Genomic DNA, 72,089 nt, shown 5'->3' on the forward strand with positions numbered 1-72,089 from the left:
TTAGAACAAATAATCCTAAAATGTATATGGAACCACAGAAGACTCTGAATAACTAAAGCCATTTTGAGAAAGAACAAAGTTTCAACTACACTCCAAGCTGGTAGTAATCAAAATAGCATGGTACTGGCATAAAAACAGACACATTGATTCACTGATCAGAATAGTGAACCCAAAATAAACCCGTGCCTATATGGTCAATTAATCTATGGCAAAGGAGGTGAAAATAAGCAATGGGGTAAAGACTGTCTCTTCAACAAATGTTGCTGGGAAAACTGGACAGACTCACGGAAAAAAAAGAAACTGAATCATCTTCAAGTATCATATACAAGGAAAAACTGAAAGTGAATTTAAAACTTATATGTAAGACCCCAAATTATAAAGCTTCTAGAAGAAAATATAGGCAGTAAACTCTGACATTGGTCTTTCTCAGCAAAGGGAAACAAAAGAAAAAATAAACAAATGGGACTACATCAAACTAGAGAGTTTTTGCACAGCAAAGGAAACCATCAACAAAATGAAAAGACAGCCTGCTAAATGGGAGAAGATAGTCAGTCACAGGATGATACATCTGGTAAGGGGTTAATATCTAAAATATATAAGGAACTTATACAATGTAACACCAAACACTCACAAAACAACTGATTTAAAAATGCACAAAGAGCGTGAATAGACATTTTTTAGAGGACACACTGATGGCCAACAGTCATATGAAAAGATGCTCAACATCACTAATCATCAGAGAAGTGAAAATTAAACCACAATGTCACTTCACACCCTATCAGAATGGCTATCATCAATAAATTAACAACCAGTGTTGGTGAGGATGAAGAGAAAAGGGAAGCAATGCTGGTTGGATTTTAAATTGATGCAGTCACTGCGGAAAATACTATGGAGTTACCTTAAACAATTAAAACTAGAACTACCATATGACCCTTCTGGGTATTTATTCGATGTAACACAAAACACCAATTAAAAAAGATGTATGCACCTCTATGTTCATTGTAGCATTATTTATGATAGCCAAGGAATGTATGCAACCTAAGTGTTTTCAATACACAAATGGAATAAAGAAGTGGTACATATATACAATGGAATATTATTCAGCCTTAAGAAAGAATAAAATCTTGCCATTTGCAACGACATGATGGACATAGAAGATATTATGCTAACTGAAATAAGTCAGGCAGAGAAAGATAAATATCATATGCTTTTTACTTATATATGGAATCTCAAAAACAAAAGAACAAACAAACTCATAGATACAGAGAACATTTTTATGGTTGCCAGATGTGAAGGGGGTTGGGTGTATGAGTGAGAAAGGAGAAGGGATTAAGATAGCCATTTATAAAAACAGTCACAGGATGTAAAGTCCAGCATAGGGAATATAGTCAATAATATTATAACTATGTATGGTGCCAGATGGGTACTATATTTATTGGGGCGATTGCTTTCTAAGTTGTATAAATATTAAATAAATAAATAAATAAATAATCAAATTCATAGAAACAAAAAGCAGAATGATGGTTACCAGTGCCTGGGAGGAGGGGAAAATTGGGTGTGTAATGCAGGTGCTCCAAGCCAGGGAGCTGCACTGCACTTGTGTTTGTGATATTCTGGAAAAAAAAACACCCAGAGAACCAGCAGATATGGACATGCCATTTATTACTCACATTTCTAGGGAGTGCACCAATTATGATGACAGTAGATCAGTGCAAGAGCAACTGCACCCTACCTCCAGCTGTAGTGCTACTTATCAGGTTAGGGAGGAAGCAGTGGCAGCAAGGAGGAAGCAGTGGCAGCAAGGGGAAAGCTGCAGTAGCATGTGAAAATGCTACAGGGTTGTGATAAACACAGTCACCTTGAGAAGGGTGGGACTCCACATGCAGTCTGTTTTCCTTGCTCCTCAAGGCTGCTAGCCAGGCAGCCACCTGTTCTCTGAGGTGGAGAGACCATGTCTTGAACTACTCCATACTCCATCCCTACATGCTCTTCCACCTTATAACCTTCGCATTAGGTCTTCCAAACAGGGTGTCCCTGGGTGGTGAGAGCATTGGCTCATCGCATCCATATGCCATAAACACAGTATATGCTATATCCTAAGAGGAAGAGAAGAAGGCAGAGGCCAGCAAGGCCAAGGAGGACATGACACCACCAGCTTCCCAAAGAATTCTACCAGGAGGTGAAGGGGTCTGAGTCCAAAGCTGAGATGTGTGTGATTTCATCATCTAATGCAGCCAGGGCCTGAGACATGTTATGGAAGTTATCAGGGATGTACATACAACATCCTCTATGTAGGGTGACACAGGTTTCTCCCTGGGATACTGTTAAGAGGTCTAAGGCCACCTGGGTCTGTAAAACTACTTTTCTAATTTGTGAGACTTCCTTGGGCACTAGGGATACAGAATTTCTAGTGTGACTGAGAGGTAAACTAGTATGATTTGCTAAAGCGGTTATGGCAGTATGCATGAGAATTGTTCCAGCACGGGGTACAAATATTGCAAGTGGGTAAAACCACCAGTCTATTTCTCTGATTTGGTTGTGGGCCCAAAAGGAGTCCCACTTCTGGGGAAAGTGTCTGTCACTCGACCGAGGAGGTAGGGCTTCCCCAAGTACAGTGCCCAGTCCAGTTGTAGGGCAGGCAGAGCCACCCACAGGGTTCAAAAGACCAGTGGGTTCTCATGGAACAGGGTGAGCCCATTTGAAGTGAAACATTATTTTTCACCCCACCATCATCTGTGACATGGTGATGTGTTGGCAGAAGTCTCTGGGGATCCATCCTATTAGCTGGGCAGTTTTATTGGTGGTCCTTTTGCAGTGTTTGATGCACAGTGGCATGGCTTGCTGCAGCTCTACCTGTAGGGCCACCAACCACTCCAAGCCACCCCAAACTGCATAGCTAAACCATGGTTTGGTCCAGTTTACCTATTCCTATACAAGTACAAACACCAAGGCATGGATGTGATTGTAGAGGGGATCAGAGTTGTTCCATGTTTGCTGCCAGTTCCATTAGGCCTGGTTGGTGAGATCAATCCATTAGGGAAGTTATGCAGAGGCTGCCATAAGGAACTCTGTGCAGACCCTACAGTCTGATCAGTTGTTTGCAGCAACCAGCATTTCCACCCATTGGAGGAAGGTGCGGCTTCCTCAGAATCTGACCAGACAACCTCCAAGAGTTTGACAGAAAAAGTGTATAATATAAGGTCATATTATACATTCTATGAAAACAGAGTGAACACAAAGATTAATGAACACAACAAATCATAAACCAGTTTCTGAGTCTTCAAGAGTGTTAGATGAGAAGAATTCCAAATATAAGGCTTTTGCTGGAAGGAAATTAAGCAGAGAAAATCAGATAGATCCTCTTTATCTGTAGTTTAAATGTCTCTGGTGATATCATCAGGTGCTCAGGTAAATTCTGTATGGTTGACACTACATCAGTAGTTCTCATAATTTCAAATCAAAGGATGAAAAAAAGTGAAACATTAGTTTAAAAGAAAACTAGAAAAATTCAGGACCCAGTCTAGTTCATAGGTAAGAAATAAAATTTTATAAACACTTTATTGACTTGGAGTCTACTTTCCATAATTGTATATGATAGATTTTATTAAAACATAATTTTTCTCCTGAAAGCACCATCATTTTAATTAAAGAGCCAAATTGACAGCAATTCATTCATTGCATTAAGTCCAGTTTCAATTTGGCCTGGTTATATGCATAAACACAACAGCAGGAATGGCAATTGGTTACATAGGCTTTCTTAAATCTACCTCGCTGGAATGTTACAAGGGATTCCTAGACTGAGCTTTAATTAGTCCCTCAAGGCCAGGAAGCCAAGCCACAAAGCCACAAGGCTTTGCCTGCAGTACCTGCAGATTTGGGTTAGTGTCTCAGTTCCTTGAGGTCCTCAAAATGTCCTGAGGTTCTTTCCTTGACATCTTCCAGCAACACAATCTTTGTTCCTTACCTGGAAATACTGCTATGAACCTTTTGAATAAGCAAGGTAGCAGGCCAGCTCTCCAAGGGGTTTCATTGGCTTCAAAGTTGATATTTAGGCTTTCTGGCGACATCCGGTGTCCAGACATGTCTCTTTTGATTATGAAATTCCAGACACATATGTGGTTAAAGCCAGTCCAGATGTTTTGTTATGAAGAAATCAGATTCCTATTGGATTCACAAATAAACATATTGCCATGGAAAGAATAATACTCTTTCATTAAGATTTTCCAAATTCCATAGGGATCATGTAGGAAAAAATGTAAATGCTTCAATATTGCTTATGAAAGTATAATCTACCAAATTGCTTTAAGAAAAAAAAGTTTTCTTATGTATGAAAAAAACAAATATTAAAAATAAGCAATATTTTTCAACAAAAAGTTATTAAAGCCAAAATTATCTTCAGTTTATTATGTCCCATAATCAGTTTCTTTTCATCCTGATCATCTGCAAGGAACTCTATAAATCCAGCTATTTCACAGAACTCTAGCAATCTTCACTCAGTTCAAAGGTATGAACTGAAAATCCATTCTCAGAAATATGCAATCCATAACAAGTCAGAGTCCACTCCATGAATCCTTACCAAGATACATTTTTGCAAATGCATCAGAGTAAAACAATGCCTGTTTATAAATGACAAAACTTAAAATGACATGGTTACAAATTTGAGTATAATGCAATTGACAATGGAATTTGCTTTCCTGTAATAATATTTTAAGATAACTAAAATTACAAGTAAAAGTATATCAGAACTTATATAATGTCTAGAACATCTACTTTAATAATAAAAATATGTATATACAAATAGAACATACTTATTATTTCTTTATTTCAAAAAGCTTCCCATATACTTTAAGTATATTAAATAGGCTTAATTGGTTCAAAAATTTCTCTTTTATAAAAGAGTACGAATTCTTGAGGTGTTCCAGGGGCCTACTAGAGTAACTCAAAGTCATTTGTCAGTTATAAAGTCTCTTAAACTTTGAACTTTGGGAAGGTGTCAAACAAACTTAACCAAAAGACTATCATATAAACTTTTTGTAAAACAATACATTTTTATTCTAATAACATTAAAAGACATCAAACTTTTTTAAAAGTTAGCTGTAGATCTTTCTTTGTTAAATCACTTTTTGTTATTCTATTAGAATTCTCTCAATTTCTCCCTCTTTGCCCTCCTCCACCCGCCCTACTCCCTGCTCCCACAGTCAATTCCCACATTATTGTCCATCTCTGTGAGTCATTCATACATGTTATTTGTCTAGTCCCTTCTCCTTCTTTCTATGATTGCTCCCCTCCTCCCTTCTCCTCTGGTCACTTTCAGTCTGCTCCATGTTTCCAAGCTTGTGGTTCTATTTTGTTTGTTAGTTTATGTTGTTAATTAGATTCCACTTATAGGTGAGATTGATTTTCACATCAAATAATTTGTCCAGACCACAGGATCCTGCTTAACGTACATAAGTGCTTACTTTCTTTAGGCCAATAAAATATTACACCCTAGTAATGCCATCCAGAGACAGGAAATGCACCACACGTAACACACAGATGAACATATATAACATAAAAGCCATACACATGAAGATTGAACACATAAAGATTGAACACATAGACTATACACATAATTTGAATTACTAATTTGTGTAGAGAAAGCACATTTTCTCATTTGCTTGTCTTTTTGCTTCTTCCCTCTACACAACCTTTCTTCAAGTTGCACAGACCCTCTGCAATTTTCCTAGTCACTTTTAGCTTGCTCTTTTAATGCATCCAGAAATTACAATTTACTTTTAATTCTATTTTCTGTAAAATATATTGCCATAATTTACATCTTTTATTACCAAACTATAATATATATTCTTTCTCAACTTAATTGGAATCTCCAGTTTTTAGTGATAGTTAAAATTAAGTAACTAATATTCATTCTTTAGATTGACAAATTTATGAATATATTTTGTAATTCACATAAAATTTTTTTTCTATTGCGAAGTACATTCATATTTTTATTCTTGATGATTACTTCATTCCTTTAGTGAGCTCAAAAGTGGTCTCTTTCATTATCTAGTGTCCTTGAGAACTTTTACAGAGGCTGAAGAAGAGGTAGGGGAGATATCAGCCTTGGGCTTGGTCCCAGTACTACAGCTTCTGGGCCTCCAGCAGGAGCATTCAGAGTGTTTAAAAGACTCATTTTTTCCCTTGTATTCCTGAGTTTTACTGTCTGAAAAGGGAGTGAGATATTTTTCTCTCTTTAAGCCGTCAACGTAAATCCTGAGTCAAATCCTTATAATGTAACAACATGAGAGCCTGCACATTAGAGATCTTACCCCATTTACTAGACCTTTAGCAAAACAATTCTAATTAGACTAAAATGCAGCCTAAGCCATTCCTTTTCAATACAAGAACAAAAACAAAATATAAAGCAAAATTTCAAGGAGGGACTTGGACTAGCTTTAGAACTTTATCTCTTCATTTACTTCTCCAACTTAAGCTTACCCTCTAACTACTCTACTTTTGCTTTGGCTGCTTCTAACTTTTCCCTGTGCAGGCCCTTTGCAAAGCCTGTGAGAGCATTGTAGGTATCTGCCCAATACTGGTGCACCACCTAGGGATTCCCTCACTGTTCTTGGGATTTTTCCCACTATTTCTGGTATCCCTTCAACAAGGTTCCTCTACCTGGCATGCTGCCATGTGCAGTTGACTGGATGGGGGTGTTTTCCAGAATATCCTGACAGCTATGCCAATAGTAACACAGGAGCTTCGAACTGGGGAGCTTCACTGTCCTTGTGTTTGTGATATTCCAGTAAAAACCACCCAGAGGACCAGCAGATGTGGACATGCTGTTCGTTACTTGCATTTCAGGGGAGCACACCAGTGGTGGTGGATCAGTGTGAGAGTGACTGCACCCTGCCTCCACCCTTGGTGCTACTTTCAGGTTAGCGGGGAAGCAGTGGCAGAGGGAGGGAGCCATGGAAACATGTGAAAATGCTACAGGGTTGTGATAAATACAGGGCCCTTGAGAAGGCTGGGACTCCAGATACTGGCTGTTTTCCTTGCTCTTTATGGCTGCTGGCCTGGCAGCTACCTGTTTTGAGAGGTGGAGGGTCCATGTCTTAAGCTACCCTGCAGGGAGTTATTGTTTAAAAGATACAGAGTTTATGTTTTGCAAGACAAAAAGTCTTAGAGATATGTTGCACAATACTGTGAATATACTTAACACTACTGATTGTGCACTCGGAAATGGTTAAAATGGCAAGTTTTATGTTATTTTTTAACCACAATTAAAAAATAAAATTCAAAATAATTTTTAAAAATATTTTTTACCTCAGACAAGCAAAGAAAACACTGAGGGCTTTTGGATCTTCTCGTTTCCCCAAGTCTTATCTGACTACCGAGTCAACAAGTTAAAAAGATATAACAAAAAAAAAATTTAATCCAGTTTTCTGTGTGACAGCCTGGTATTAAATTCTCCTTAGTCTGGGGCCACCTTGCCACTGGCCTGATCTTAGAGCACTGCAAGGGTCCTTCCTCAGCATAAGCAGCTCCTTTGTTTTTATTTTTTCCAGGACTTCAAGTCTCCAGATAATTTTATGGGTCTCAATTCTTTCAAATGACCTTGAGATTAATGAAGCTAGCCACTTGGGCAATACTGGTTCATCACATTATAGCTCTAGGAGCACGTTTTTGAATTTTTCTAAGCAAGTGCAGTTTTAAATTCACCAAATAATACCACCAATGTTTCCTGGGAGATGCAAAAAACGTTCAGAAAGTCACATTGGTATAGCCATACTGAGTGCATCAGGCCTATTTCATGTCCCTGGTAGATGGGATCTTGAATAACACTAGCCAATTTTTAATAACCCAAGCACAGCACAAATAGTTTTTATAAAACAAACATGTGTGTTACCTAAAAACAAATAAAATGTATGAATCTTGTTTAGGCCAGACAATTGGAGAAATTTTATTATGAACTGGCTATTAGGTGATATTCAGGAATGATGATGAGTTTGGATAGGTGTGAGATAGGAGATTTTGTGTGTGTGTGTGTGCGCGCATGGGCGCATATGTGTGTAAGACAGGAGAATACACACACACACACACACACACACACACACATATATAAATTTGATACATCCTGGATTTATATATCCAGGATATATATATCCTGAAGTATTTATGTGACATCTGGAATTTGAATTTTAAAAAAAACTAACAAAAAAAGTTGAGGGGAACAAATTAGGACTGGCCCATATGCTGTGGAAGCTGCATTATGGAGGTGTGTGAGCTTATCATACTTTTTCTCTATGTGAATGTGAGAGATGAAGCTTGGTTCTAGACTTCTACTTCAGACATTGCCTTTACCTATTAGATTGAGTTCTCAGCATCATGTTAAGAAAATCTGCATTAGTTTTAGCAATGAATTGGAGCTATGTAAAAGGTAGATTCTATTCCAAATACTGACCCTGTTGCAGTAATATAATAATCATAGCTACCATTATTTAGTGTTTATTACATTCCAGATGCTTAATCATTTTGCATACGTTATTCAATCCTCACAATAAATCTATGTTTCAGAGCATAAAGAGGAGCTCAGTTGTTGCCTTTAGACAGCTCTTCCAAGACCACAAAAAATAATTATTCTAGCTAAATAACTGAAAAATCCTCAAAAGTCTTTGAGGCAGTTTTCTATGAATAGCTCTAATTTATATCTGTAGTCCTACAGATACACAGAAAAACATCATAATTATGATAATAATGGCAAAAATTTACTGAGTGCTTACAATGTACTAGAGTCTCTATTCTAAGCCCTTTGCATGTGCATTCTCACAATAATCTATTAGATAGTATGGTAGATTCAGTTCATTGATAGTGCCAATCAAATGTTTTCCTGTATTCATGTCCTTTGCAGTTCCTGCCATCAAAAAGGTGGAATGCATTTGACATCCTTGAAATTAGACTTATTTTTGACTATAGAATGTGGTCATTAGTTGTGAGGACTGACCATATCCAAGCCAAGATTTAAGAGGTTATGAACACTACTTTCTCTCTCTTGAATCCTTGTCTCTGCCATGAGACTAAGTTTGGGGTAACTGGCTAGAGAATGAGATGCCACATGGAGACAATCCAATGGGCCCTAACTAACAGTCAACCACCAGAAGCAGAGACAACTAGTCACTATCCAGCTAACCACAGGTGCATGAGCAAGCCCAGCTGAGACCAGAACTGCTCAGGTAAGCTTTGTCTAAATATATAAATGGTTGTATTTTGAGCCAGTAAGTTCTGGAATGAGTTTATGATATAAGCAAGTGCCATTGTTTACTCTAGAAGAAGAAACCATGACACAGAAAGTTTCTTTTCCATAGTCACACAATAAGTGGGGAACTAAGAAACATACCCAGAACTCTGACTCTGAAGTCCACACTGTTAGTGCATGGCTTTTCAGAGCATATTATTTTCACTAAAGATAAAGCAAGATGGGAGGTTATTGGGCTTTGACACGTAGCAACCCAATCATGACCAGGGACAATTCGTTACAACCACCTGGCAAGATAGGTGTTCCCATCCTTCCTCACCACTTTCAAGTACATCTTCCCTAGTGCTTGGCCTATCCTTCACAGGAGGCAGAATCTCTTCTCTCTGGATGTAACCTCCAAGAGACAAGGTAAAAATTTGGTTAAATCATGTTGAATTCTGAAGGAGCCCAGTGAGGACCCTGAAAAGGAGTGATGTGTTAACTAAATTCAGAAGGTCAGAAGAACATAAAGTAGCATACACACTTAAGCCTGAGAACCATAATAAAGTTTTGTTTTATTCTGAAGACCATAGAAAGTTAGTGATGAATTTTTAACAAGGAAATAACATGATAACATTCACACATTTAAGAAAATCAGTCTGGCTGCAATGTGGAGAATGCTGGATATTAACCTTGGAAATAAGGAGACGAATTTAGAGTTGGAGCAGTCACTCAGAATATGGCAGTGGCCAGGACTGGGATAACATCCACTGGAAAAGAGAGAAGTAGAGGGATTCAAAGGCTATTAGGAGATAGAATCAATAGGACCTGGTGATCCAGTGAATGAGTGAACGAGAGTGAAGAGGTGAGGACAGCCCAACCACAGGTCTACAAAAAGTAACTGACAGCCAAAGAAAATCATTCCATCTCACACAGTGTTCCTGAGTAACTGATCAGTTTCTGAAAGGGTTTGGGCTTTGTGTTCCTGCAAGCCATTTCTAATGGAGATCTCTGAATCACTATCTGCAAGGAGTAAAGGCAGGCTTAGAGAGACAAAATGTCATGAATTTAAAAGCCACTTGTCTTGATAGCATTAAAAATAATCTGTCACCACCTCCTAACTTTGTTCTTGGTTACAAAGTCCACTTTTTTGAGTGAACAAAGGAAGAGTTTTGAGTAAAGAATCTGGAAAGAACTATTTACCCCCAAAGAAACTGGTAAGAGCTCAGACTGGAGAAGGCTTGCATGTGAATGAGGAAAGGACAAACATGGGAGAGTGTGCCTTTGTCTCCCAGTGTCAAGTACATTCTGTCTGCTGCAAAATAGTCAGAGGCTCACATTTAAGGATGGAAAGAATATCGTTTCCAGCAGCTGCTCTTGGTATATCCAGAATATTCTGAAAATGAGCTAGCATCTCAGTAAAAGAAATTTCCCATCTGATGAATCATATATTCAACTCCAAGAACAATAAACTGGTGGTTATCGAGAACTAAGGGGTCTTTCTGATTTTCTTTATCAGACACCTTGTCCCGAAGTACCTTGTTCCCTGCTGCTTCTCATGCCACCCGACATAACACTGGATTCCAACAAACACTACATGCAGACGGAGGTCACTCCATTTTAAGAAAAGTCCTTAGAAAAGTGAAAAGTTCAAGAATAGGGTCTAAGCATACAAAAGCCTGCAAAATTTTCTTCAGAACTACTTTGTTTTTGATTCCTATTGTTTCCACTCTGCTAAACCCAGATGACTATCCTTGCATAGGTGACTTTCCTATTGGAATCCCCTCCCTGAGCTGATTTCAGGGAGCTTTAGTTTCTATTAACTACATAGCTGCTTCAGGTCATAGGTGTTCTTCTCTACTTATGGTCATTAGATAGGCCTATGGACAGGATTCAGGCAATTTGGTCAGAGGATTGTAGCTGACCCCAGCAATTAAGAGTGCCTGCCAGCCAGCCAAGCTGAGGATCAAATGGAAGAAATTAGGGAAGGTAGATGTAGTAGCTCTCTAAAGGCAAATCTTAAAGGCTCCCACTGAATGTTACCTAATCTATGACAGATTGCACTATACAATGAAATATGGTTTTGAAGTAAATGTCCCCTTTGACATAAAAGTTGTATTTTATGGCTCATCTTTCTAATTTTTCACCAATTTAAATTCTGCCTGACAGAGAAAGTTGACATTGTTAAATAGCATTAAGTCCTCTGAGCTCCCTCAGCTTTCAAGAGAGCCTCTAACTGCTGTTATGTAGATTAATCCAAATTAAATATTTATAACACAAGTATGGAGTGTGCCTTTTGCCTTCCAGTTGTCTGGAATCACAGAAATTGGTTTCATTTTTTAAAAAATGAAAAAAAACCCCTCCTACACCTTGGGGTTATTACATGGGCTTAAACAAAGCATGGTATTTCATGATGCATGATACATTTTACCAAATTCATGAGGGAAAAATTGCAAAGGGCCAGAGACCCATTAGCAAACATTTCCTATTTATCAGATTTTGGTGGCAATAGGGGAATAAATGACTCAGCTTCTATGTTCACATCAGTCCTCTTCCACCCTTTTGTACAGATTAGATGTGTAGTCATCAGCTAGAGAGAGGAAATACTTCTGTCATTGTTCTCCCTCATTTGAAATTTCTGATGCTAATTTGGATTAGACTCAACAACTTCTTAAATCTGGAAAATTGAGTTAAACTATTCTTAAACTCAATTTTTGGAGACCGGGTTTATGTGGCAAGGCACTCTAATAGAGTTTGAGATCTGTGATCATTAGATCTGTGTTAAAGTCCCAGTTTTGCTCTGACTAGTTGACTAACCTCTAGAAAACCCTTGGCATTCCAGTTTTCAGAGCTATAGGATAAATAATAATTCCCACCTGAAAGGATGATGATCACAGAGTCACATCAAGTGAAAAAGCAATAGGTCAAGAGCTCTACAGGTATGGGCTATTGTCTTTGGCTCACCTTCTGGAGGTTGCCCAAGACTCAGAAATCTAGCCAGCATGAACAATGGATTAGAAGTGAGGACATTCCAGTCTCAAACTCATGTCTGTCCTAACAATCAGTTTTTCCATCAGCAAAATGGGTATTCCTTTCCCTCACATGTATCTACTCACTTATACCCATTACTAGTGAACAGAGTATTACATTGAGAACCAGGTGGCTTAACTCACCCCACCACAGTGATTCCTCAACTTGCTGCATACTGCAATCACTTGGGGAGATTTTAACCCTCCCAATATCCAGCTGTACCCAATACCAAATAAATCAGAATGTCTAGGGGTAGAATCTAGGCATAAACATTTTTTTCAAATACCCTGAAGTGACTCCACCATGTAGCGAAGTTTGGGATCCTCTGTCTGACTACTTTCTATAAGCACCTGAGGGTACCTTTCAGCTATTGGGTTCTAAAGTATGTTCAACTTTGAAGTGGAAATCAAAGCCTGGAGCAACAAACCTTTAACCTCTAAACCTCCCTCCAGTGAGTCTGGCAGCCACCCACCCATCTTACATCCAGCTGGGAAGTGTGACCCATGAGCAAGCAGAGGGCACGCAGGAGTAGGGACATGAGCCTAGGGCCCAGAACACAGAGCACTACTTCCCAAACTGGATGATCAGCAGGGTAACATAAAAAGATATATCACAATCAAATAAAATCAGGTTATTCTGGGATCACCAAAACTAGCAGGTTTCTTCATTGTAGGATTTCTCAGACCTTTTAAGGTGGAATATAATTATTAATCTGCCAGAGAAGATTGTAGTAGCATTTCCAACCCATCCCTGGAAACCTTAATTTTTTTCAGAGCATTTCAAGAACTAGTGTTTCAAGGAATATACTTTAAGAAAGGTAGAGCAATGTTGGAAGTAGAGGACAGGGATTTTGACATGTGAGGTACATTTGGTGATGTCTGGAGACGTATTTGGTTGTAAGAGATGGGGGTTTGGTGGCTGTTGCTGGCATCTAGTGAGCAAAGGAAAAAGGATGCTGATAAACATACTACAATGTGCAGGAGAGCCCACACAATGAAATTATCCAACCCAGGTGTCAACAGCAGTGCAACCGAAAAGCCCTAGTCTAGAGTGACCTCTTCTCCCACAGACCATCCCCCACGCCATGGCCTTAAAAATTGAAGACAATGGGGAAGCAAGAAAGAGAGGAGAGGGAAAAAAAGAAAAAAGGGGAAGAAATGAAAGAGAAAAAGAGAATGTAATAAAGGAATGGGCTGGGAAAAAAAGAGAAGAAAAAGAAGCTAGATTCATAACTGCCAAGACTTAGAAGCAACTTAGATGTCAGTATGAGTGGATAAATAAACTATAGTACATCCAAAAAGTAAAGATAAACACAACCAGCAAGTTTCTTCATCAAATTTGAAAATTCTTTCCATGTCAGTCATACCTTATTAGAATAAAAATGAAATTTTTATTACGGCTTTTTAAAAAATAAACCCTGGTACATCCTGACAAGGAAATATTCAGGGTTAAAGAGAAATGAGCTATGAGGTCATGAAAAGACATCGAGGAATTGCGAATGCATAATACTAAGTGAAAGAGGCCAATTCTGAAAAGACTTCTGTATGGTTCCAATTCTATGTCCTGGCACAACTACGGAAACAGTAAAAAGATCTAAAGTTGATAAAAAGGGATGAATAAATAGATGGAGCACGAGATTTTTAGAGCAGTAAAAATACTCTGTATGATACTTAAGTGAATACCTGTCATTAAACATTTGTCCAAATCCATGGAATATACAGCACCAGGAGTGAACCCTAATGTAAACTATGGACTTTGGGTGATTATGATGTGCCAATGTAGACTCAGAATTTTTAACAAACGTACTATCTGGTGAGGAATGTTGATAATGGGGGAAGCTGTGCGTGCATGGGGCAGGAAGTGTAAGTGAAATCTTTGTACCTTCTGCTCAATTTTGAGCGACCTAAAACTGCTCTATAAGAAAGAAAGAAAAGGGAAAAGAGAAAAAAGAAAAGAGCAGCACTGTGTTAACTGGCCCCAGCCTCCTCACTCCTTTATTACTTCTCTGAGTTCTGCAAGGCAGATCTTCCTGCTATTCCACAGGCACGAGCTGCTGGGTGAAGGCGAGGAAGACAAAAGAAAGGCAGGAAATGTTCTGTGCCCCAAGCTCAGTGCCTCTGTGCGCCTGGGCGGCCTCAGACCCTGGGAGGCTTCTTGGGGTCCTTGTTCTTGGCTGGCATGAAGGCGTAGAGCTCCTCAATGAGCATCTCCATGCGGGCGGTGACTTCGGTCACGGTGTCAATGACCAGCTTCTGCTGCAGCTTCAGCTTGTTGTTCTCCCACAGAGCCTTGTTCTCCTCTTGGAAGAGCCGATGTTCGTCGCGCAGCGCATGCAGGGCCCTGTTCTCCTCCTGCAGGAGCCGGTTCTCTTCGCGGAGGGCCTGCAGGCTCTGGTTCTCGTCCCGCAGGGCCTGCAGCACCCGGCTCATCTCCCTCAGCAGCTCCAGGGGCTGGCTGCCATCCGCCAGGCCAGGGCCCGGGACCGCCTGGCTCTCCTCATCCCGGGAGGTCCCAGCCAGGCTGGTAACCATCTCCCGCAGGGCACGGAGCATCTTGGAGTCCTCCTGCGGGCTCGAGGGTCCTTTTGAGTCCTCGAACACGGAGGGGAGGCCTGGGCCTGGGTCCGTCAGAAGCCCGGAACTGCGTGGCTCCTCATGGGGCGAGGGGGTCGGGTTTCTTTCCTCCGCGGGGCCCGTCTTCTCCTCGGCCGGGGCCCAGTAGGCCTTCCTCTGCTCCAGCAGCTGCTGCAGGGCCCGGTTCTCCTCCCGGAGGAGCTGGAGCGTGCTGTTCTCCTTGCTGCGATGCCCATGTGCGGCCGGGTCTTTCTTCGCCGCCTCCAAGGCCGTGCTGTCCTTGTGTAGCAGCGGTGATGAGGCCCTGCTGTCCTCTCGGCCCGGCGGGAGCTTTTGCTCCTCCCAGAAAACCTGCAGGATCTTGTTCTCCTTGCGAAGGGTCTTGTTCTCCTCGCGCAGGGCGCGGTTCTCCTCCCGCAGGGACCTGTTCTCATCCAACAACAGATACTCCTTGGCCAGCCGCTTGTGGTGCAGCTTGTGGTGGAAGGAGGACGAGGGGGAGAAGTAGGGTGACTGTAAGCGGCAGTTCTCATTGACCCACCGCCCGTCCTGAAACACAAACATCTCGTCGCTGAGCTGCACGCGCGGAGGGTTGTAGTCTAGCTCTAGGTCCGCCTGGGAGGTGGGCCGCTCCATGGGGTCCAAGGGCACAGAGGAGAAGCGATTCAGCGGGTACGAGTGCTGGCTGGCCACCCTGCGGCTCAGCCTGGGCAGGGCGGCCTGCCTGGCGCAGCGTGGGCTCGGGTACAGGTTGTGGAGCCTCAAGAAGGGCTCAGTTGTGCCCCGCTGCAGGAAAGAACAGGGGAAGCCCAGAGTTAGTGAAGGAGCTGGCACACCCAAGGCTGGCTGACAAAGAGGCCAGGACACCTTGCAGTAAACCCAACCTGGTAGTCTGCTCTGGCCTGGCCACAGTAGACACTTTTGCACTTGGCCTCTTGAGGTCCTCACAAGGAAATGTAGTTGATCTTCATTATTCTCTGCAGTTATGTTCAATAAAATTGTGGAGAACACTGAATTAGTGAATACTGAGCCATGGCTGCCAGGAGATATACAAAATTAGGTTCCTGTCAGCCTCTGGTTATATTTTCATCAACCATTCAATATATTAATGTCTGTTTCTGTTGAAAGACACCTTATTTAATATGTACTGTTGATTCATTAACATTGAACTCTCTGCCAACAGCGCTGTAACTCATGTCTGAACAAAGTTTATCTAACACAACTGTTTTCTCTGTAAAGCACCTCACTGCCTTCTTGTGCTTAGAAAGACTAGGCAAAACTTCAGCATTATGCTGGAGGGTGATTTTAGACAGTGAAGTCACCAACAAAAATGTGAAAAATCTGGTACTAAAACTGTGAAATAAACAGTTTTACGGTATGAGAGCTGAAACAAGAAGGCTCCTCAGCTGAGAACATTTACATCAGTACCCTCAAATGTTTCATCACTCTGTGTGGGTCCGTGAATGACCATGGAAGAGCCCTTAGTATTGATTTGTGGGTTACAAACAAATTTTTCTGAAAAAAATTAGGGAAATTTACAAATATGGAATTCATCAATAAGAATTATTATCTGTCACTGATGTGCATGTGAAACTGAAGTGCTCTCTCATCTTCTCTGAGACTCGGATTTATCACTAGTAAACAAAGTGGGAGTCAAACTGCATGATCTTAAATTAGGCACCTTCCAACACTGAGGGTTAGTAAAATATGGCTACAAAATTGAAATAATATGTGCCCTGCTTAGTTCACAAAACTGTGTGAGGACTGAATGAGATAATGAATGTAAAAGTGATTTTAAACTGCCAAGTGCCATAGAAATGTAAGTTATTGTTATCAAGAAAAGTAGGATGCACTAATGGAAAAATTCTGAGATGTATTCAAAAAGTGGTGAACAGGTGGAATGCATCCGAGAGAAGAGGAAACAACTACAGCAATAAATGTAAATAAAGTAAAATCATGATAGCCACTTCTGAATATAACGAAAGCATTTTATCCAAGCAATGTTCTCCAAATATAAATTTCTTATCTCTTAGGTTATTTTCACAATTTTATAGATAAAATAGAAAACAAGTCAGGTTATATGCTATATATATAAAATATATATGTTATAATTATATATCTATACACATATACTACACATAAGTATGTGTATATGTAGATATGTAATTTGCACAGTCTATAAAGTTAGAATTTTTAAAGATCTGAATAGCTAGAGAAATAGAAGACACAGTTCTGTGCCATTAACTTTGCAATAAGCACATGCCATTAACTTTTTGTAAGGATATGCTTAATCTTCCAGATAACAAGTGTGTGAGGGCATTCTGTAATGAGAACCTTATTTGCTTGAAATAAATCCAGACTCTAGAGTATTTATATTTCTCAACTATAATTGGCTTTTGTGGCTGAACCTATGATAGGAATGAATCTCATTGTGGATAGTCCACACCATGTCCTTGTAAATTGAAGGCTCTTTGATCTGGATTTCTGGGAAGATTAGCAAAGGTCAGTAGTGAATAAAACTTGAGAGGTTCTCTCCATCCTCAAATTATAACTAATGAATTATATAAATTATAACTAATGAAATTATAACTAGATTCTCCATCACAGCAGCATCTTGCTTTTAGATTATATTATTATGGAAAATGTGGTTTTAGTCAATGATGTGTATCCCAATCTTGAGAAGGAATGGGGAGAAGGAAACAAATATTGAGCCTCAATTTTGTGCTAGGCCTGGAGCTGAGCATTCTACCTACCAAATACTGCACAACACCAAATTAATAAGGTATTATTATTATTCCCATTTTACAGATGGAGAAACTGAAACTCAAGGAAGTTAAATGACCAGTATCAGTTTAATTACTAAGTCACAAACCCAGTTCTGGCTCCCTGAACTTCAATGTGTAAAGAGCACACATGAGAGATCACCATGAATTTCTCAAAGGATTTGCAGTACTCTGGGGTTAAGATGCTTTTTTCTTAACTTTTTATTATGTAAATTTTCCAACAGCTATAAAAAGAGAAAAAGAATAATAATTATTAGATGGGTACATTATTTCATGTAACCATCACCTAACTTCAGCAATTATCAAATTGATGCGACAGTTGTTTCATATATACCATCACCCAATTCCACAACACTCCCTTGTCACTGGGTTATTTGAAAGCAATGTGTAGACTTCCAGTCAAGATGGGAGTATAGGTAAATGCAGTACTCACCTCTGCCCGCGACCACATGAAAGTTACAACTAAACTACAAAACAACCATCATTCAGAACCACCTGAAATCTGACTGAATGAAAGTCCTACAACTAGGCAATGGAAGAAGAAGCCACACTGACACTGGTAGAAGTGTGGAGATGTAGAACCAGCTAGTCCCACACCTTCATGTGTTGGGTAAAAATTGGGAGAGATACCTCAGCTGTGGAGGTACCCCGTGAGGAGTGAGGTATTCTAGCCTCACACCAGGCCCCCAAGCCCAGGGTTCTACTGCCAGGAAGAGAAATGCCCATAACTTCTGACTGTTAAAACCAGCAGGGATTGAAGCTGGCAGAATGCCTCTAGAGGGCTTCTGGAGTCCCAAGCAATTCCTCTTAAAGAGCCCACACACGAACTTACTCAGACTTCTCCTCTGAGCTTCAGTGCTGGGGCAGCAACTTGAAAGATACCAGAAATATACATGGAGGAACTTAATTGTCCAGCATCAGGGTGATATTTGGTAGGGAGCAACTTTTTCCAAAACAGAAGTGCTGGCCCAGGCCATTCCTCTGATGAGCCCTCCCCCTACATAGCTGGCAGTCAGGCACTATATCTGAGTCACCATCAATCTGGCTCACATTGTTTGCCCCACCCTGATGATTCTCTGAGGCCCTGCCCCACCAACTTTCAGGTCCACCCAAGCTGTTTCCAGTGGCTCTTCTGTACAAATGACCTGTTTTGGCTCATGCTTCAGGTTTTCCTAAAATCTCTCAAACAAGCAGTGTTTGGCCTCAGCGTGCCCTATACCTCTTACTAAATGGCCCCAAGCTTGGCATGAGCAGCAGCCAGCCTCAGTTAACAGGCTGGCCTCACCTGGGCACCTCCATGCCCAGCACAAGTAGCAGCTCTCTGCAGGTTACTTGGTATCTCATGCAGGGTGGCTCCAGGAAGAAGACAGGTGACGGTTGGCTTTGGCATGCACCTCCTGGGAGACCCCAGAGCCAGTGCATCCAGTGGACAGCTTCAGACCACATCAATGCATCACCACCCAACACCTCCATAAGCAAGAGCTGGGTTCAGCAGGCACCAGAGCTTCACTGAAGTAAGTCCTGCTCTGTGGGGTGGGTCCCTGCACAGTTTATCCTCCAAGATGGTCAGAGGTCAGTGGTAGTAGCCAGTCCTTGCAGCTAATCAGCATTTGGGTAAATCCCTCAAGTTGAGGTGCCAACAGCAATCAAGGCTCTACTACAGGAGATGGTATACACAGCCACACAGAGGGCGCATCTTGAGAGCCTAGCTTGGGCGATCAGGGAAGCTGTGTCACTGGACCCTGCACCTACTACATTAGGCCACTTAACCAAGCCTGGGAGACATAGTAGTTCTACCTAATACATAGAAACAAACACAGGGAGGCTGCCAAAATGAGGAGACAAAGAAATATGTCCCAAGTGAAGGGATAGAATATAACTCCAGAAACAGAACCAAAAAAATGAAGACAAGCAATCTACTGGATACAGAGTTCAAAAAACTGATTATAAGAATGCTCGATGAACTTGGTGAGAACCTCAACAGTATAAAAAAGATCCCCTCAGAAATGAAGATTACAATGAAATAAAAACTACATTACAGGGAATCAACAGAAGAGTAGATAAGGCCAAGAGTCAAATGAGCAATTTGGAATGTAAAGAAACAAGAAACACCCAATAGGACAGCAAAAAGTAAAAAGGAATCCAAAAATATGAGGATGGTTTAAGGAGCTTTGGGGACAACTACAAGCATACCAACATTTAGATCATGGGGGTGCCAGAAGGAGATGATAGAGAGCAAGAAATTGGAAATTATTTGAAAAGACAATGAAAGGAAATTTCCCTAACTTGGTGAAGGAAATAGACATAGAAGTCCAGGAAGCGCAGAGAGTCCAAAACAAGATGAACCCAAAGAGGCCCAAACCAAGACACATCATAATTAAAATGCCAAAGGTTAAAGATAAAGAGAGAATCTTAAAAGCAGCGAGAAAAAAGCAGTTAGTTACCTAAAAGGGAGCTCCCATAAAACTGTCACCTGATTTCTTAAAAGAACCTTTGCAGAAGGGATTGGCAAGAAACATCCAAAGTGATGAAAAGTAAGAACCTACAACCAAGATTACTGTACCCAGCAAAGCTATCAGTTAGAATCAAAGGGCAGATAAAGAGTTTCTTAGACAAGAAAAAGCTAAAGGCACTCATCACCACTGAGCCAGTATTATATAAATTGTTAAAGGGTTTTCTTTGAGAAGAAGAAAAAAATGATTAAAAATATGAACAACAAAATAGCAATAAATACATATTTATCAACAACTGAATCTTTAAAAAATAAATAAATAGATAAATGAACAAGCAGAACAGAAACAGACTTAGATACAGAGAACAATTTGATGGTTGCCAGATGAAAGTGGGGTTGGGTGGATGGGTGAAAAAGGTGAAGGGATTAAAAAGTGCAAACTGGTAGTTACAGAATACTCATGGGGATATAAAGTACAGCATGGGGAATACAATCAATAATATTATTATTTTATCCATAAACACATTAGTGTATATCTTTTAAACAAAACCACAATACCACTATAATCCTGTTATTGTTTTGTGGCTTATTTTTACTCTATTTTTTTCCATTACCATTTAGTCCCCTTATACCTCCCACCCTCCTGCAATCACCACACTGTTGTCCATGTCCATGAGTTCTTTTGTCTTTTTTCTCAATCCCTCCACCCCTAACCTGCCCCCCAGGTAACTGTCATCCTACTCTCTATCTGTGATTCTGTCTATATTTTGCTTGTTAATTCAGTGTGTTCATTATATTCCACATATGAGTGAATTCATATGGTATTTGTCTTTCTCTGACTGACTTATTACATCCTTTTAAAATTTAACAGTGACCTCTTAATAACAGCAAGTACCAAGTCAATGTACAAATTTCCCCAATTGTCTCATTTCTTTTTTAGGATTGTTTGGTTTCAATCAGAGAGATGCTCTCCTTGATCCAACTGAATATCCAAAGAGGAATATATAATGCTTTATGCTTGTTTGGAGAATCTTTAGTGGCCTTTAAATCATCCTATTCAGCTGCCATTACACTATATTCACATTCTGAACTAGATACTCAATGAATTTTTTACTCTCCTCAACAGAAATGCACTAAATAAAAACTTGACATGTAGTGGTAGATCCCTAGCTACAGACAATCTGGCTATCTGGTCCTTGTCCTTATGCATGCCATTAGGTGACCTTGGTCACTTCCTCTCATCTTCTGATCTTGGTTTCCACCTGTGTATAATGAAATGTCAGTGGCATTATCTCTAAATGCCCTCTTAGACTAACTTTCTCTGGTTCCACAGATCCGTATCGTAAATGGGTACCACTATGCCCCTAGCAGACCTGTTTTACCAACCTAGTTGACATCTCCTCCCTTAAATGATCAACACTTCCCAAGCAGATCCTTTTCCCTTTCTGTTTCATGCCCACCACTCCTGATCCATAAAATATTGATGGACTAATAGGTTCCTTTACTTACTTACCCAGGAAACCAAATCCTCCCCTTACAACTGAGTCCTAATATCGCTCCTCCTAAGCCCAGAAGGGACAAAGAAAGAGGTCGAATTCACTACTGACTCATGGCCTTGTTTCTTAGAACATAGAATAGCCTCATGTGTCCAAGGTGAGGCTAAAGTAAAGTAGTACCTTTTCTGTTTCTGAAAGTGAGAAGATTTAAGGGAAAATATGCCAAAAGTCCTGATTGAACTTTAGGGAAACATTATGCCAAGACAAATTTGTCCTTTTCTATGGTATTTTCTGAACTGCAATCAGACCAGCTGGACTTAGTGTTCAAATGAAAGCTCTTTCCTGGCCTTGTGAAAACTTCTCACCCTAATCTAGTCCCACTCTGAATGTTCTTGCACCAATTCTTCCTCCACATTTATGTTAATGAATCAACTAACATTAATTTAGCATCTGGTCTAAGACCCTGCCTTCAGGAAACTTACAATCAATTTGAGAAGTCATTTATTAAGGGTGGAGCCTGATCTCACTGGGTGCATATGCAGCTCACTGTGTTGCTGTTCCTGGTCTCTAGGATTCTAATTACCTAGCAGACCTGAGAGGTGGCTCTCCTGTCCCTGTCCTGGACCCTCCTGCTTTGCAGACACCTTCTCCAAAATGGGGGCCCTGGATCTCAGGGCTTAGGAATAGCCAACTTCCAAATGAGACCAGGCTGATGGAGCTAGCAAGAATTCTCTGCATATTGACATTCAGAAGCTGACAGAGAAGAGAGGCGTGCTGGGTAGCGAGATTTCCCACTTAACATCTGAAGACTACAATGTGGATGAACTAAAGGACCACATCTCCCAGCGCCACAATGATGACATCAAGGATGTAAGACAAATGCTGCTGGGGCAAACTAGCCATGATCTGAGGTTGTACCCAGAGTTGTATACAGAAATTGGCCTGAACGTGAGTAACTGAGCAGAGGCTCACAGCCCCTTTGTCTTTGGCCCACTGGGACAACTGATGTGGACATGAGATCAGCTGTGAGAGCCCAAATAGTCCTCCCCAAGGATTTCCAGCAAGGCAGTGACAGAAGCCCTTTTCTAGAGAGCTCATGCTGAGTCAGGAGAGGAAGGTGTGTTCCCAGCTCCAAGACTCCTAAAATGTCCCAGTGATACCTGTGTATGTGTATATATGTTCTACTTATAAATAAACATGTGAAAAATAAAATAAAGAAAGAAAATCCAAGTTATTAGTACTGATTACTTCTTAGTGCCAATGAGAGAGGTCAAAGTGCCACAAGCATTATGTAGGCAGTAAGGTATGGGGATCTGGGGGCTGGGCATCGTAAATCCTGGGGAGTTCTGGCTCTGCACTGTATGAGTGTATAACCTTTTAAAATCACTTAATTTCTGTGATTGCATTTCCTCATTTAGAATATGTGAATACTAACATGATTCAGAGCCACCCCATATGTTTGTGTAGGTTATACAATGACAAACTTTAGAGGGCACAATTTACAACTGTTGTTGCAGTGCTCAATCTGTACAACTATCCAAAGCAACCTTACTAACATCTGCCTATTTCACAGTTTGTTGTAGAGTTAAAAAATAAAAAAAATAAAATGTGATATTTTCTTTGTTTGTAAAAAGCTGCAGATATAAGGGATGTACTTTGGCTTGGAAGCGAAGTTGCATGGCGTTTCCTTAGAGAAAAATTTATAAAACAAGAAAAAGGAAATAATACTTACTGAATGACTACTATGTAATGATATGCTAATTGATTTATTCATATATAATGTCTTATCAAAAAGAGCCACCATGGTTCTACCTCAGATCACCTAGCCAGCAAGGGACAAAGCCAGGGTTTAAACCTAGGATATCTGACTCCAAACTGCATGCTCATTCTAGCTCTTTATAACGCCCAGATACTTTATTTTGCATCTGTTGATATTACTCTGCAGTGCTTCTCTTATGTTCTGTCCCACCATCTCCCCAGATAAATAAATTGCAATTCTCTAAGGCAGTAAACTATCACTTTTTTTTTTTTGACATCCCTAGTTCTAGAAATTAGAACAGCACATTTTATATAGAGCAAAGGTATAATGAGTCCTTGTTAATGAACTAATCAACCAAAATGCACTGAAAGGTAAGGAGAAGCTATTAGGTTGAAATATGTGAAACTGTCAACATTCTACCATTTTTGGACAACAAAAGTGGTGGTTTTGTTTGTTTTAATATTCTTAGTGTATTTGATAAAGCTATGTCCTCATTTCAGTTTATATTTTTAAACTGCAGAGCTGTTGCTGCATGATATAAATGCTACAACAAGTGGGGGTCTCCACATGTGAATTTTACAAAACTGTAGGTTCATCTGTGTAGTCCTTAAAGGAAGTTTCCCCTGCCTACAAATGCCTTGTGTGTGCTCATTGTCCATATCACCCTCTTGAACCTATAATCTAATTAGTGTAGAGGCCTCAAATTCCCAGTAACTTTGGGCTAAAATGTCCCACACCTTTGAGAACTCTTCAGAAAGTCACTTCACTTCTCTGAATGTCACCTCTGAAATGAACTTAAATGTAGCTGCCCTGAATACTTCCTGAAATGGTTATGAGAAGCCAAGGAAGTGGTAGGCAAGCTGTCATAAAGACCAGATGGCCAGTTCTACTGGTAAGGCTTAAACAAATATTCCTGGCCTATAACAAATGATGAATATATTTCTTTATAAAAGGGCTTTCCAGAAAATGAGCATCTGAGCTAGACAAATACATGAGATACAAAATCCCAGGACTCCTTAGCATATACCTGAAGCCAGCGCCTTCTCAGTGGGTCACCTTAACCAGTGTTTTTACTGGGTTGGTTTTATGAGCTACACTAATCTGTCCTTGATGTCCTTGAGCTCTAATAAGAGACATGGGCCACCCTGACTGGTATGACTCAGTTGGGTGTTGACCCACAAACTGAAAGTTCGCTAGCTCAATTCCCCATCAAGGCAAATGCTGGAGTTAAGGGTTCAGTCCCCAGTCTGGGAGCATACGAGAGGCAACCAATCAGTTTCTCTCTCACATCAATTTTTCTCTCCCTCTTTTTCTCCTTCCCCTTTCCTCTTTCTAAAAATAAATAAATAAATATAATCTTTTTTTAAAGAGAGAGGTAAGCCAACAAAAAGCCCCTGGAACACCCCTGGAAGTTCTGCTAAGCCTGGGAAGTAGAACCAAAGCCAATGGCAACACGGCCCAAGCCTCCAGAGCAACATGGACCAAGTTTCCCATGGAGGAAAGATTATCTCCTCCATGGTCTGTGGGAAATATTCTCACATATGAACATATCTAATAAGAGGGAGAGGAAATGTTTGACTTCTTCATGGAGGAATGGGATATGAGGATGGATGCAAAAGAGAAATACAACAGGCTATGAGGTTCATGATACCTTCCCATCAGGCCTTATTAGGAAGTGGCCAAGAGACTCTGTCCTCAGATGAATGTACTCACAGTTGTGACCTAAGATGTATTAATGCTTGGGATTCAGGAAGAGCCCCCTGGGCACAAACCTATCTCTCACAGATGCCTGAATGTCATCTATGGATGGATGTTCTTCCTTGGTACCAGGTCTGACCCTCTCCCTATCATCTCCTTAAATGCAAGTGGTCCCAAAAGAAAAATACTTGAAATCACCAGTGACTGGGTGTCTTTGTCAGATCACCAGCCTCCTAGCAAGGGGAGAACATGGAGGAAAGTTGTCCAATTGTGGGGGGTAGGGGAAGGGAAAAGGGGAGGTGATAAGACCAAAGTGTCTTACTGATGCTACAGAATTTCTAAGGAATAGGACTCTCTGACTGGGACCTTCTGAAATGGACTTCCTGGGGTTGGCAGCCTCCCATCTAATGGGTTTGGGGACAGGACTGGACAGTGACTAGCCAGGTTAGCTGACACTCTGAAGTTCTCTCCACTCTCAGAAAAGTGTGGCTACCACAAACCAGAAGGGATGTTCAAAGCCTGGTAGATTCCAAGACTGTTGACCGAGGTTTTAAATGCCTACTTTGCTCGCAGTACTGAGGGTTACAGTCAAAGAACACTCAGCCATCTGAGGTACTTTTCAGGCATGGGAATCTGAGGTGCCCAGGATGATGGAAGAGCCAGATATGCCAGTAATTTTCAGATGAGGTGACAAGGCTGAGGTTCATTATCATATTTTTTATATTAATTCGGCTCCCTATACCATGATAAAGTCAATGTTGGTTTTAATAAATGTGAACAAGTAAGAGGATAATTCACAGGTAAATGTGATTGATTTTGATAGAATTATAACATTAACAGGAAAGAGGATAAATATGTCATCATGTATGGTAGTTTCAGCTAATTATTTAACACAGAATCCTATGAACTCTTCCTTCTAACAGTCAATTCAGAGATATGGATATTGTTAGCAGACTCCATAACTTCCAAAGAACAAGCTCAAACAAATGGGACTGAGAAAAGGCAACTTCAGGGGGTGGAGGGGTAGAATGAGAGGGGCCTGGAGGGTGCTTTCTGATCTGGCATAGGTCCTTCATTAATGATCTAGCAGTAAACAACACCTTCAAGTAATTCAGATTGTGCTCAATTGAGGAAATGTGAATGCCTGTGAGAACTGAATCACTATGCATATTATGTACAAAAGGAACAAGAAGGTCAGCTGGCTTGGGCAGGGAATGACATTGAAAACACAGATATTTAATGTGAGAAAAAAACTGGAAATCAATAAGACTTAAAAAGACCTCAGGATGATAACAGTGAATGATAAGCATTTGGAATGTAATTTGGAAAGCCCAAACGCCCAGCATGATTGGGAGCTGGGAAGCCAGAGGCACTTTCAGGGAAGAGCTGCTGATGTAATTCCCTTTTAAAAAAGAATGGACTGAGCTCCAGACTGAAGCAGCATGTGGCAGATACATACAGGGAACTCAGGGGCAAACAGTAAGATGTGGGTAGAGAAGATGGGATTTTCTAAAAGCTAGAGAAGAAGCAGAGAACTAAGACAAGACCTGGTCCAGCCAGGTGACATATGCCCAGCAGAGAGAGTCAGTGTAGCAGAGAGAGTGAGTGTTGACTTGAGTTCAAGCCCCTAACTCCAGCTCTGCTATTACTAGTAGGGTTCATGGGTTTCCCAGTTCCTGTACCTATACAATCTCTGCCTCACACTTGCATGGCCTGACACCTGATCAAATCAATACTTGGTTGATAGTTCTCCATCCCCTTGCGAACCACATCAACCCACCCCCCAACTATGAACTATGTCATTGGAGTAGGTCCAGTAAGTTCATCAGTCCCCCGAACAGCCCTGGTGGTGGCATAGTTCAGATAACCTAAATTTATAAATGCACATACCCCCTCCCCCAGTGCACCAGCCCAGAGCATCCTGGCAAGTGTCTGAAACCTCATGTATGATTTCTGCATGGCAGGTGTACCCATGAAGCTACATCTGCCCATGAGGGGTACACATACTCAGGCAGCAGGTATCCTCTCACCCATGCGCTCCATGCTATCCATGCCCTCCCAGACCCCAGCAGCAGCACTGGATCCTGCAGCACTGAAGGGGATGGCTTGAGCCTTTTTTAATTTTTAATCCTCACCAAGGGCATGCTTACTGACTTTAGAGAGAAGGGAGGAGAGGGAAAGGGAGAGGGAGAGAAACATCAATGCAGGAGAAGCATCAACTATTTACCTCTCATATGCACCCTGACCAGAACCAACCCACACGTTTCAGTTTACAGGACAACGCTCCAACCAACTGAACCACACCAGCAGTTGAACCTTTTTAAAGCACTCTCCATTTCTGTTCTCCTTCTCTCCTTCTCAATGTTGGGTTGTTTCTGGGAGGTAGACAGGGAGAGTTATGCTATCTTGCTATCTTTTTATCACATAATGACTATTTCAAATCCTGTTCTGGGCCCCCATCCCCAAACCCATCCTGAGGTTGGCACCTTCTGCCTATCCTTTGGCAAAACAAACTGATTTATCTGAGCTGTCAACAAATCGAGGGAGCAACACCCACCATCAAGAGAGTAGTGGTTAACAGAGCAACACATGTATTTCAGGTGGAAAGAATTAGACCTAAATCTAGGTTCCTACAGCTGTAGGAACCCTGTGGGAAGCCATCCTGTCTAATGATCCAGAGAAAGTTAGCTTGTGTTCTAAGCTTCAGAGAAGTAGCTGTTCAACACAAAGTTATAGGAAAATGTGAAATAGCCAGAATATTTTTTGTCCTATATTTTTTTCCTCCTGTTGAATATACTTGCTAGATTGTTACAGTTAGCTCCACCTATAGAAGGAATGCTGAAGGTTTTCTAATGGTGTTCTTCTGAAAAGCTGATTATGTGTATGTGTGTGTGTATACAGAAGTATATATATATACTTGTGATCAATGCTGTCCATAACACATCCCTGAACAGAGCTTTCAGATAGTTACCTCTGCACTGGACTCCTCCACCCTACATTTCAGCCCCTCTGGTGGCACCGCCATGGTCTTCGAACAGGACCCTAGGTGACTATGGATAAGTAAGGTTGCCCCCTTTGTGACATAACAGCAGTAGAAACAATCCAATCAGAAAAACCCCATCAAAGAAGTGGCTGCTTAGCAGAAGGAGACCTAAGAACCTCCAGCCTGTCAAGACTTCCTCCTTTCATCACCCCCTGTTCTGTGCCCACCCCCTTATACTCTGTCTTTGATATACAGCAGATCTTAATTTTCTTGACACCTCCAAATGACCCTGTACCCCTTGATGTAATGTACTAGGTTTTCTTCTCATGGATTCAGTTACATGTATTTGATTCCACACCCCAGTTCTAATTCTCCTCCAGTAATAGAGTGGTTGAACAATAACAAGTACGAAAAGGCATCATTTTCAGAAGATTGGCTTATTTCAGAGTATCATGGGTAAGGACTAGAAGGTCTTACAGATCACCTAACCCACTCTCTTCATTCTAGGGATGAGGGACTCAAGATCTACAGTGGCTAAGTGGCCTCAGCAATGCACACAGCTGGTTGGCAGCTGACCTGCAATTAAAATCAAGGTCCTGAGTACTCTGCTCGTTCTATGACATCTCACTAGAGTTTTGAAAGAGGAGGGTTATTCTGGCTAAACCTGATAGTTTACATCCTTCTGTGATTATCCATACCTGAGGTAGAACCACATTGATTGGAATCTCTAGGCTTTCAGATCTGGCATCTCCTTTTCTTGTAAAATGTGGCCTCGAGTGCTATTAAAAAGAGAAAATAACATGTCTGCTTCTCAGCACATCACTGGATCTCAATTACCTTATTTGTAAAATAGAGGACTTTCTACTCATTTATCTCCTCTTGTAAATTATATACATTATGAAAAACTGAGTTTGAAAGAATATTAAGATGATATCTGATAAGGGGATTTGTCAATATCTGAACAAAAATTAAGGTAGGTATTATAGTTGGGTGTCAAAGCCTTACAAAACTCTTTTCTAAGAGTATTATTTTTTATCTCAAGTAAAAAGTCATACCAATGTTAGGTGCCAGGTATAGGTCCTATGCAGAAGTTGGTCACCAAAACACTCAGAACATTCCAGAGGTGACATCACAAAACAATATAGTGCTTTTCAGGGCTCATGGTCTCTCTATGAGCATCTCAGGCAGGAATAAGGCTCCTGGAAGTCAGGAAAATCTCACCCTAGTGTGTCCACATGGCTGGTCAGGGTCAATGTGACACATAATGGCCCAAACACTAGCCCCCTGTTAGGTCATTCTGTCTGCCTTTCACATCCCTCCTGCTAGGCTAGGCTGAGATCCTTATCATTTCTCCAGAGGTGGCATCTTCTGGTTTGAACACTCAAGAAGAAGGAAACCCAAACTGAACTCTTTTCACACCAAGAGAATAAATGCAGTATGAGATGTTTCCTGACACCAATCAATTCTCCCAATTCTCTGACACTGGCTGGACATCATGAAATTCAGTTCAATTCTTGTTTTTAATTTATTTTTTATTGTTCAAATATATTTGTATCCATTTTTCCACCACCACATTCCCCTGCTCCACCCACCACTAACTCCCACCCTCAATTCTTCTCCACTTTGACTTTGTCCATGGGTCCCTTATGCATGTTCCTTGTTTGGACCCTTCCCTTTCTTTTCCTATTACCTCCCTCCCTCCTCCCCTCTCATTACTGTCCATTTGTCTTTTCTTTCAGTGTTGCTAGTTATATTTTTCATGCTTTTTTGTTTTGTTGATTAGGTCCTGCTTATAAGTGAGATCATATGGTATTTGTTTTTCACTCACTGGCTTATTTCTCTTAGCATAATGCTCTCCAGTTCCATCCATGCTGTCATGTAGGGTAGGAGTTCCTTCTTTCTTTCTGCTGCGTAGTAATCCATTGTGTAAATGTACCATAGATTTTTGATCCACTCATTTATTGATGGGCACTTAGATTGCTTCTAGCATTTGGCTATTGTAAGTTGTGCTTCTATGAACATTGGGGTGCATAGGTTCTCCTGAATAGATGTTTCAGGGTTCTTAGGGTATAATCCCAGCAGTGGAATTTCTAGGTCTAAAGGTAGTTCCATTATTAGCTTTTTGAGGAAATCCCAAACTGTTTTCCACAGTGGTTGCACCAGTCTGCATTCCCAACAATGTACTAGGGTTCCCTTTTCTCCACAACCTCACCAGCACTTCTTGTTTGTTGATTAGTTCATGATGGCCATTCCGAATGCTGTGAAGTTGTATCACATTGTGGTTTTAATTTGCATCTTTCTGATAACTAAAGATGATGAGCATCCTTTCATATGTCTTTGGGTCCTGTGTATGTCCTCCTTGGAGAAGTGTCTGTTCAGGTCCTTTGCCCATTTTTTAATTGGATTATTTGCCTTCCTGGAGTGGAGTCCTGTGAGTTCTTTATATATTTTGGAGATCAAACTCTTCTCCAAGGTATCATTGGCAAATATATTTTCCCATATGGTTGGTTCCCTTTTCATTTTGCTGATGTTTTCTTTAGCTCTGCAGAAACTTATTTTCATGAAGTCCCATTTGTTTATGCTTTCCTTTATGTCCCTTGCTTTAGTGGACATATTGGTGAAAATATTGCTGGGTGGAATATCTGAGAGTTTCCTGCCTATGTTCTCCTCTAGGATTTTTATGGTGTTTTGAATTATATTTAAGTCTTTTATTCATCTTGAGTATATTTTTGTGTATGGGGTAAGTTGGTGGTTGAAATTCAATTTTTTGCATGTAGCTGTCCAGCTTGCCCAGCACCATTTGTTGAAGAGGCTATTTTTGCCCCATTTTATGCTTCTGCCCCCTTTGTCAAATATTAATTGACCACAGAGACATGGCTTTCTTTCTGTGCTCTCTATTCTGTTCCATTGATCTATTTATCTGTTCTTATTGCCAGTATCAGACTTTTTTGATTAGAGTGGCCTTGTAATATAGTTTGATGTCAGGTATTGTGATCTCTCCTACTTTGTTCTTCTTTCTCAAAATTGTTGAGGCTATTCAGGGTCATTTATGGTTTCATATAAATTTTTGAAACATTTTGTTCTATATCTGTGAAATACATCATTTGTATTTTAATAGGAATTGCATTGAATCTATAAATTGCTCTGGGTGGTATGGACATTGTGATGATATTAATTCTTCCAATCCATGAACATGGTATATGGTTCCATTTATTTGTGTCTTCCTTAATTTTTTTCTTCAGTGTTATGTAGTTTTCTGAGTACAGGTGTCTTATCTCCTTGGTTAAGTTTCTTCCTAGGTTATTTTATTTTTCTTATTGCTATAGCAAGGGGAATTTTTCCCCTTGATTTCTGATTCTGATATTTCATTATGGTGTACAAAAGTGCATTTGATTTCTGAATATTGACTTTGTATCCCACTCTTTTGCCAAATTCACTTATTAGGTCAAGTAGTTTTTTGGCAGAATCTATAGGGTTTTCTATGTACACAATCATGTCATCTGCAAACAATGATAATTTTACTTCCTCCTTTCTGATTTGGATGAATTTTATTTCTTTTTCTTGTCTGATTGCTGTGTTAAGACTTTCAGTACTATGTTGGACAGAAGTGTTGAAAGCAGACAACCTTGTCTTGTTCCCGATCTTAGTGGGAAACCCTTTAGTTTTTGTCCATTGAGTATGGTGTTAGCTGTAGGTGTTTTCATATATGGCCTTTATTATGTTGAGGTATGTCCCATTTATTCCCACTTCCCTGAGTGTTTTTATCATCAATGGATGCTGTACCTTATCAAATATTTTTTTTCTAAATCTATTGATATGATCATGTAGTTTTTATATTTCCTTTTGTTTATGTGATGTGTTATGTTTATTAACTTGTGAATATTGAACCATTCTTGCATCCCTGGGATGAATCCCACTTGACCACGGTGGATGATCTTTTTAATGTATTGTTGGATATGGTTTTCCAATATTTTGTTGAGGATTTTAGTGTCTACGTTCATCAGCGATATTGGCTTGTAGATTTCTCTTTGTTGTCTTTATCTGGTTTGGGGTTACAGTGATGCTGGCCTCATAAAAAAGTTTGGGAGTCTTCCCTCTTCTTGTATTTTTTGGAATAGTCTGAGAAGGACGGGTTGGCTCTTCCTTAAATGTTTTGTAAAATTCTCCTGTGAAACCGTCTGGTCCAGGGCTTTTGTGTGCCAGGAGTTTTTGTATTACTGCTTCAGTTTTTGATTACGCTTATTGGTCTGTTTGGGCTTTTTGCTTCTTCTTCATTCAGTGTTGGAAAGTTATATTTTTCTAGAAATTGGTCCATTTCACCCAGGTTTTCAAATTACTTGGCATAGAATTGTTCATAGTAATTTCTTACAATCCTTTGTACTTCTGTGGTATCAGTTGTAATTTCTCCTCTTTCATTTCTGATATTATTTATTTGAGTTCTCTCCCATTTTTTCCTGATGAGTCTGCTTAAAGGCTTGTTGGTTTTGTTTATCTGTTCAAAGTACCAGCTCCTGGATTTGTTGATCCTTTGAATTGTTTTTATAGTCTCTATGTCATTCCATTTTGCTCTGATCTTGGTTACTTCCTTCCTTCTACTCACTCTGCATTTTGTTTGTTGTTGTTTCTCCAGTTTTTGAAGATGTAGGGTAAGGTCATTTATTTGAAATGTTTCTCTCTTTTTTAGGTAGGCCTGTATTGCTATAAACTTCCCTCTCAGGACTGCCTTCGTTGTGTCCCATAGGTTTTGGACAGTTGTGTGTTCATTTTCATTTGTTTCCTGTAATTTTTTTTATTTCTTCCTTGGTCTCTTTATTGACCCATTCGTTGTTTAATAGCATGCTATTCAGTCTCCATGAGTTTGAATGGTTTTGAGTTTTTTACTTGAGGTTGATTTCCACTTTCAAGTCCCTGTGGCCCAAAAAAATGTTTATTATGATTTCAATTTTCCTGAATTTATTGAGGCTTATTTTGTGTCCTATCATGAGGTCTATCTTTGAAACTGTCCATGTACATTTAAAAAGAATATGTAATTTGCTTCTTTGGGATGAAAGGTTCTATATATATCAGTTAAGTCCATTCGATCTAATGCATCATTCATTTCCACAATATCCTTGTTGATGTTTTATTTGGAAGATCTATCCATTTTGACAGTGGGGTGTTAAAATCCCCTACTATCACTGTGTTGCTCTCTATATCTTTCTTGAAGTCCTCCAAGAATTTCCTTATATATTTGGGTGCTCCTGTGTTGGATGCATATAATGCTTTACAATGTTTATGTCTTCTTGATCGATTCCTCCTTTCAGTATTATGAAGTGTCTTTCTGTATCTCTTTTAATGGCCTTTGTTTGGAAATCTATGTTGTCTGATAGGAGTATTGCTACCCTGGCTCTTTTTCCTGTCCATTTCCTTGGGATATTTTTTTCCATCGCTTTACTTTCAGTCATTGTAGGTCCTTTATTCTGAGGTGGGTCTCTTGTAGGCAGCATATATGTGAGTCATGGTTTCTTATTCATTCAGCTATCTTATGTCCTTTGATTGGGGCATTTCATCCATTTACATTTAAAGTTTTATTGATAAGTCCTTATGCATTTTTTTTATTTGTACCTCTGTTCCTCTCTTTCTTACTTTTTTACTTCATCTTCTTAAAGCAGTCCCTTTAGCATATCTTGCAGTGCTGCTTTGATGGAGGTGATTTCTTTTAGCCTTCTTTTGTCTGGGAAACCCCTTATTTTGCCTTCCATTTTAATTGAGAGCTTTGCTGGGTAGAGCAGTTTTGGTTGCAGGCCTTTGTTTTTCTTTACTTGCAATATTTCTTGCATTTCCCTTCTGGCTTGTAGTGTTTCTGTTGAGAAGTCAGCTGCTAGCCATATCATGGCTCCGTGCATGTTACTACCTCTTTCGCTCTTGCTTGCTTTAGGATTCTCTGTTTGTCTTTGATATTTGGCATTTTAATGATGTGTTTTGGAGTGGGCCTCATTGAGTTCCGCTTGAATAGGACCCTCTGTGCTTCCTGGACTTGTGTGACTTTTTCTCTCCTCCAGTTAGGGAAGTTTTCTATCATTACTTTTTCAGACTATCCTTTGCTCCTCTTCATCTCCTTCTGGTATCCTTATAATACAGATATTATTACTTTTCAGGTTGTCCTGCATTTCCCTAAATGCCTCTTCATTCTTTTTGAGTCTTTTTTCATTTTCTTGCTCTTTCTGGGACTTTATTTCTGCTTTGTCCTCCAGCTCACTGATTCAGTCCTCTCCTTGATCTAATCTGCTTTTGATTCCTTCTACTGTGTTCTTCAATTCAGAAATTGTATTCCTCCTTTCCTCTTGCCTCTTGTTGATAGTTTCTATGTCCTTTTTCATGCTGATATCGTTTGCAGTGAGTTCCTGATAGTTTCCCTGTAGTTTTTGGTAATATTCTTTGAGCTCACTGAGCATCTTTAGAACCATTGTTTTGAACTCAATATCTGAAACTTAACTTGTTTTTTTTTTTCACTTAGTTCTCTTTGTGGGTTTTCTTCCTTTCGCTTCAACTGGGGGTTGTTTCTTTGTCTTCCCTTTATTTGTGAGATTCTTCTTTCTTGCTGCTGCTTCTTAAATTGATCTGTCTTGATTTCCTGACTTCGTGGTGTGAACTTCTATGGTATGAGACCCTTGAGATTTAGTGGTGGAGATGCCTTGATCTCCTGGACTTGCTGCTCTTTGGATGTCTTTTATGACTTTTATGTCAGCTCTCTTGAAATAATTGTGTTTGGATTGTTGTTTGGTCAGTCTTTGGTGGGTTCTACCCTCCAGCTGGTTGACTAAAGGTCACTCTGCCCACCACATCTTTTGTGTTTTTTGTGCAGGTGCTACAAGAACGAAACCACAAAGTCCAGGAAACAAACCCACATCCATATAAATAACTACCCCCAGCAATCCTACTATCAACAGCAAACTAACCAGTATTAATAAGGCTCTAGAGGTTAAGACTATTATAAGAAAGGAGAGAAATAAACTATAACTTCTAATGACTTAATATGCACAAACTTGATGGACATGAAATGAATGTTTAAAAGCTATATAGTAAAGAGAATATCACAAATCATGGAGAAGACCACAGTGGATTTTGTTCCTGTAGCCTTTAGTATTTACCACTGTTTTTTCGTACTGGATCTGCCTCTGATGATTCTCAGATGTTGACCCTGCCTGACCTTAGGCAGTCTGCTCAAGACTTCTGGGAATCTACTCTCTGTGGCTACAACTGTGTCTCCTTCAGTTGCTAATCTAGTCATGCTGCACTCAGCAGTCAGTCATAGGCACCACCTAGGCACCACACTGGGCAGAGTCCCTCCTTGGGGCGGGGCTATTGTTTCCTGTCACTCTGCTCCCACCCAGGGGAGTGGTCTGCCTGGGCAAGATGATTGCTGCCATACTGGGGAAGAGTCAGCATCGGGATCTGGTCAGCTCTTCCCTCAGTTCTCTCCCAAAGCCCCCTTCTCCAATTTCTCCCAGGTTTCTCTAGCCCACTCTGCCACCTCGTTTGTCGGAGCACAGAGTACATGTCTGCAAATAAAAATTTATGCGTTCATCCATTTAACGGCTCTTTGCATCTCCAGTCACCCATCTCTGGCAAAGAACAGCCCTGCTGCTTCTCACAGCTGGCTGTTTTCTGTGTACTTTTTGGGCTCTGGTGCTGTAGGCTGGAGATGCCCGCTTATGGTTTAGACCCCACTCTTCTCAGGGGGATCCAACTGGCCATTTAAATACCCCTCTGGCATGCTGCCCAAGGGTGCCCAGGGAGCCTTCTCAAGTCTCCACTGCACTCCTTACCAGTCATGTTGTGCTAAAGCTGATTCTTCTGTCTGCCTGAGGTTATAAGTCTTCTCTCTCACTATTGTTCAGTTGTTTGTTCTGGGTGATTTCTCCACAATTTAGTTGTAATTCCAGATTGGTCCTGGGAGGTGGTCAGTGTTACTTGCTTTCACTCCTCTGCTATCTTGCCCCTCTCTCAGGTCCATTCTAACACAGTCTACCTGAAACTGGAATCAGGCCCCAAAGTTAAAGGGCTCCTTCTTACGAGACTGCCCCTGATTCAGACACCAGTCATAAGTCTGGGCCACCAATCCTTCTGACTAATTGGCTATGTCAGGAATTCCTTCGGCCCCCTCCTCAAGTGTTATAATTTGATAAAATAGCTCCCAGGATTTAAAAAACTTACTCTCAATTACAATTACATTATGAAAGATACAGCTCAGGAGCAGCCAAATGGTACAGTTGCTTAGAGCGAGATGTGGGGGGAAGAGATGCAGAGCTCCCATGCGTTACTGGCACGTCACCCTCCCAGCATCTCCATGTGGTCACCAACCCAGAAACCCTCCCAACCCTGTTGTTTAGGGGGTTTTTATTGAGGTTTTAATACATGGGCACAAATGATAAAATAATTGGTCTTTGGTAATCGAAAATTTCCACCTGACTCCCATCCTCTTTTCCAGAGGTGGAGGGGAGGAGAGAGGATTGAAAATTCCAGCCCTCTAACCAAATGGCTGATTTCATCTGGCAATCAGCCCCAATACCAAAGCTATCTAGGTGCTCCACCAGGAGTCACTCATTAGCATAAACTCATGTGCTCTGAACAGGCTTCTTATGAATAATAAAAGACACATCTATCACCCTGGAAATTTCAGGTTTTTAGGAGCTCTGTGCCAGGAACTGAGAACAGAGACCAAATACATATTTTTATTATACTGTAATGGGGGGGGGACACCCTCCTGGAAATGGGAGAAGGGTTTGAGCTGCACATGTGTGACTGGAGACTTTGCCCCCTTGCTAAGCATGGTGGTAGGAAGAGGAGCAAAGGCAAACATGGCTGACACTGGCCGTCATTGTTTGGAAGGCTGGACACTCCCACTGGCTTTCAGCACACATGAAACGGAGGACACCAGAAAGCAAAAAGGTAATTATCTCTTTCCCCTCCCCGTGCAGGGGGCATGTGTCAATAGTGACCAGCAGACCTACCAGTAATGGCCAGTGTAGGCCTGTGAGTGGAGGTCTGGGAGCACAGACTCTGAAAGAAGCCTAAAGCTGGCAGAAACTGGAGACCAGTTAAGCCACCTATGTTCATGATACTTTTGAGTGGGAGAAGAGGTCCCTGGCACAACCTTGAAGTGAACTGGCAGAGGATGAAAGGGTGATTTTTTGGGGGGTGTCTTAGTGGGAGCAAGCTTTGAGGCAGAAACTTGCCATTATTTCCAAAGACCTTGGTGATAATAGTCAGCACTGTGAACAGATTTTTGTCCTTGAGTTTTTTTCAGTTCTTGAACCTATGTAGTAGTTGTAATGACAAATATTAAAATAGCAGTTTTTAATGTCATACTGACTTTTCCTTTCCCCTTACTTTTATTACTCAGATATTTTAGGCAGAAAGTTGCCATTAAATAAAAGATTCCTTTCTTTTCCACTGAACTCCATCTTTGGAGATTTGACTGGTAGGCAGCAAGCAGTTAGACCCCCCCCCCCCCACTCCCCACACTGGGTTGGTTTGGTAACAATATCATATGTAGAAACTGCATCAAGACTACAATGCTGACATCTGGACTTCATGAAACGGCTGCCCTGTGGCCTCAATTCTGTCCAATTGTTTGCCTCTAAAGGTTGTTAGTGGGAGTCCCCTTGTGTATCTTTAGCCTCTTATAAGGCAGAGAGCTCCAATTCCACATTATTTTGCCATATGAAGAGGAAGGGAGTGGTAGGTCAGCTTCCGCAGATTCAGGGACACCTCACTGCCCAAAGGAATCTCCTACACCCAAGTTACAAGCAAGTATCACCTTACAAAAATCTAATGTACGATTCAAAAATAAACCAAGAAGATAATTATTCACATGATCAAAGAATTCCTCATTTTAAATTGGAACCTCTCTAGGGGTTTCTTTTTTATTTTTAAGTTCATGTTTTAATTGTAGTTATAAACACATAACATTACGTTTACTATCTTAAATATTTTTAAATATACAGTTCAGTAGTGTTAAGTATACTCACACAGCTGCTCAATAGCTCTTTAGAGTGTTTTCATATTGCAAAACTGAAACTCATTGGCACATGTGACAGGATGTCTTTTTTTAAGCTATGTAATATTCCTTTGTAGTTATATGCCACATTTTATTCATCCATTCATCCATTGGTGAACATTTGGGTTGTTTCCACCTGTTGGCTGTTGTGAATAATGCTGCAGTGAACACAATTATGCAAATATCTCTTCAAAATCCTGCTTTCAGTTCTTTTAAATATATACCCAAAAGTGAAATTGCTGAATATATTTTATTTTTAATTTTTTTGAGGAACACCCATACTGTTTTCCATAGCAGCTGCATCATCATTTGACATTCCCACCAACACCACTCAGGCTGTAATTTTTCTGCATCCTTATCAATATTTATTGTTTTCTGTTTCTCCAAGAGTTTCTTTAGGTGGTTAACTCTCATACTATCTGAAAACACAATTCAGGTTTTCCTTAAACACACATCTCATGAAAGCACCTGCACATCTACCTTTGAGGCTGAGGTAGGAAGATGAAACTGTTAAGTAAGTAGCCATATTCATTTATTAGGGCAACCCAAACAAAGGGTCATGAACTGAATGGCTTGAAACAACAGAAATTTATTGTCACACATCTCTGGAGACTGGAAGCGCAAAATCAAAGTATGAGCAGGACTATTCTCCCTCTGAAACCAGGAACATCCTTCTTTTCCCCTCTCCTAGCTTCTATGATTGTTGACAATCTTTGGCCTTCCTTAACGTACAGTGCAGCATTTCAGCCTCTGCCCCTGTCATCACATAGGTTTCCCCTTCCTGTGTCAGTATCTGTTCTCTTACAATATTACCAGTCATATTGGGTTCAAGTCCACCCTACTCCTATATAACCTCATCTTAACTAATTATATTTCCAATGACACTATTCCCAAATAAGATCCAATTCTGGGGCATTGGGTGTTTGACTTCAACATATTTTTTGGTAGAGGACAAAATTCAACTCATAAAGGAAGTTAATATTAACTGAATACCTAATGAACACGAGCACTGTGCTCAACATCTGAAGTTATTTCTCTTAGTTAGAGTCACTGGCATGTACGCAGGTCTTACCATCCTTTGAATATAGCTGACTCTTAGGGGATCTCTAAGCCCATCACTTCGGCCCATTTCTAGCAGATTCAGTTGAACCTCTTCTTCCCACAGAAGGCACCTCTAGTGCCAAGGAACACAGTTCTGTTTACAAGGCTCCCATGGACAATGGAATCTGCTGTAAGCCTGATGTATTTTATTTCTATTACATATATTATCCACATTTGTTATTATTTACATTATATTATTTTGCCTGCCCTTAGTCCTATTGCCTTCTCTGCACTTTTGTCCATCTGGCACCTAGTTCCCTACAGGGTGGTAAAATCCTTACCCCAGCCCTGTTCTGAGGTTATAGCTAGAGAAGGAAAACACCTGACCCTATTTAAGTTTCTCTGTGGTTCTCTAGTATGACCCCAAAGTTATACTCATGATATCATGAGAAGCTTATGGTACAGTTCATTCCTAAAAAGGAAGTCTTACTATTATATGATCACAAAAACTTCCAGGCTCCAGGCAATATGCAAATCATTTCTTTCTGCTTTACAATATCACCTGGTCCACGAGTGTCCTCCTCTGATGTGCATATGGAGTCCATCTCTTTGTGGACTCTCCCCTTCCTTGCCTCTGCATTAGTTTTTGCCTTTTGCTTTTCAGAGACCTGTCCCCAGGTAAAAGGGCAGCCACTATATCTGTAGCTGACAGTGATGATTCTCACAGCATAACAGTAAGCTATTACTCACCATAATCTGATCAAAGACCCTCTCTACCCCCTCCTGTGAGGGAAAGTGGTGGGGAAGGAAAGAAAGCAGTGAGCTCCTTCTACATTAGCATGAAAAGAACTTTTTTCCTAAACCAAGGGCATTGATGAGAATAAATGAGGTACAGATAGCAAGGTGCTGGACATTGGCATCAGTCAGCAGACCTGTGTGCAAATCTGGAGGTCAAGAAATAAATGCTTACTATGTGTCTTAGCTCTGTGTGCTCTAGCAAAATACCATGAACTAGGTGGCTTAAACAACAGACATTTACTTATCATAGTTCTAAAGGCTGGAAGTCCAAGATGAAGGTGTTGGAAGATTTGGTTCCTGATGAGACCCACTTCCTGGCTTTCAATGGCCACCTTCTCACTGCATCCTGACATTATGGAGCTCTTTTATATTTTAGATAACCTACATAAAGGACACTAATCCCATCCACAAAACTTCATCTAAACCTAAATGAAGACCAAACCTACAAATACCATCACACTGGGGAATGGAGCTCCAAAATATGAATTATTTTGATAATTATATTTTGATAATTATTTGATAACTCACTACATGAGTTGGGCAAGTCACTCCACCTCTCAGAAACTTAGTTTCCTCATAACCAAAATGAGGAAATTATATCTAACTTTAGATAACTTACGTAAAGAGGCCAAACACTTAGCAAACTCCAAATAAGCATTGTTTTGGCAGCTTCACACAAAATTGTTTTGCTCCCTTTGACTTAAAATCTCAAGCAGCTGACATGCAACTGATACTCAATTAAAAAGCTTCATGCTGAACCTTGTGTGAGGGCTTATTTGTATGCTTTCTTGATTTGCTTTTTGCTTTTTAAAGGAGGAGCATTTTGAGCTGGGCCATTCTGGTACTGACTTCTGCAGTTGTCCATTAGCCACATTCCTTCTTCTTCTGCAGGATACATGCATCTGCAACTTGGTACTGAGATGCTTCCTTGAGACTGCACCCAAAATGCCTGTTATTACTCAGATTAACACCATTATCAATCATCCATGTTCTTCGAGCGTCCATAATTGGTGGGAACTACACAGAGTTTGGAGGTAGACATGCCTCATGGGTTTCTAATATAAACAGACAAGTAAAGCAGAGATGAAGGAAAGGGCAAGCATGCATTTGAGACTCTACCAGGCTTCCTTAACTGAAACTGTCTGGTGATGAACCATGGGGAAAATATTCAACAAAAAAGATGGTCTCTTAGAAACACAGGCCTCCTGCCCTGTTCCAGGGAGTCTCAGAAACTGTAGCTCCTGGTCCAGGAGACAGAGGTGGGAATTGTGGGTATGTTCTGACCTTTCTCTCCTTCTCATTTGTCAAGGGGATGAGAAGTTGTATAGATGTAGTAAATAATCATGATGCCTCTCATCACCAAATTGCATGTAACATGTTTGGAAACAATTTGTTATTTTTGCTACTTGGGGCAGAGGTTAGCTCTACTCTGGAGCCTGAGGAAGTGCCCAAATACAGCAAAGCTTTGGGCCATGCTGCTGTTGGGACAGGCTGGGAGATCTCACCTTCTGAGGAAGCAGAAGGCAGTGGCTAGGAAGAGCAAGAGAGGCTTCCAATGGAACTATCATGCAACAAATAAAGATCAACTGTTGGAAAAGCCTGGGTGGGGAAAAAAGTCAAAGTATGGAATGGCAGCCTTTGTGGTGAACACTTGTTATTGACAGAAGAATCACTCACATTTGTGGAAATATTGACAGAACCAACAGAGGTGGATGATGCTGGAAAGCAAGGAAGTTGGCATTTTCAAGGTCCAGAACTAACCAGGATTGTAAATCCTTATTGTCAGAAAGAAATAAGAAAGAAGACCATGTTCAGAACAGGTCCCCACCAACAGCAACAAAACTTGAGGGTTTTTAGAGCTATGTACCATCCTTCCAAACTTCCCTCCTCAATCCAAGAGCCACTAGAGATCCCCCCAAAGTTCTGATATTTTCTGAATATTACTTAATTTGTTTACTCCATCCAAGAGTGAGGCACTATCTAAAGAATACAATATGTGGAATATAAAACAAAAAGTAACAAAGGAGCTAGTAAAACAACCTCATAGATATAGACAACAGAATGATGATTACCAGAGGGGAAGGGGGTGGGGGAAAGCAAACTGGGTAAAAGAGATCACTTATATGATGACAGATGGTAGTGAGCATGGTATAGAATACAGAAATATTGAATTGTAATGTTGCACACCTGAAATTTATGTTATTAACCACTGTTACCTCAATAAAGTTTAAAAAAAAATCCAGTGGAAAAGACTTTCGGTCTCTAAGAAATTCTTTTTATTTTGGAGAAAGTTAAAAGAGACAATTGAGTGGTCTCTGGCCCAACTCTGAGATGACAATTGTCCTTGTGGTCATGGGCAGACAAGCCGTAGGAGGGGACTCTTTCAAATGAAAAGGCAGTTGGTGTCCACTCCAACAGTCTCAACCAACAGGGGCAAAATGGAAGGATTTGTTTATTAGCTCATCTCTCATCATAGTCTATGTGATTATGTACATTTCAACCTAAGCAAAATTTTAAAGTTATCAAATATAATCCCTTCAATTAATTTTCCACTAGTTGTTCCTTAATGATAAAGGAATGCTTACCAAATAGCATGGGATCCCTGAATAGTGAAAATTGATTAAAATATTTATTTAAGAACTAACAAGGGTTCCATCTGCTCAATTTCCTCCGTGAGTTTCAATGTTTTTAGATCTCCAAAAAGTGAGTCTGAGAGTGGACTTGCTTTACTTTAAGGAAGAGCAGCCTCATCAAGTGATAATACCAGAGGAAATATTCATGCTGCTCTGGATATTGAAAAGGCATGAAGTCTAAGTCACAGGGCCTACCTAGGAACACTGTTTCCACTCCCAGGTAGCTGTGTGGACCCTGCCACTTACTTTTACTCAGTTTCCTTGGTATAGAATGGGTGTGATAGTTCTTACAATTTAAGGTAGGAGTGAGAATTAAATTAGATAGTACAGGAGAGGAAAGATTTCAAAAACAGCTGTGGGTGAAGCTCACATGATAATGATTAATAAATATATATTAATTAAAAGGTTCAGGTGAACTGAAATCATTATTAACACTTGAGCATTGTCTCCTGAGTAAGGCACTGTGCTTGGTAGTGTAGATAAGAAAGAAAAAAGAGGCCAGGGAAAAGGAGAAAATAGATCAGATACCATGTCTCACTTTCAAAAGGATTGTACTCTATATAGAAGAATTTGGGGGAAAAGATATGATGATGATAATAGCCAATATTTATTGAGTGTTTGCTATGTGTCAGGCACTATTACAAGGCTTTTAAGCATCATTTAATCTTCTCAACAATTTTGTAAGATAGGTACTATGGTGTTTAGCCTCATTTTACATATGAGAAAACTGATGCATCAAAAAGTTAAGTAAATTGCCTAAAGTTACTCAATATGTTTCAAATCTAGGATATCAGCTCCAATTCTGCATCCTTAATATTGCCTGTAGTAGTAGGAGATAGAGGTGGGGGGGTCCTGGGCTTGGAGTTGGAAGTTCCAGTTTGAATCATCTATATCATCTGTGTCACCCTTTGCAAAATACTTCACCTCTCAGGGTCAGGGGCTCCTCTGTAAAATGAGTTAACAGTCCCCACTGCATGGTCTGTTGTGATAGTGAAATAAGGGGAGTTATGGGTGTTCCGTGTTGTGCCTTCCATGCAGTACATGTCTTATAAAGTTCAGATGTATCTGATTCTTCATTGTCATCACTGTTTATAAACCAAAGTTTCTATCAACTAAAAATTCCCTGAATCCTCCAGATAAAATCTAGACAACCAAATATGCTTCAGCCCCTCTCATAATGTTGACCTAGACCATTTCAAACATTATATCAGAGAATTACATGTGAATTCTACATACAGTGGGCTGCAAAATCATTTCATAGTAAACCCCACCAATAAAATATTTTGAGTGTAAACTCCTAAGGTATATTTTTTAATTTATCAATTTGATGGTTTTTCTAATGTGTTATTATAGTATGTGTATTGTAAAGCATATGCAAGATTGAATTTTTATAGTTATAAACAAAGATCAAATAACTGTTTATAATAATGTTATTTAATTTATTAATTAAATTAAAAATCTTTTGCTTCCACAAAAAAAATCAATAGTAATATTTTCAGTAAGCACAACACAAAAATATGTAGTTCCCTCTTTCTTAAAATCTCAGTTTTACATAGAGAGCCAAAAGTCAAGTTCTAAGTTCAGTACACTTAGATTTTAGAATTTAATGACTGTCTTTGCTGAAGAGGATACCACACAAAGACCTGTAAATGCAAGTGGAAAAATACATTATTGACTGAAATTTCTAAACAGCAATACTCAATATTCAGTACTATATCCAAATAATGCCAGGCTTTTTACTAAAATTTGCATCCACTTTCAAAATGTTTTCTTCATTGAGTAAGAAAATAATGAACAAGGGAATCAAGATGGCAGAGGAGTGAATGGAAGTCACATTGAACTTCTCCCAGGACCAACCTGGAATTACAACTAAATTGTGGAGAAATCACCTAGAACAAATAACTGAACAATAGTGAGAGAGGAGCCTTTTAACCTCGAACAGACAGAAGAATCAGCTTTAGCACAACCTAGCTGGTAAGGAGTGTGGTAGAAACTTGAGAAGGTAGGCGGGATGCCCACAGGAGGCAGCACCAGAAGGATATTGAAATGACAAGTTGGATCCCCCTGAGAAGAGCAAGGTCTAAACCATAAGCAGGGATCTCCAGCCTACAGCACCAGAGCCCAAAGAGCTGTGAAAAATGGCAGGGTTGCTCTCCCTCAGAGAGAGGTGGCTGGAGACGCGAAGAGCCGTTTAAAGGGCCAACACAAATTTCTTATTTACAGCCACTTACCCTGGGCTTCAGCACAGGTGGGGACAGAGTGGGCTATAGGTACCTGAGGAGAGACTGGAAAAGGAGGCTTTGGGGAGGGAACTGAGAGAGTAGCCAGTGGGATCCCAGTGCTGACTCATCCCCAGGACAGGCAGTAGCCATCTTGCTCAGGCAGACCTCTCCACTAAGCAGCAACAATATGAGAGGACCCAGTAGCCGCACCCCCAGGAGGGCCTCAGCCCAGCCCTGTGGTATCTAAGCCAGCCTGCTGAGTGCAGAGTGACAACCACAGATAGTAGATCCCTGGCTAAAGGAGGCGCACAGTGATCTAAAGACACTTGAGGAGAGGTTGAAGACGGAGGCTTTGGGGAGAGAATGGAGAGAGTAGCTGGCAGGATCCCTGTGCTGACTCTTCCCCCATACGGCAGCAGCCATCTGGCTCAGGCAGACCACTCCCCTGAGCTGTAGGAGCATGAGAGGACCCAGCAACCCCACCCCCAGGAGGGACTCAGCCCTGTCCTGTGGTGTCTCTAAGCTGACCTGCTGAGTGCACAGTGAGTAGATTAACAGCTGAAAGAGACAGCCACAGACAGTAGATTCCTGAAAGTCTTGAGCAGACTGCCTCACGTCAGATGGGGTCAACATCTGACATCATCAGAGGGGTCAACATCTGACATCATCAGAGGCAGATCCAGAAAGAAAAAACAGTGGTCTCCTACCATAGAAGTTCACACCACAACGTCAGGAAATCAAGACAGATCAATTTAAGAAGCAGAAGCAAGCAAGGAGAGTCTCACATATAATGAGAGGACAAAGAAACAGCCCTCAGTTGAAGGGAAAGGAGGAATCACCACAAAGAGAACTAAATGAAATAGAGGCAAGTAAACTCTCAGATATTGAGTTCAAAACAACAGTTTAAGGAAGCTCAGTGAGCTCAGTGAACTCAGAGAGAATTACAAAAAACTACAGAGAAACTATGAGGAACTTACTGCAAACTATATCAGCATGAAAAAGGGCATAGAAAACTATCAATGAGAAACAAGAGAAAAAGAAGGATACAATTTCTGAATTGAAGAACAAAGTAGAAGGAATCAAAGGCAGGCTAGATGAAGCAGAGGATCGAATCACTGAGCTGGAGGATAAGGTAGAAAAAAGCTCCCAGAAAGAGCAAGAAAATGAAAAAAGATTCAGAAATAATGAAGAGGCATTTAAGGAAATGCAGGACAAACTGACCATAATCATATCTGTATGATAGAGATACCAGAAGAAGAAGAAGAGGAGCAAGGGATAGAGAACCTGTGTGAAAAAGTAATGATGGAACACTTCTCTAATTGGAGGAGAGAAAAAGTCACACAATTCCAGGAAGCACAGAGGGTCCCATTCAAGAGGAACCCAATGAGACTCACTCAAAGACACATCATCATTAAAATGACAAATATCAAAGATAAACACAGAATCCTAAAGGAAGCAAGGGAGAAACAATCAGTAACATATAAGAGAGCCTGGATATGAGTAGCAGCTGACTTCTCAACAGAAACACTACAAGCCAGAAGGGAATGGCAAGAAATATTCCAAGTCATGAAAAGCAAAGACCTGCAACCAAGACTGCTCTACCTAGTAAAGCTCTCAATTAAAATGGAAAATAAAATAAGGGTTTTCCCTGACAAAATGGAGGCTAAAAGAATACATCTCCACCAAAGCAGCACTGCAAAATATGCTAAAGAGACTGCTTTTAAAAATGAAAAAACTATGGTATATTTATACAATAGAATGCCATGCAGCAGAAGGAAAGAAAGAGCTATTGCCCTTTGCAACAGCATGGATGGGACTAGAAAGCATTATGCTAAGTGAAACAAGCCAGGGGGCGAAAGACAAATACCATATGATCTCACCTATAAGTGGAACCAACCCAACAAAACAAAGAAGCAAGGAAAACATAACCAGCAACATTGAAAGAAAAAGAAACCAACAGAGTCAAGAGGAAGGGGAGGGTGGGGAAAGGGAAGGTAAGGTCAAGTCAGGGAACATGGATAAAGGACCCATGGACAAAGCCAAGTTGGGGAAGGATTGAGGGAGGGAGGTGGGGGACGGGGGCAGGGGAAAGTGGTGTCAGGAAAGTAGAGACAAATGTATTTGAACAAAAAAGAAAAATTTTTAAATAAAAGAAGATGAAGAAAAAGAGTCTATGAATACCCAGTTCCATTCCCAGTCACCAAGACTTGATATTACCAATATTTTTGATATTTTCTCATCTGATTGTGACAATGGTGTGTTATTTTGTTACTTTATTATTTGTTGAAACTAAATCTGTTTTTGTAGATTTCTTGCCTATTTCTATTATTTTTTAAAAACTTTAAATGACTCTTTAGTACTCTTTATCCAGTTTTTGATTAAATATTTATAGAATTTTGCACTAAAAAAAACCCCCAAAACTATTAACCCTTTTTTTAGATGTGTTGCAAATACTTTCCTACTCTATTACCTGTCCTTTAATTTTTTATATGTATATTACTATATAGTCTTAAATGTTTAATATAGTCATATTGTCAACACTTTATAGCTTCTGGTTTTAATATGTTACTTCAGGGTAAGAAAAATATTAGTTTGAATTTTCTCCAAATACTCTTCAGATTTTGCATATTGATTTTTAACTCTCCTGAATATTGTTTACATAATGTGTGAAATAGGGCTCTCTATTTGTTTTATTTCAAGTAATAGTGGTCCATGCACCTTATTTGTTGAATAAGCCTTATTTTCCCCATTGATTTGAAATATCAATTTAATTATATATTACATTGTTAGACAGATAAATACATTTGTTTCTAGAATGCTCATTTTATTTCATCAATCTATTTGATTATTTCTGTGCTGGTGTCATGTTGTTTTAATTGTTGAGACTTTATAATGGATTTAAATTTTTTAATACTTTATAATGGATCTTGACATTTAAAAAAATAAATAAAATCAATCTGCAGTGAAAAAAAAAAGAAAGAAAGAAACAAGGAACTCCTACCTTTTGCAACATCATGGATGGAACTGGAAAATATGCTAAGTGAAATAAGCCAGTCAGTGAAAGACAAATACCATATGATCTCGAAAGACAAATACCATATGATCTCACCTATATGTGGAATCTATTCAACAAAATAAACTAGTAAACAAAATAAACCACAGGCAAGGAAACATGGAGGAGACTGTAAGTGACCAGACAGGATGTGGAGGAGGACAATGCTGGAAAGAAGGAGAGAGGACTCAACAAAAACATGTATGAATGAGCCATGGACATGGACAACAGAGTGGGAATTGACTGTGGGAGCAGGGATGGAGTGTGGGATGGGTGGAGGAGGGCAAAGGGGGAAATAAATGAGACAACTGTAATAGAATAAACATGATTTAAAAATAAAATTTAAAAATAGAAAATAATGAACAAAACTAAGTTCTCATGGAGCTTTGTTCTTGTGAGGGAAGAGAAATGATAAACAAAATTTTAAATATCAAATACATGTTAGAGATAAGCATGCTAAAGAAAAGTTCAATAGAATATTAGAATAGAAAGTGATAGGATGGGCCATTTAAGGTACTAAGGAAGACCAATCTGAGGAGGTGATGTTTGAGCAAAGGCCTGAAGGTGTTGAGGGTATAAGCCATGAATAGCTGGGAGAAGAGTATGTCAGCAGAGGGATAGCAGTAGCAAAGACTCTGAGGCGAGGGATATGGTAGAACCAGAGTCAGAGAATTTTTTTTTTATCAAGATGGGCAGCCATTAGAGGTGTGCAGCAGAGTGTAGTATGATCTGCATTAAAAAGATTTTTCTTGCCACACCATGGAGAATAGAATGCAATGTGGCAAGACACAATTTCAACTGTCCAGATGAGAGACAAACTAAAATGGTTGTGGTAAGAGGGTGATAAGTCATAAGATTCTAGACATATCTTGAGGTAGAACCAATGAGATTTGCTGATAGATTTGGATATAGAGTTAGAGAGAAAGAAGATATGGTACTACAAGGTTTATTAGCCTAAGCACTTGGAAAATGTAGTAGTCATTTACAGAGGTGGAGAAGACAGTACAGAGCAAGGGATAAAGATCAAGAATCTAATCTGGACAGATTTAGTTGGAGGAGATTACAGCTATCCAAGTGAAGGTGTCAAAAAACCAGCCGCTTATGAGAATTGAGTTACAAGGAAGGCATTTAAAGTAGAAATATAAATTTGGGACTTGTCAGTGTATAAATGGTATTAAAAGCCTTGTCATTATATTTTTTCTATATATTATTTCAGCTATATTTATTGCAGTGGAAAGAACAAGTATTTCTCCCCATGGTATGAAGGGTTTTTTTTTTCACTACTAAGTAAGAAATCTCAGAAGAAGCTTTTAAGCACTCTCCATTACACTTATTAAAATTTTAAGAATATTACATTGAATAGTACATTATTTTAATCAATGAAAAAGATTGTAGTCATTTTTATCATCTGTTTTCCAATCATCATGTCTTTGTTACTTCTATTAGGTAATATCCCAAGACTTTATGCAGTTAAGTAAGGGTCATATCATTAGTGATAAAATGTATAAATTTGTATTTGCACAACTAATTGGTGACTTTACTGAAAAAGGTATAGTTAAAGCAACCAAGATGTCTTTAGTAGGTAAATGGAGAAATAAGTTATGGTCTATCCAGACACATTATATAGTATTATAATGTATTATTATATATTATTAACTGCTAAATGTGTATTATTCAACACTAAAAAGAAATGAACTATCAAACCATGAAAAGACATGGAGGAACCTTAAATGCATATCACTAAGTGCAAGAAACCAATCAGAAAAGGCTACATACTGTATGATTCCAGCCATATGACCTTCTGGAAAAGGCAAAACTACAGAGACAATAAAAAGATCAGTGATTGTCAAAGGGTGCAAGGAGCTGGGGATGAATGCATAGGAGGAGCACAGGAGATTTTTTAGGGCAGTGAATCTATTCTGCCTGCAACCATAATGGTGAATATGTGTCATACATTCATCCAAACCCACAGAATGTACACCAAGAGTGAACCCTAATGTAAACTAAGAACTTGGAATGACTGTAACATGTCTATAGGTTTATCAGTTGTAACAAATGTACCACTCTGGTGGTGGATGTCGCTGGTGTCAGGACTATGAAAGTAGAAGGGCAAGAAGCATAGAGGAAATCTCTGTACATTTCCCTCAATTTTGCTGTGAATCTTAAACTGCTCAAAAAATAGTCTTAATTAAAAGTAAAACTAAAATAAGAGATAGTTCTGGAAATGGAGTTATCATTGCTACTTTTTCTTCATGGTCACTTTTTTTAATTGACACTATTATAGATGTCCCTCCCCCATGTCCTCTTGTTCTTGCCTAATTATTGACACTCTACCCCTAATCTCTTTACAAATGTCTTCTCAAGCCACGTGTCCATTTTGTGATAATTAGTTTAATTAGGACTAAAGAGCATCATCCATAAATCCACTTTACCTGACTAATGCTCACTACCATCCATTGTTGTCCTGTGCATAAAAGGAAAGGTATCACTGTGACCCTTGTGAAATCCCTGTTTTCTCTCAGGCCCTTTATTGAACAAGAAATGTGATACTGTTCAGGTTCCATGAAAGTGACAGTGCCAATGTCTTAGTAAAGCTTAGTTTCTTTCTCACTCTTGGAAAAATAAACATAAGTATTGAAATGTTTTCTTCCCACACCCCAGTGCATCTTGTGCATCCTTCACCGTACACACACTGCCCTGAGGTAGCTTGTTTCAGAATGAGAATGAAGATTGGCCCCAGCTTCTGAGTAAATAGAATTCCCTCTAACACCTCAATTATCATGTACCTCAGTGGCACAGGACAATGAAAGATTACATTGAGTTCCCAAGCTTTAAAAAATCACAGAAAGACAAAATAGCTGTTATTAAATTATAAAGGCTTGCTTATGTACTATTAAAACATTATAACTGTGTTCATTTTCTTGCCTGAAGTAATTAATGCTGTTATTTTTGTAGGCTAGCCCAAAATATTTATTTCTTTATGTCTTCATGACCTCCTGAGTAAAATTGGTTATTCAAAGAGGATTAAGAACTTGAACTTCTTTCCTGAGGAAGTTTTATATCTAATGTATAGTCAGAAATTCAGTGAAGTTTATTTTACATTCTATCTGAAACTGATAATTCTGAGGTTTACTTCGCAACAAAATAAGCCATGTTCCCTCCTCAGAGGAAATGAAGAAGTCAATGTAAGATAAAACACCTTTGTTTCTCCAGTAAGACTGAGATTTGAGATGGTGGCTAGAATATGGATGATGCCCCTCAATTATCAGGTTCCAAATTACCTGGCTTCTAGTGAACACAAATGGGTCCCTCAATCCATGGTCACATTTCACTTCATAGAAGCCCAAACAGGAGAACAAGCTGAATGATGTGTTGGGCATTCTCTTGCACTATTATCAAAAAAAGGAGCAGTGAGTGTGCAATAATTTTAAAGGTATGATGCAGCACTTACACTGAGATATCTCAGCTACAGAGGTCCCCCTGAGAAGTGAAGAGTTTCATTCCACAATGGGCTCCCCAGACCAGAACACCAGTGCTGGGAAGAGGAACCTCCAACATATGACTGTGAAAACCAGCTGGATTTTGTCCATCTGGGTGAGACAGAAGGGTGCTGGAAATCCAGGTGTCCTCATAAAGGGTCCATTCACAGACTCACTCTCAAGCATTTACTCTGGCATCTGGTGGAGAAACAATGGCCAAGGAGGTGGCACAGAGATACAGAGAGAAACTGAGTTGTATGGCTTCAGGGTGAAGGCTGGTAGAACAGCTACCATTGTCTCTGTGTTGAGCCCTCCTTCCATATAGTCACAGGGCTGGTACCATCTTTTAAGTGTTGAGCCCTCCTTCCACACAACTAAATATGAATCTGCATTAGCATGGTGAAATCCGCTAACCAAGCCTGATGGCTCCCTGAGACACCAACCCACCCAAGTCACATACCACCCAAGGGTCTTTGAGCATCTGAGCCTTATGGGCAGCTGGCAGATAATGGGAGGTCTCAGGGTGCCTTGTGCCTTTTTTTGAGTTCCCCAAGGCATAGTACAGGTGGTAGATGGTCTCAGTTTTCAGCATGACCTCTCCCATGCATCCTCAGGTCCAGCGCAGGCAGCTGCCAATCTCATATTGTTTTGTAACTCCTACCAATGACCCTGGGCTGGTAACAGATATCAAATGATCTTGGCCTGAACCAGAGCCACTCCCATAAAACCCTAGAACCAAAACACTCAGTGGCCGACTTCAAACCACAACAGGGGCCCACTCAATTAGCTCCACAAGTGGCACAACCAATGGATGGTGTCAGCAGGCACTGGAGCCTGCTAGGACAAATCCTTCTTTATGGTTCAACTCATATGCTATGTTCATGGCCAAGACTCATAGCCTGTCAACCTGAGGGTCAAATACTAATCGCTGATGTGCCAACAGCAATCAGCTACAACCAGAGGGCACACAAAATTTATATAAGGTGTACCTTTGGAGCACTTGGCTCAGGTGATCTGGGAGAGAGCCCAGAATGGGCCCCACAGGACACCTACTAAATAAAGCCACTCTGCCAAGACTGAAAGATGTAGCAGCTCTACCTAATATATAGAAACAAACACAAAGAAGCAGTCAGAATGAGAAGAGAAAGAAACATGTCCCAAATAAAAGAATAGGAGAAAACTCCAGAAAAAGAACTAAATGAAAAGGAGGAAAGCAACCTACGATATAGAGTTCAAATCACTGGTTAAAAAGATGCTTAAGGATCTTAGTGAGAACTTTAAGATATAGGAAACATAAAAAAAGGACATAGAAACCATAAAAGAGAACCAGATAAAAATGAAAAATATACTGACTGAGAAGAATATACTAGAAGGAATCTGAAGAAGTTTTATATCTAATGTATAGTCAGAAATTCAGTGAAGTTTATTTTACAGATTAGATGAAGCAGAAGACTGACTCAAGGATTTGGAAAACTAGGTAGCAGAAAACGATCAGAAAGCAAAAAGAAAAAAAGGATAAAACAGCAGGATAATTTTTTTATTGTTCAATCGCAGTTGTCCCCATTTTTCCCCCATTACTGCCCCCTGCCCTACCCACCCCCCTCCTCTCACATTCAGTCCTTCCCTCACCGTTGTCTTTGTCCTTGGTTCCTTTATACCTGTTCTTTGACTTGATCCTTCTCCTTCTTCCCCCATTTTCCCCCTCTCCTCTTGTTACCATTGGTTTGTTCTTCATTTCCATGTCTCTGGTTCTATTTTGCTCATTTTTTGTTGATTAGGTCCCACTTAGAGATTAGATCATATGATATCTGTCTTTCACTGCCTGGCTTATTCACTTAGCAAAACATGATTTTAATTTGCCTCTCTCTGATGACTAGTGATACTCAGCATCTTTTCATATGTCTATGGGTCCTCAGTATGTCCTCCTTGGAGAAGTGCCTGTTCAGATTGTTTACCTGTTACTTAATTGGATTGTTTGTCTTCCTGGTGTGGAGTCGTGTGGGTTCTTTATGTATTTTTGAGATCAGACTCTTGTTAAAAAAAAAAAAAGAGGAGGATAATTTAAAGGATCACTGGGGCAACATAAAGTATAACAACATTCACGTCTAGAGGTACCAGAAGGAGAAGAGAGACACTGAGAAACTATTTGAAGAAATAATAACTGAAAACTTCCCTAACTTGAAAAAGGAAATAAATATAAAAGTCCAGAAAGCAAAGAGAGTAACAAACAAGACAAACCCAAAGAGGCCCACATCAAGACATATTATAATTAAAATTAAAAAGGTTAAAGACAAAGAAAAAAATGTAAAAGTAGCAAAATAAAAGCAGCTAGTTATTAACAAGGGAGCTCCCATAAGGCTGTCAGCTCATTTCTCAACAGAAATTTTGCAGGCCAGAAGGGACTGCCACGAAATATTTAACATGATAAAAAGCAAGGACCTACAATTCAGACTACTCTACCCAGCAAGGCTACCATTTAAAATTGAACAAGAGATAAAGAGCTACCTAGACAAGAAATAGTTTAAAAAGTACAGTATCACCAAAACAATTACAAGAAATGTTAAGGGGGGCTTCTTTAAGAAGAAGACGGAAAGAAAATCATAAATATGAATAATAAAATTGGAATAACTACATATCTATTAATAATTCTTTACATGTATATGGGTTAAATACTCCAACCCAAAGATGATGGGTAGCTGAATAGATAAGAAAACAAGACCTATTCATATGCTGTATAAGAGAACTGCTTTCAGATCAAAAGACTGAAAGTAAAGGGATGGAAAAAGGTATTTCATGAAAATTAAAACAAAAAAAGCTGCGGTCACAATCCTTATGTTAAATAAAATAGACTCTTTAAAAACGTCTATAATAAGGAATAAAGAAGGACATTATGTAATGATAAATGGATTGATCTAACAAGAGGATATAACTCTCATAAACATCTAGGCACCCAATCTATGAGCACCTAAATATATAAAGCTAATATTTACAGACATAGAGATAGTGATAGCATTACAGTCATTGTAGGGTACTTTAACACTCCATTGTCATCAATGGATAGATCTTACAACAGAAAATCAACAAGAAAACAGCAGTTTAAATAACACATTAAAACAGATTAATTAAAGTGATTTTTTGGAGCATTTCATCTCAAAGCAGCAGAATATATTTTCTTTTCAATTGCACATAGAACATTTTCCAAGACAGACTACATGTCAGGCCACAATACAAGTCTCAATAAATTTAAGAATATTGAAATTGTATCAACCAACTTTTCTGGCCATGATGGTATGAAACTAGAAATACATTACAAAAAAACCCCTGAAAAATACACAAACAAATGGAAGCTAAATAACATGATACTAAACAATGAATGGGTTAACAATGAGATCAAAAAAGAACCCAAAAGATACCGAGACAAATCAAAATAAAAATACAATGGCCCAAAATCCAAAGGGCACAGCAAAAGCAGTTGAAAGAGGGAAATTCATAGCAAGAGAGGACCACTGCAGGAATCAAGAAAAATCTCAAATAAACTACCTAACCTTACACCTAAAGAAACTAGAAAAAGAACAACAAAGCCCAAAGTGGATATAAGGAAGGTAATAACAAAGATCAGAGTGGAAATACACAAAATAGAGTCTAAAAAATACAAGAGGTCAATAAAACCAAGAGCCAGTTCTTTAAAAAGATAAACAAGATTGATAAAAACTTTTAACCAGATACATGAAGAAAAAAAAAGAGAGAGGACCCAAATAAATAAAATCATAAATAAAAGGGCAGAAGTGACAACTAACACCACAGAAATCTAAAAGATTATAAGAAAATACTATGAACAATTATATGCCAAATAATTGGACAAACTAGAAGAAATAAGTAAATTCCTAGAAACAATCTTCCAAGACCAAATCAAGAAGAATTAGGAAATCTGACCAGATTACTACCAACAAAATCAAATCAGTAGTCAACTCCCAACGTACAAAATTCCTGGACCATATGACTTCACAAGTGAATTTTACTGAACATTCAAAAAATTAATACATATTCTTCTCAAGCTATTCCAAAACATTGAAGAGGAGGAAGGTTCCCAAAATTATTTTTTAAGTCCACCATTACCCTGATTCCAAAATCAGACAAAAACATTAGAAAAAAATACTTGAAGCCAATATCTTTGATGAACATATGAGAGGGAACTCCAAAAAACAGAATTTACTTATAAAAAGTTGTATATTTATTCTTACATATTTAAACTTCAGTCCCCTTCAAAAGTACTCTCCTTCTGATGTAATACACCTGTTGAGACTCCTTTTTTCACTGCTCAAAACAATTTTTGAACTCATCAATTTTAATGCCTTTAGTGTTTTTGCCATTTCTTGTTTCATCTCTTCCACATTAGCAAAATGTTTCCATTTGAGGACTTTTTTTCACTTAGGAAAGCAAAGGAAAAGTCACTCGGGGCAAGACTGGGTGAATAGCAAGTATGGGGCATGCTGTTCAGCCATTTTTGTTCAAAAACTGCCAAACGCTCAGCACAGTGTGGGCAGGTGCACTTGTAAATCACCCATCATAAAAGGGACAAATGCATGAGTCTTCAAAAAAATTCACTGAAGCTGAACACAGCCTCTTACAACACCAGCTGATACACTGATACAGATGGGTTCCTAGAACACTCACATAGTAGGGAAGGTGGTACTACAGGAACCCACCCTCAGAAGATAATTCTTGTTTTTGGGGGGTCCCCTCTCGTAGATGCAAAAATTCTCAACTAAGTTTTAGCAAATCATTTTGAGCAATATATTAAAAAGATCATACACTATCTTCTAGTGAGATTTATTCTCGGGATACAAGATTGGTTCAATATTCTCAAATCAATTAACATGATATGCCACATAAACAAAATGAAGGATTAAAGGTTATATGATCATATCAATAGATGCAGAAAAAACATCTGAAAAAATCCAGCATCCATTTATGATAAAAACTCCCAGCAAGGTGGGAATAGAGGGGACACACCTCAATATAATAAAGGTAATATATGAGAAATCCACAGCTAACATCATACCCAATGAGGAAAATTTAAAAACAATGAGGAGAATCTAAAAACAATGAGGAAAATCTAAAATATTAAATCAGCAACATGACAAGAATGTCCACTTTCATCACATTTATTCAATATAGTATTGAAAGTCCTAGCCACAGCAATCAGACAAGAAAAAGAAATAAAAGGCATCCAAATTAAAACGGAGGAAATAAAATTGTCATTATTTGAAGAACCCTAAAGATACCACATGAAAAATGTTAGAATTGTTAATGAATTCATAGTCAGGGATTTTAACACCCCATAGATATTCCAGGCAGGAAATCAACAGAGACAGTGGCCTTAAACAGCATACTAGGTCAAATGGATTTAATTGATACCTTCAAAGCATTTCATCCCAAAGCAACAGAATATACATACTTTTCAAATACATATGGAACATTTTCTAAGATAGGCCACAGGTTAGGACACAAAGCAAGTCTCAATAAATTTAAGAAGATTGAAATTATATCAGGTATCTTCTCTGAAAATGCAATTTTGTGTTTGTGTGTGAGAGATTTTGGCATATCATAGATATTCAGTAGGTACTTTGTCTGATTTCTGAAGAGGCACATAGCAGGTCCAGGCTAAGGAGTTGGCTACATTGATCCTAAGGGAAGTATGTGACATTGAAGCACTCAAAAGAGTAGCAGCGTACACCTGTTTTCTTGAACAGATGTAAGGAATCTCTCTGCTGAAGGGGCATCCTTTTCTGTTCCCCATCTTTCTAGAGACCAGACAGAGATGGTTCTGAAGTAGCATGTGTCTTTTTTACCCATATTCCTTTGGACAGAACTCAGTCACATAGCCTTAACCAAACTCATAGGGGCTAGGAAATACAGTCCTTGACCTAGCAGTCGCTTCCCAGTGACATCTTCACTCCATGGAGGGCTAAAAGCACCTTTTTTTTTTTTGGTGATTGATAAGCTGTCATTGACACAAGTAGTAAATGCTGAAGGTCCTGACATGTGGAGAAGGGTTGTGGGATAACAAGAATTAAGAAGAAAGAAGAAATATTGGTTAATCTACCAGAAACATTTTCTTGCTGTAGTATGAAAACAGAGCTGTCTGTCTAGACACTCTCATAAATAAGTGCTTTTAAAGTCAGTTATCTAAGAGTAATTAAAAACCACTTGACAACCATTTGGTTTGTCATTCATTGTAAGAATTTCATTGCAATTTGAAACATAACTATTGGGTATAGTAATACATACCTGTAGAAAAATGAACTTTGACCCTGATAGGATTTATAAGGTAGGCTTATTTTTCTTTCCATTTATTATGTTGGGAAATTGATAGAAGACGTTTAGGAGACTTGGTTCAAGGTTACATGGAAGATTAATAGACTGTTAGAGAATAGGATCCAGGAGTCCAGCAATCCTAACCATGGCCCTGGGAGACCGTTTACTACATGGATGAACCCTAGCTACTCTTTCCACCTCCAGTTTCTTCAGTCAAATGAAGTCTTTTTGTTTCTCCGGCCACGTAAGGAAACAAATGTCTCCCCCTGCCTCTAGGCCCAAGCTTCTTTTAATGGTGGGTACATTTACTGTAAAACTACTTTTGTGGAAAACAACTTGCCATTTAACTGTGTTGTGTGATTAGAAATCATGAGGTATCTATTTCCTCCATTAAATTCCTAGGAAAACAAGCAGTTGCTAGGCCGAGAACCTGCAGTGGCAGCAAATGCCAGGTCTGGATTGGGGGTACACCTTCTGTTTCTCTTCCAGGCATGCTGTTCCTAACATTCTGTATTCCTGGACATAATACTTTTCTTCATGCCCTCCCTATTGAGAGTTGAGTTAAAACGGCATTTTCCTTAATAATGCAAGTGAAAGCAGTTTCACAGAATCAACTTCAATTTTAAGACTACCTTGAAGATCACAGGGAGTTTGTAAGTTTTATTGTACTGAGTTAAAAGGCATTTCTGAAACCAAGATTCTAGAGTTCATACTGTCAATTTTTTCCCATTTTAGCTTCACTTCTATGATTTTAATGAAAAAAAAATGATCTTTAAGTGAAACTTCTGAAAAATGTGCCCTTCCAATGACCACCTTTCTGAAAATACAGTCCCTTTAGACACTCAAGCCTGCTACCATTCAAAGTTGAGAGTCTGGATTCATAATAAGAGTTTCCAAGGAATCATGTCTTTCTTTCGGAACTATTACTTATATTTTCTACTCAGGGGGTAAAAGGACAATAATGTTCAAATGTACAAAGCTTACCCTTGAGCTCAGCTATACTAAGGATTAATACTGAGGATAGAAAGTGACATAATATTCTTTTTTGACTGGTAAGTGTTACCCCAGACAGGATACTGTAATAATATAAAATGCAGTCCATTTACAGAGATTCTTAAAGTAATCTGGTGTTGTCTAGCTTGGGTGAGAAGGGATTGTGTGACCTGCTTTGAAATCTTCAAGGTCATTTGTATGTCTTTTAAAGTCAGGAATTCCAAACTTGGCTGTGCATTGTAGTCACTTAAGACATTTTTTAAAAAAGAAAACATGCCCTGGCTAGTGTAGCTCAGTGGATTGAGTACAAGCCTGCAAACCAAAGGGTCGCTGGTTCGATTCCCAGTCAGGACACATGCCTGGGTTGTGAGCCAGGTCCCCAGATGGAGGAGCATGAGAAACAACCACACATTGATGTTTCTCTCTCTCTCTTTCTCCCTTCCTTCCTCTCTCTCTAAAAATAAATAAAATAAATATATTTTTAAAAAGAAAGAAAAGTTTACTCAGGTTCTACTCCTGATGTACTCTCTGTGATTTTTTTGGGGGGAGGGGGTGATTCCGAAAAATTCGTATGTTTTCAGTATTTTATTTTATTATTTATTTTTATGTTTCAATTACAGTTGGCAGTCAATATCATTTTATATTAGTTTTAGGTTTACAACATAGTGGTTAGTAATTTATATAATTAACAAAGTTATCCTCCCATAAGCCTAGTACCCACCTGGCACCATACATAGTTATTACAATATTATTGCCTATAATATCTGTGCTGTACTTTATATCCCCATGACAATTTTGTAACCACCAATTTATATTTCTTAATCATTTCACCTTTTTTACCCAGTCCCAGAGCCCCACTCCATCAAGCAACTATCAGTTGTTCTCTGTACTTATGAATCTGTTTCTGTTTTGTTTACTTTGTTCTTTAGATCCAACATGTAAGTACAATCATATGGTATTTGTCTTTTTCTGTCTGACTTATTTCACTTAGCATAATACCCTCTAGGTCTATCCATGTTGTCACAAATGGTAAGATTTCATTTTTTAAGGCTGAGTAATATTTTATTGTATATATGTACCACATATTCTTTATCCAATCATCTAGCCATGGGCACTTAAGTTGCATCTATATCTTGGCTATTGTCAATAACACTGCAATGAGCATAGGGATACATATAGCTTTTTGAATTGGTGTTTGGAATTTTTCTTTTGATAAATATGCAGAAGTGGAATTTCTGGGTCATCAGGTAGTTCTATATTTAATTTTTCCATAGTGGCTGCACCAATTTGCAATCCCATCAACAGCAGTGTACAAGGCTTCCCTTTTATCCACATCTTTGCCAACACTTGTTGTTTGTTGATTTACTGATGATAGCCATTCTGACAGGAGTGAGGTGATATCTCATGTGGTTTTAATTTGCATTTCTCTTCTGATTAGTGATGTTGAGCATCTTTTCATATATCTATTTCCAACTGTATGTCCTCTTTGGAGAAACGTGTATTTAGATCTCCTTCCCACTTCTGATTAGATTGTTTTTTGGTGTTAAGTTGAATGAGTTCTTTATAATTTTTGGATATTAGCCCTTTATAGATTGTATCATTGGTGAATATCTTCTCCCATTCAATAGGTTGTCTTTTTGTTTTATTGATAGTTTCCTTTGCTATGTAAAATCTTATTTGTTTGAAGTAGTACCATTTGTTTATTTTTACTTTTGTTTCCCTTGCCCAAGGAGATATGTCAAACAAAATACTACTTTGAGCAATGCCATAGAGTTTACTGTTTATGTTTTCTTCTATGAATTGTATGATTTTGGAACTTAGAGTCTTTAATCCGTTCTGAGTTTGTTTTTGTATATGGTGTAAGAAGGTGGTCTAATTCAATTTTTTTCAAGTATCTGTCCAGTTTTTTCATCACCATTTATTGAAAAGACTATATTTACCCCATTATACATATTCTTGACTCCTTTGTCATACATTAATTAATTGCATAGGTATGAGTTTATTTCTGGGCCCCATATTCTGTTCCATTGATCTATGTGTCTGTTTTTATGCCAGTACCATGCTCTATTGATTACTAATCTAGTAATACACCTTTTTATTTTCTTAAATATTTTATTTCTTTATTTTTATTTTTGTATATTATTTTCAAAAGTTTTTACTGTATGTTTTCCATTACCATTTAGTCCCCTTAGACTGCACTGCTCATAGCAGTCACCACACTGTGGTCCATGTCCATGAGTCCTTTTTCCTTTTTGCTCGATGCCTGCACCCCCTAACCCTGCCCCCACTGGTTATCATCTGCTCGCCACCTATGAGTCTGTCTCTGCATTGCCTGTTAGTTGAGTTTGTTCATTAGATTCCACATATGAGTGAAATCATATGGTGTTTGTCTTTCTCTGACTGGCTTATTTCACTTAGCATAATGTTCTCCAGGTCCATCCATACTGTTGCAAAGGGTAAAATTTTCTTCTTTTTATGACTGAGTAGAATTATTGTGTAAATGTCCCATAGTTGTTTTATCCACTCATCCACTGATGAACACTAGGGCTGCCTCCGTATCTTGGCAACTATAAATAACGCTGCAATGAACATAGGGGTGCTTATGTTCTTTAGAATTAGTGTTTTGGGTTCCTTTGGATATATTCCCAGAAGTGGGACCACTGGGTCAAAAGGCACATCCTCTTTTAATTTTTTGAGGTATCTCCACACTGCTCTCCATAGTGGCTACCAGTCTGCATTCCCAATATAGTGCAAAAGGGTTCCCCTTCCTCCACATTCTCACCAGCATTTGTTGTTCGTTGATTTACTGATGACAGCCATTCTGACAGGTGTGAGATGGTATCTCATTGTGGTTTTAGTTTGCATTATCTGATGATCAATGACATTGAACATCTTTACATATGCTTATTGGCCATCTGTATGTCCTCTTTGGAGAAGTGTCTATTCAGGTCTTTTGCCCATTTTTCAATTGGGTTGTTTGGTTTTTCTTTTGGTGTTGAGTTTTTTAAGTTCTTTATAAATTTTGGATATTAACCCCTTACCAGATATATCAGTGAATATGTTCTCCCATTCAGTGGGTTGTCTTTTTACCATGTTGATGTTTTCCTTGGCTGTGCAAAAACTTTTTAGTTTGATGTAACACCATTTATTTATTTTTTTTCTTTTTTCCCCCCTTGCCTGGGGAGATAGGTCTGATAAAATATTGCTAGGAGTGATGTCCTAGATTATGCTGTTTATGTTTTCTTCTATGATTTTTATGGTTTAGGGCCTAACATTTAAGTCTTTGGTTCCTTTTTAATTTATTCCTGTGTGTCACGTAAGAAGGTGGTCTAGTTTCATTTTTCTGCATGTGTCTCTCCAATTTTCCCAGCACCATTTATTGGATAAGCTATAGGTGTGTGCTTCTTCTGTCTAATATTAATTGACTATAAAGGTGTGGGTATATTTCTGGGCTCCTTATTCTGTTCCATTGATCTATGTGTCTGTTTTTATGCCAGTACTATGCTGTTTTGATTACTAAGGCCTTGTAGTGTAGTTTGATATTAAATAGCACGATTCCTCCAACTTTGTTCTTCTGTCTCAGGATCTCTGGTGCTATGTGGGGACTTTTGTGGTTCCATTAAAATTTTTGAAATATTTGTTCTAGTTCTGTGAAATATGTCATTGGAATCTTCATAGGAATTGCAGTGACTCTATAGATTGTTTTGGGTAGAATGGACATTTTAGTGATGTTAATTCTTCCTGTCCACGAACACAGTATGTGTTTTCATTTATTTGCATCTTCTCCAATTGCTTTATTCAATGTCTTATAATTTTCTGAGTAGAGATCTTTTACATCCTTGGTTAGGTTTATTCCCTAGGTATTTTATTCTTTTTGAAGCAATTGTGAATTGGATTGGTTTCTTAATTTCTCTTTCTGCTGGTTCATTATTGCTACATAAAAATTCAACTGATTTCTGGATATTAATTTTGTATCCTGCTACTTTGCTGAAATCATTGATCAGTTCTAGTAGTTGCCTGGTGGTATCTTTGGGGTTCTCAATGTGCAGTATCATGTTGTCTGGAAATAAAGACAGTTTTTACTTCTTCCATTCCAGTTTGAATGCCCTTTATTTCTTCTTGTCAGATTGCTGCGGCTATGATTTCCAGTAATATGTTGAATAAGAGGGGTGAAAGCAAACAGTCCTGTCTTGTTCCCGATCATAAAGGGAATGTTTGTAGTTTTTGTCTGTTTTGTAATGTTGGCAGTGTGTTTGTCATATATGGCCTTTATTATGTTTAGGTATGTTCCTTCTAATCCCACTTTGCTGAGAGTTTTGATCATAAATGAGTGCTGAATTTTATAAAAAGCTTTTTCTGCCTTTATTGACATGATTATGTGGTTTTTGTCCTTCATTTTGTTTATGTGTTGAATCACACTTATTGATTTCCTAATGTTGTACCCACCTTGCATTCCCAGAATAAATCACACTTGATCATGGTGTATGATCTTTTTGATGCATTGATGTATTTTCTTTGCTAAAATTTTGTTGAGTTTTTGAACATCTATGTTCATCAGGGATATTGGCCTATAATTTTCTGTCTTTGTAAAATGTTTATCTGGTTTTAGAATTAGGGTAATGCTGGCTTTGTAAAATGAGCTTGGAAGACCTCCCTTCTCTTGAATTTTATGAAATAGTTTGCAAAGGAGAAGTGTTAGTTCACAGAATGTTTGGTAAAATTCACCTGGGAATCCATTGGTCCAGGGCATTCGTTTCTTGGGAGTTTTTTAATTACTGCTTCAATTTCATTAGGCTAAAATGTCTATTCAGACTTCTCTGATTCTTCCTGATTTTTTTTGGAAGACTGTATGTTTGTAGGAATTTATCCATTTTGTCCAGGTATGCTTGTTTGGCATATTGTTCATAATATTGTCTTACAATCCTTTGCATTTCTTTGGTGTCAGTTGTTATTTCTCCTCTTTAATTTCTGATTTTATTTACATGGGTCTTCTCTCTCATTTTTTCCTTTTGAGTCTGGTTAAAGGTTTGCCAATCTTGTTTATCTTTTCAAAGAACCAGCTCTTGGATTCATTGATCTTTTATTTTAGACTCTGTTTCATTGATTTCTGCTCTGATTTTTATTTCCTTCCTTCTATTCACTTTTGGCTTTGTGATTCTTTTTCAAGTTCCTTTAAGTGTGATGTTAGATTGTTTATTTGAGCTTTTTCTTGCGCACGCGTGCGTGCATGTGTGTGTGTGTTTCAGATAACCTTATAATGCTGTGAATTTCCCTCTTATGATTGCTTTCCCTGTTTCCCACAGATTTTGGGTTTTCTTTTAAAGACTCTGGCCAAAATATTTTTTAAAAACTTATTTAATTTGTAGGCAGAGTGGAAGGGAGGGAGAAAGAGAGGGAGAGAAACAACAATGTGTGATTGCTTCTCACACACCCCTACTGGGGACCTGATCTGCAACCCAGACATGTGCCCTGACTGGGAATCAAATCAGCAAACCTTTGGTTTGCAGGCTGGTACTCAATCCACTGAGCCACACCAGCCAGGGTATATATTTGGGATTTTTGTGTCTTCATTTTCATTTATTTCAAGGTATCTTTTGATTTCTTCCTTGATCTCGTTTTTGATCCATTCATAGTTTAATAATGTGTTATTTAGCTTCTGTGTCTTTGCACATTTTTCAGTGTTCTTCCTGTGACTGATTTTTAGTTTCATAGCATTGTGGTCAGAGAAGATGTTTGATTTTAATCTTTTTAAATTTATTGAGACCTGTTTTGTGTCCTAACATGTGGTCTATCCTAGAAAACATTCCATGTGCACTTGAAAAGTATCCTGTGCTTTGGGTGAAATGCTCTGAGATATCAGTTAAATCCATTTGATCTAGGGTATTGTTTAAGATCACTGTATACTTCTTGATTTTCTGCCTGGAAGATCTATCCATTGAAGTCAATGGGGTGTTAAAATCCCCCACTATGACTGTATTTCTGTTGATCTCTCCTTTTGTGTCCATCAAGATATGCTTTACATATTTAGGTGCTCCTATGTTGGGTGTGTAAATGTTTACCAGGATTATGTCCTTTTGTTCAATCATTCCTTTTATCATTATGTAGTGTCTTTCTTTGTCTCTTAATTTAGCCTTGGTTTTAAAGTGTATTTTATTGGATATAAGTACTACTACTCCAGCTCTTTTTTTCTTTTCCATTTGCATGAAATACTATTTTCCAACTCTTTACTTTTAGCCTGTGTGTATCTTTTGAGTTGAGGTGGGTCTCTTGGAGGCAGCATATATGTGGGTCTTTTTTTCTTATCCATTCAGCCACCCTATGTCTTTTGGTCAGAGCATTTAAGCCATTTACATTCAAGGTGATTATTGATAGATACATATGTTGCACCATTTTATTTTTAGACTCTTTTTCTCTGTTTTTTTTTTCTCTTTATCTTCTTCTTCTTAAAGCAAACCCTTTAACATTTGTTGTGGTACTGGTTTGGTGTTAACAAACTCTTTTAGCTTTTTCTTGTCTGGGAAACTCCTTAATTCTCCTTCGATTTTAAATCATAGCCTTGCTGGGTAAAGTAGCCATTGTTGTAGACCTTTGCTTTTCATCACCTTAAATATTTCATACCACTCTCTTCTGGCCTGAAATAGTTCTCTTGACTAATCAGATGCCACTCTACGTGGTGCTTCCTTGTCATTACATAGTAATTACATGCTTTTCTCTTGCAGCTTTTAGGATTATCTCCTTGTCTTTAAGCCTTGTCATTTTAATTATGATGTGTCTCAGTGTAGGCCTCTTTGGGTCCAACTTGTTTGGGACTCATTGAGTTTCCTGGACTTTTGTGACTTTTTTCCTCACCAGATTAGGGAAGATTTCAGTCATTATTTCTTTAGATAGGTTCTCAATCCCTTGCTCACTCTCTTCTCCTTCTGGTATTCCCATGATGTGGATGTTGCTGTTTCACATTGTCCAAAATGTTCTTAAGCTATCACCATTTTTTAAAATTCTTTTTTCCTTTTGTGGCTTTGTCTGGGTGTTTTTTCCTACCTTGACTTCTAAAACACTGATTCAATCCTCTGCTTCATCTAACCTACTGTTTATTCTTTCCAGTGTATTATTTACTTCCGATATTGCTTTCTTTATTTCTGACTGGTTCATTTTTATGGTTTCTATGTCTTTTTTTCATGCTGTTGAACATCCTTATAATCATTACTCTAAGTTCTTTATCTGACAAATTGTTTGCTTCCATTTCATCTAGTTCTTCTGGAGAATTCTCTTGTTTTTTCATTTGTTGTCTTCCCATTTTGGCTTCTTTTTTTTGTATTTTCTGCCTTAGATGTTAAGATAATTAGCCATAAAACTGATCAGTTGTTAATATAATCAAGCTGTAATCAGCAGTCTGGCTTAAGCACCACGAGGTGGGACAAAGTAATTCCTGTGGGCAGGGTTCTCGCCTCCCCTCAGGCTGATACCACTAGGAGAAGATTGCTTTCCCTGAGAAAGATGGATCCTTCAGTATGGGGGATTACTCAGCACAGGGATACTGGCGGCTGCTCCCTCAGTTCTCTCCCCAGAGCCATCAACCTCAGACTCTCCTCAAGCATCTCTAGTCCACTCTGCCCTCCCTCTGCCAAGCCCAGGGTAAGTGGCTGCAAATGAAATTTTGTGCATTGGCTCTTTAAGAGTCTCTCTGCATCTCCAGCTGTCTCCCCCTGGCAGACAGTAACCCTGCTGCTTTTCACAGCTGGATATTATCTGGGTTTTTTCCTGGGTTTTTGTAGGCTGGGGCACCCAGCTTTGGGTTTGGAGCCCACACTTCTCAGGGGAAACCACCCAGCCACTGAAACATCCCACCAGAGCTTCAGCTGCCACCCATGGGGGCCCAGCCAGCCCTCTTGTGTGTCCTCCGCACTCCCTACCCGTCATGCTGTGGTGAAGTGGTTTCTTCCATCTCTCTGTGGTTACAAGGCTTCCCTCCAGCTAGTGTTCAGTTGGTTATTATGGATGCTTTCTCTACAATTTAGTTGTAATTCCAGATTGGTCCTAGGAGGAGGTTAGCGTAGCTTCCACTTACTCCACTGTCATCTTGGATTGGAGGAATATTTTTAAAAGGGGGAGTTAAGAGACTGGCCAATTCTAATAGTACTTTACCTAAAAATATATTACATATAGACATACACACACACACACACACGTGTGTCTAGGTATCACATGTATATCTTACACACATGCACATCTTAACACACACATGCACAGCTTTACTTACCCTCACAATGCTTTAGCTTTTCCAAAACAGTTTGATATCTATTATGTCATTCAAATCAGCATATAGACTCATTGATAACTGCTGAAGTCAAACTTTGGTTTAGTTTTAGTTTACATGTGAAAATAATTTTATAGATTAATGATGTCATCTTGTTAATATAATAATACATTTTGAAGAAGTTAGTTTCTGATAACTATAGATTTCTCAGTGGCATGGCAGAAAGGTACAGAGAAGGCATATGTCCTCCAGGCTGCAAGCTGGAGAGATGTAAAAAGTTTGCTAGTACTTTTTTTTGCAAATGCCAGTGTGGCAGTCACAGTGTCCTCTGTGAACTGAAGGTAAGAATCAGGACTAAAAAACACAGAGGCAGTTAGAACTCTCAAACTCAACCACATTTTAAAGACATTGAATAGTAATTTCTCCGAGATTTATCTTTTGGTTTTATTTATGTTTTGTTTCAGTGTTTGTTTTTTAAAGAAAAAAATACCACCACAACTAAATAAGATTTGGCACAACAAGATGAAACTTCAAGAACTGGTTTGGAAAAAGTTCTCCCAGCACGTGGCAGGAGTTTGGAATACATGGTCTTGAAGCCCTTACCAGTCCAATTTCAATGCTTTCTTTGATTGTGAGTTACATGACCATCATGTGAACAGGGCTCATTGCACTTGATGTTAACCAAGCCCTAGAACTCCTTGTCTCTGTGCAGGATAGACTCAGTATCACACCGTAGCTGATCTGTATCTGGTCTATAGGGCTGGTTTATGCAGTTTCTTAGTCAATCAGGAGGACAGGAAATTTGGATATAGAGAAACTCTAGAATTTACCTTGTGCCACCTGCATTAGAGTGCAACCTCCTTCTCAATGCTTGTTAGGATGAGGGATAACAAGAGCAGCCAAAGTTGGGGAAAATGCAGTTCTTGGTGTGGGACCATGTGCACAATATATTGTAGAGGGGGTGGTAGGAAAGGAGGGAAAAAAATGCCCATTTGGGACAAAAGAATAGGTTTTCAGGGGCACTAGGCTTATTCATTTTTTCTCTTTTTAAAATCCTTATCTGAGGACATTTGTTCATTACTTTTGGAGAGAGAGGAAGGGAAGGGGAGAGGGAGGAAGGGAGGGAGAGAAAAAGAGAGAGAGGAAGGGAGGTAGAGGGAAGGAGAGAGGAACATCAGTGTGAGAGAAACATTGATCAGTTTCCTTCCCGTACGCACGCCAACCAGGGACCGGGCCTGCAATCTGGGTATGTGCCCTGAGTGGGAATCAAACCCATGACCTTTCAGTCTATGGGAAGTTTCTCCAACCAACTGAGGCACACTAGCCAGGACAAGGGCACTAGGTTTGTTGTTTGGCCTTCACACCCCTTTACTAGCATTGTATGTGGGACAGCTTGAGAGAGGACAGAAAGGAGGTTTTAATGAGCTCATATGGTTTATTGCATGCAACTCCTAGAACCTTGGTATTGCTGTCCACTTTGATATTGCTGTGTTCAGGGAGTCAGTGCCAGGAGGGGCCTTTATTCCAATGCAAGGAGCGTCAGTGTAGAAGTTAAGTGCATGGAGTCTGGAGCCAGGCTCTTACTAGCTGCACTGCCCTGGGCGTGTCACTTATCCAGTTTCTGTTTCATCATCCATTAAAATGAGAACAGTAACAAGATCAGTGTGATGATTAAATTTTATCTTCGTATGAAATAAAGTATTACAGACATATCATAATATAAATATTTAATAAATCACTTCATACATTGATTATTTCTCACCAAGCATTTATTGAGCTCCATCTGGGTATCTAGAGTCAAACCAGGGCTAACTCCTATCCCCCAAGAATTCATGACCAGAGGGAAAGTTTCTAGGAGAGCATGCACTGAAGGCATGAGATTGGCTGGACCAGATTAAACCTGGATCATGATCATCTGGGACCATGAGATGGCAGTCCCTAAGGAAAGGCCAGGGGATGAAAGCAACTAAGAGCAGAATCTTGTTAGCCTAATGCTGCACGCGAGGGGCCTTGAATCACTGTGCTTGTTCTGTTAGTGAGACTCGTACTTTCCATGTGAAGATGCCGCTTTACCATGACAAGTTATCTTTCCATTACCCAGTCACAGAGCTCTGGTGACAGTCCTTCATTAGTCCTGTGAGAGGACTCTTCTTCAGCTATAACTGTGTTGCAGAGAACAGGAACCAGGCTGCTGATTGGGAAGGCACATACATAATCACTTAGCTTCTATTAGCACAGAGCAGAGAAAGTGACAAGTCTTCAGTTCAAGTTCTTTCAGGGATGATGAGCTGTCTAAGGCCAGTAGTTTGGCAAAAAAGAGTCTGCAAGACTCCAAGTAAATTTGTCATTTTATGTTTCCCTCCTCTTTCCTCAGTGTTAATGCATGTTCACAGTTGAATTTCATATATTTTGAAGTCACATTTCCTGGCAGTCATGGATGCTACATCGAAAGCAGAATGCTAAGTACAGTATGCTTTTCTTTTGCACCCAAATGAATCTTGGAGCTATATATATTCAGTTATTCTTTAGGTTTTGGCTTTATAGTCTCCTGACCCAGATACCATATCATTTCATTTAGTTTTTGATGTTTTTGTTTAGCCATTGTTACTACACCAACTTACTATCTGAGTTGGACCCAGATATTTCTAATAACAGGCAAATGTACTTTTTCCGGAGTCAAGTGAGTGTCATCAGATTTTAGAATTTTTCTGGCATTCCTTAGGGTTAGACAAGATTTAAGAAATCAGAAGACATGATATTTTAAAAAATACTGTCAGAAAACTCCACTGGATACAAAGGGTAAACTTTCAGATTAGAGAAGGAGCCAGAGTTGTCTAAAGAATTCTGACCAAGCTGAAAATGATGTAGGGTGCCAGCATTCAGATAAGAGAAAAGAGCACAGTTACAGTCAGGAGGCAGGGTGACAAAGTTATGGACTTGAGCCCAGAGTTTCCTTGACATAGGTATTACAGGCTTCCAGTAGGAGTGTTAAAAGGGTCATAAAAAGCCTTGACAACTTGGTGAATGTGGATACCATACATATTTTTTCAAGGTAAAGGATTGGATCCTATACAAACATTTCCTAATGAGGAAAAGGATTGTCTTTGCGTAGGCTAACTGAATGGGATCCAGGCACCGTGACACCTACTGCTGGCTGTCCCCACCATATGCCTGTTTAGGCTGATGTACTGTTGCTTGTTTCAAGTCTTCCTTTAATGGTAGCAGTGATAATGTTTTTTTCAGCCTTCTTGGAGCCTTTTTGCATTTTGAGAACTCCTTTTATATCAGTTATCGGGACCAAGGTGTCCCCTAGCCAAGGGAAGCTCCCCCTGCACACGAGCCGGTCCACAGCTCCGATCAAAGCCCAGGCAGGTGACACAGCGGCAACTTTTCCTTGAAAAACTTACAGCAGTTCCTCACTGCTGTCAATAATGGTAATTAAAGTTATAGAGCACTGTTCCCTGAGGAGTTCAAAGCACTTTATAGATGCTGTGGCATTGATCTTCATAACATGAGAGTAGCAGGGAGAAGGAGCAAGCATTGCCATCATTTTGTAGATGGGGAAGCTTCACCCAGGGAGGTTGAATGACTTTCTGTTCACGTGGAGCAGTTTATGATGTAGATGTTTCACGAATTCTCCTTGCTGTGCTAATCATCCTGCTAAAATGCACCACCACTAGATCAGCCTTTCTCAGTAAGGATGTTAACACAGGGGTATCTCAAAGACTTTGCTCCACAGTGGAAAGCCATTTAAACATAATTTATTTCTTTTAAAAATATTATATTTTTGCCAAAAAGCTATAGACTAGCTTATTGCAAAAGTTATGTCCAAGTAAGGATGAAAGAACAAAGGCCAAATAACATGTGATGGGCATGAGGTGACAAGCAGTGTGGGGCAGGGGTAAGATAATGATGGTGGAAAGTGTGTGCTAAAGCCAGTTACTACAATTGAGCATAGCACTTAACTTTGAAATTTCTGGCAGCCAAGGTAAAAAGGGAAACAGAATGATTTATAATGTCTCTAATAAAATAAAATACACTATGAGGCAAGAGGAGGTCAGGTGTGTGAGCTGAAGTAGACAAGTTAACCTAGGAGTAGAAGTTTAATTACATCTTTTAAAGGAGAATTCTAAGGCCAAATCACAAAGAGTGGCTGCACACATGCGTGCGCACACGCGCACACACACAAATATCCCATAATCACATTCCTGTACTTAAAAGTTGAAAATAAAATGTGGTTAAAATTAGTATCAAGGTCAGATTTCAAAGGATGAATGGGAAAAGAAAGCTTTAACTGGCCACTTGGTGACTGACAGGTGAAAGGCAGTGGAGGAAACTTTCTTTTTTTTAGAGGCCAGATATCAGCCTCTATCTTCCTGCAATGTTATGTGATGAACTGTAGATACTTCTGACATCAGCTATTTCAATATCCTTCTCCTTGGTTTGCAACATTGCTTGGATGTCTAGCATCCTCGACTATGATGACCCTTGGGGTCAGTTATCTTAACATGTGCCCCATCAGCAATGCTCTATTCTTCAGATGAACACCAGATTCTATAAAGAGTTCTTTGCTCACTATTGCTGAAAAATAGTCAGGTCTCTTAGCTCCCTGTACATTGGAGGCTCTTTAAACAGTGTTTGAGAAAAGAGGCAGCATAAAAAATGTCATGTTTTTTAAAAAATTATTTTTAGAAAGAGGGAAAGGGAGAGAGAAAGAGAGGGAGAGAAACAGCGATGTGAGAAACAAGCATCGATTGGTTGCCTCTTGAACATACCTCAAGGGGGGACCAAACCCAAAACCTAAGCATGTGCCCTGGTGGGAATAGAACCTACAACATTTCATTATGCAGGACAATACCCAACCAGCTGAGCCACACTGGTCAGGGCTATATCTGTTGTTTTTGCTCATGCTCTTTACTCTCAGTTGTTGGCAAATAGCCCTTTTGAGGATTAAGCTTTTAGAGGCTTACGCTTTCTCAGTTCTAGAAAATGTATGAGGATGTCACCAACTGCCCTAAATACAAGCATTGCCTGAAACAAAAGGTTATGTTTCCAAAAATGTCCAAAGATCTCAAACATTCTCTCAAACACTATCTTCATGAGTAATGCCCACTTCAGCTAAATCCTGCTTAACTATATTTTCCTCCATGATGTGTGTGTAAGAGATTTTGACAGCTAAAAATAGGCAGAAAAGAAAAAGATGAGCAAATGTTGTTTTAGATTAGAATGCCTCTCAAGCCACTTACTGCCTTTTCAACCAGGGGTAAAA

The 72,089-nt window shown here is 39.3% G+C and overlaps 1 protein-coding gene across 2 annotated transcripts; it reads right to left on the reverse strand.

Annotated features, from left to right (window-relative positions):
- Window positions 1–14,379: 14,379 nt before the first annotated feature.
- On the reverse strand, window positions 14,380–29,118 carry CBY2 (chibby family member 2). Of its 2 annotated transcripts, XM_054586617.1 has the most exons (3): window positions 29,044–29,118; window positions 28,687–28,767; window positions 14,380–15,603 (listed from the first exon to the last, which is right to left on the reverse strand). In XM_054586617.1, exons 1-3 carry the CDS (start codon window positions 29,116–29,118, stop codon window positions 14,380–14,382), a joined length of 1,380 nt encoding a protein of 459 aa, XP_054442592.1. The 2 variants fall into 2 exon arrangements, with proteins under 2 accessions (XP_054442592.1, XP_054442593.1); XM_054586618.1 differs by lacking the exon at window positions 28,687–28,767.
- Window positions 29,119–72,089: the final 42,971 nt, after the last annotated feature.

This window comes from Pteronotus mesoamericanus, unplaced genomic scaffold (assembly GCF_021234165.1).
Source record: "Pteronotus mesoamericanus isolate MK-2021 breed Mesoamerican mustached bat unplaced genomic scaffold, CSHL_Meso_final contig_94, whole genome shotgun sequence".
In the NCBI taxonomy this organism is placed as follows: domain Eukaryota; kingdom Metazoa; phylum Chordata; class Mammalia; order Chiroptera; family Mormoopidae; genus Pteronotus; species Pteronotus mesoamericanus.

What these genes read in the sequence shown, in the direction of transcription:
- CBY2 (XM_054586617.1), bottom strand. Translation starts at nt 29,118, where the DNA reads ATGTCACCTCTGGAATGTTCTGAGTGTTTTGGTGACCAACTTCTGCAT. An exon ending in ATACCTGGCACCTAACATTG is followed by an intron (nt 28,768 to 29,043) that starts GTATGACTTTTT and finishes TCTTTTTAATAG; the next exon opens with CACTCGAGGCCACATTTTAC. An exon ending in TCAATGTGGTTCTACCTCAG is followed by an intron (nt 15,604 to 28,686) that starts GTATGGATAATC and finishes TCTTTCCTGCAG; the next exon opens with CGGGGCACAACTGAGCCCTT.